General features: G+C 41.8%; 2 protein-coding genes across 2 annotated transcripts; one reads left to right on the top strand and one right to left on the bottom strand.

Moving 5' to 3' along the window:
* The first annotated feature begins 18,220 nt into the window (after positions 1–18,220).
* On the top strand, positions 18,221–19,213 carry LOC145805567 (uncharacterized). The gene has a single exon (XM_082900728.1). The coding sequence runs from the start codon at positions 18,221–18,223 to the stop codon at positions 19,211–19,213; it is 993 nt and encodes a 330-aa protein (XP_082756854.1).
* An 8,084-nt stretch (positions 19,214–27,297) lies between these two features.
* Positions 27,298–51,390, bottom strand: LOC145788782 (uncharacterized). Its single transcript, XM_082900727.1, has 11 exons — positions 51,349–51,390; positions 50,823–50,889; positions 50,590–50,639; positions 50,406–50,465; positions 49,434–49,516; positions 44,848–44,927; positions 44,579–44,738; positions 39,179–39,260; positions 38,431–38,487; positions 27,589–27,627; positions 27,298–27,471 (listed from the first exon to the last, which is right to left on the bottom strand). Exons 1-11 carry the CDS (start codon positions 51,388–51,390, stop codon positions 27,448–27,450), a joined length of 744 nt encoding a protein of 247 aa, XP_082756853.1. The 3' UTR covers positions 27,298–27,447.
* Between the last annotated feature and the right edge of the window lie 20,699 nt (positions 51,391–72,089).

Here is a 72,089-nt window from a genome sequence, read left to right as displayed (position 1 = left end):
ATTATGTGAGCAAGGCAATGGTTGACGCCGAAACACGTTACCTTCCGTTGGAAAAACTGATCCTAGCCCTCGTCATGGCAGCAAAAAAACTGATGCATTACTTCCAGGGGCATAGCATCAGGGTACTAACAGATTACCCCCTCCGGTCAGTACTACGTAGTGCAGAAGCATCAGGGCGCGTTTCAAAGTGGGCTCTTGAACTCGGCCAGTACGATATTCAATTTTTACCTAGAACCTCAATCAAGGGGCAAGTACCTGCTGATTTTGTGGCCAAATTCACGGGGGGTCATGCCGACTTCAAGTCTGAACAAATTCAACCCAAGCCGAATTAGAGAATCTACGTTGGGGACATTTGGCAGTTGTACTATGACGGATCATCCAACCAACGGGGTAGTGGAGCCGGAGTAGTAATCATGGCTCCTGACGGCGCAATAATTGAGCAGGCCGTCAAACTCGGCTTCGAAGCATCAAATAATGAGGCCGAATACGAAGCCCTGCTAGCTGGTTTGCGGAATGCACACCTTCTGGGTGCCCGACGTTTGCTTGTATTTTGCAATTCAAAACTGGTGATCAATCAGCTGAAGGGGGAGTACGCGGCCAAAAACAACCGTATGGCAGCTTATATGAAAACGATAAATTCCTTGCTGGTAAAATTTGACCATCACGAATTGAACCAAATAACCCGTGACCAGAACACACATGCAGATGCCCTAGCTTGCCTAGCCTCCGCTATTAACTCAGAGATTAAACGGACCATTGAAGTAGGTTTCATCCCAGTGCCGAGCATTGGCCCTTCTGAGGAAGTCCAGATCAATGTCATAGAGTTAGGACCGAGTTGGATGGACTCCATTGCTGCATTCTTGTCTTCCGAACAGCTCCTAGCGGACAAGAAAGAAGCGCACAAGCTGCGAAACAAAGCCCTGCGATACTACTTGGATCCGCAAGGAAAGCTTTATAAAAAATCCCTTTCTGGTCCATACCTGGAATGCGTTCATCCGAACAAAGTCGAAGAACTTTTGATAGAAATACATGAAGGCAGTTGTGGCGCCCATTCTGGCAGGCACTCTTTGCCTCATCGAGCTGTGACACAGGGGTATTACTGGCTGACAATGAGAGCCGATGCCAAATGTTACGTGAAAAAATGTGAACAGTGCCAGAAGTTTTCTCCTTTGACCCACTTGCCTGCTGAAGAGTTACGCTTTATAACCAGTCCTTGGTCGTTCGCCCAATGGGGACTTGACATCATCGGACTACTGCCTCGTGCCCCGGGTAACAATCGATTTTTGATTGTCGCGACAGATTATTTCACAAAATGGGTAGAAGTGCCTACTAACGCACATCCAAGATACCGACGTGAAGCGTTTTGTATCGAGAAATATCATAACACGATTTAGTATTCCAAGAGCACTTATTTCAGACAACGGCACCCAGTTTGATTACAGTGTCTACAGGAACTGTGCAGCAAGTATGGTATTCGGCCCTATTATTCCTCCCCGGCTTATCCACAGTGTAATGGCCAAGCTGAAGCCTTCAACAAATCTATTTTAGACGGCATCAAGAAGAGGCTGGAGAAAGCTAAAGGAAGATGGGTCGAAGAGTTGCCAAGTGTATTATGGGTTCATCGCACTACTTCAAGGCGGTTCACTGGGAGACGCCGTTCGCTTTGTGCTTCATAACGCAGGCAATCATCCCCTTGGAGATCAGCCTCCCAACCTTGAAATCAATAGTTTTTGATTTGGGCCTAAACGACATGATGTTGGCCTTGGATTTGATTCTGATTGAGGAATGGAGAGATCGTGCCCTTGCATCCATGGCACGGTACCAGCAGCAGCTTGCTAAGTCATATAATCAGCGTGTTCAACAGCGCCGCTACACACCAGGAGAATTGGTCCTGAAGAAAGTGCTTCCAGCTGCCAAGAATTCGGCCGACGAAAAATTGGGTCCTAATTGGGATGGCCTTTATCAAATCGACTCAGTCGCGGGAGTAAGGGCATATCGGCTCAAAGACATGTCTGGGAGAAGTCTGCCACGGTCTTGGAATTCCACGCATTTATGTAAATTCTATCATTGACCCGACTTGTGGGGCATGATACTTGTTTTGAATGGTTCACCATGTACATATTTCACTTTTGCAATGCAAAGTTTCCCGTTTTCTCATTGCACAATTCAGTTCAAAAGTCTCCGAATTCGAAGCCCTATTAGTGCATGACACTTTTGGGCCGATTAAGCCTCCGGATTCGGAGCGCCCATCGTGTATCACGATTGGCCAAGTCTCCGAATTCGGAGCCCCATTAGTGCATGACACTTTTGGGCCAATTAAGCCTCTGGATTCGAAGCGCCCTTCGTGTATCACGATTGGCCAAGTCTCCGAATTCGGAGCCCCATTAGTGTATGACACTTTTGGGCCGATTAAGCCTCCAGATTCGGAGCGCCCTTCGTGGATATCACGATTGGCCAAGACAAAAAGCCTCCGAATTCGGAGCCCCATCCATGCAGGTCACCTTTGGGCCGAATAAGACTCCAGATTCGGAGCGCCCTTCGTGGATATCACGATTGGCCAAGACAAAAAGCCTCTGAATTCGAAGCCCCATCCGTGCAGGTCACGTTTGGGCCGAATAAGACTCCGGATTCGGAGCGCCCTTCGTGAATATCACGATTAGCCAAGCCAAAAAGCCTCCGAATTCGGAGCCCCATTCATGCAGGTCACGTTTGGGCCGAATAAGACTCTGGATTCGAAGTGCCCTTCACGGCGAAAATTAAAGTATACAAACATTCAAAATGAAATGTTTCATTAAGTTGAGCTGGCAAAAATCATATATACATAAATTAAAGCATGCAAACATTCAAAATGAAATGCTTAATTAAGTTGAGCCGGCACAAACCGTATAAACAAGTTGAAGCACGCAAACATTTAAAACAGAGTATTTTATTAAATTAACCAATAAATACATAGCTAACGCCCAATCTGCGTTGGAGCGTTTACAATATGTTCAATTCTATTCGGCGTCACCCTCGTCATCGTTCTTCTCAATTTCAAACGCGCCAAAAGGAAAGTGATGACGTTGGTATAATGGCGACGCCGATTCAACTCCTGCTTCTGTGAGAGCCTCTACGGCTTGGAGAGCCTTAATCCACCCGTGCCTAAAGCCCCGATTCTCGTATCAGCATACCTCCTCTGCGAGTTTCCCCTTGGTCTTGTCTATCCCGACTTTCTGGCCATCGTGGAAGCCTTTTTCATGACCCATGGACCTTGCAGTCTCTACTGCAAACATGCTTGCCGTATCTCAATCGGCAATCGCATGACTTATCAACCGTTGGGTCACTCTTTCCTCCACGACCGGGTTAGATTGTCCAGCAGCACGCGGCTCAGCAGTTTGGGCCTTCCTTAGCTCACGCTCGGCCTTCTCCGCACGAGCCTCCAAGTTTCGAATTCATTCTTCCTTCTTCTCTATCTCCCGCCGCACGGCACGCAGATGCATGCCGACTTCATAGGCTGTATACAGCCCTCTCACTGCTCCATGGATGCCCTCTCGAAACACTTCGAAATCTTGTCGACCAACCATCGACTGCTGGACTTCCGGTGGAAAAATCAATCGAGCGAACTCGACTGCTACACCTGGGTCATTAACAATAGAATCCGCCTCCATCATCAGTTTATTCCCTACAAAAACCACAAAACTCAACGATCGTGGCGTCGCATCAGACTCATTTCTTGGTCACGGTCGAGGGGAGCTGCCCCGTTGCTGTTTTTCCTTTCGGGGTGATCTACTTCGACGACTTGGGGGCTGACGTTTTTCCCGTTCCCTAGACGTCCTACTTCTCGTGCATGTGGGCTCGTTGCTGCGATTCATTTTAGTGTCATGCTCAGTCAATGTCCGTCCTTCTCCTCTGCTGTTGAAGAATAGTCTATTTGACATTCGCACTTATCTAACCTTTCGCAACAAACTAGTTTAAATTGAGTCTGAACACAATAAGTGGAATTACAGGCGCGAAGAACCCACCCCATTTATTCCTAATGCATGCAGTGCCCCCAAGGCGATTTCATTAATGCTAAACTCCAAAAGCCCGATGCCGATCGACGTGCATCGCAGCCACGCCACGAACTAATGATATTTGGCTTTCGAAGTTCATACATTGGTTGGGGCAAGGGCAGATTTATTAATCTGATCGGTCAAATATCTAAGCCCGATGCCGATCAATTTGTGCCGCAGCCCCTCTATGAACTAATAACATTCGGTTTTCAGAGTTCATACATTAGCTGGGACAAGGGCAGATTTATTAATCTGATCGGGAAAATATCTAAGCCCGATGTCGATCGATCTGTGTCGCAGCCACTCCATGAACTAATGATATTCGGCTTTCAGAGTTCACACATTGGCTGGGGCAAGGGCAGATTTATTAATCTGATCGGCCAAATATCTAAGCCCGATGCCGATCGATCTGTGCCGTAGTCACTCCATGAACTAATGATATTCGGCTTTCGGAGTTCATACATTGGTTGGGGCAAGGGCAGATTTATTAATTTGATCGGTTATTTGACGAGGATAAATTACTAAATTGCCTAGTTATCTAATCGACAAGTGTACATGAATGTTTTATCCAAAGTAGCAAAAAGCAATACCATTCATCAATAGCAAATTAAGCACAAATAATAACAAAGTACAAAGGAAATTTTCATTAGTAAATTGGGCACAGACTGTAGCCATTTTACATATGAAAACTACTAACCAAAAAGCTACAAGTTTTCATGGAAATGCCTAGCAAAAACTTAAAAACTGTAGTCATTTTACACATAAAAACTACTAAACGAAAAACTGTAGCAATACATTCAAAATCCTTAAACAAAAACAACTAAAGTGTCGCCCTAATCAATCCTCGGAGTCAGACTCCAGCGGCTCAACGTCCACTTGCTCGTATGGAATCGGCATAGCCAATGTCACATTAGCAGCAGCAAGGGCTTTGTGCCAGCCGTGTTTGAATTCCCGATTTTTAAATTTGGGGACTTCTTCCACATAATTTGTGAGGGCAGCGCTTTGCCCAACCTCGTACACCTTGGAAGCCTCGAAGTCAGCTACTTCCTTCGCCTTCTTCGATTCTTCCAAGTCAGCCTCCAGTTTGGCAATCACCTCTTGGGCTAACTTGAGCACATCTTCGCTTGCATTTGCCCTCTTCTTGGCGGCCAATCTGAGTTGGTCTAAATTTCTCGCCTTTTCCATCTCGGCCTCGGCCCTTGCACCTTCTATCTTCGCCCTCGCTGCTTCGAACTCGGCCCTACTCCTCTAGTCCTCAACTTTCGATTGTAAACGGCCAATTCGTTCGCTGGCGTCATGCTGGCGACGACCTATCTCGGCTATCCTTCCGACCATCTGCAAAACAAGAAATTAAAACCAAAATAATATATGCATAAAAGGGAAAGACAAGATCAAGGTATATACCAGAAGAGCCGATTGACCAGCTAATGCTATTGCCAACAGATCCAGCTCCGCCCGGAAAGCCGCCTTGTCAACCGGCAATGAGACCGACGAAGCCATGCTCAACACCACGGCTAGGTCTTTCATAGCCGACGCATCAGAGGAGATCGGCATATTTTTTATCTTTGGTTGAACAACAAAAGGCACAACCACATCCGACTCCTCTAAGTGCGGCCGTTTGTCAGCCGGGTTTTCTTCAGAGCCGGCCTCGACCTCGGGAGGACGTTTCTCCGCCCTTCGCTCAACTGCCTGATTCGCCTGTATAACCGTCTCTGACTCGGTATTTTGGGGTTGAGCCATCTCCTCCTTGATAACAGGCAGGGAGGGCTCAGCTTCGGCGGTAGGTGGCACTTCAGATTGAATGGCCTCTGCTCTCCGCGCGTGCGGCCATTCTTTCTGCGTTTTTCTTTTTGGCGAGTTGTGTGAGTGACAACCCGGCCATGTCTTCGGGGTACGCGCCGGGAAGGTCTTCTAAACCAGTAAAAATGTTGTTGAAGGGAAGGTCCCCTCGGCCCGAAGTGGACGCAGGGTTGGCTCAATTGAGACCGATTTCCTCAAAGGCCAACTTCAAAGTCTCGTCTACTTTGGCTTCGGACTGGTCTGACTCTTCAGGGACCTCCTCAGCTACTTCCACCCGCTCCGAGTCGGATCCATCGAAACCAACTTGTCCAAGTTTTTGAAGTTGGTTAAAACAAGAGCCGTAAGAAACTCTTCACCCCTCGGAATTGGGATGTTTTCTGTCACCGAAAACGTTGTATACGTCGGCTCGTATCGAAGGAGAATGTGGGCCGTGCTCCCTTGTTTCTGAAGGCTTGGACGGCCAAAGTATTTGAGCGCGACTTTAATTTCCGTAAGAACGGTGTCGTCAGTTGAAATCAAAACTTTCTTCAAATCGTTTCTTGCGCAAGCAAAACCATGAGACCGCAAAAATAAAGCCTTATAAATATAAGAAAAATAAACGCAAGGAGCTATATGGCCACCTGGTTCGCCCCTCCGTCTAGGAATAGGATCTAGGCGGTCCTCGCCTTCGCCAAATTCCCAATTACCTTGGACAACGACCATGACATCATCGACTCGCTTGCCAGAGCTGGAAAGCATAGTTACTAATTGATGGTCGGTGTCCTTGGCCCTAAGGAAATAGCGTCCATGCCGGCCAGAAGACTTGGCCAAGGCATAACAATGCCGAATAGCAGGTATGCCGAGGTTAATCCTAAGGCAGTGGTTTAACTCTATAATCCCCATTACGATTCTAAAAAGGTTGACATTGGGTTGGGAAGGGATTAGACCCCAACGGCGAAGGATAGTCCTAAGGAATGGGTGAAGCGGGAAACGGACTCCACCCTCTGCAATTGATAAGAGAGGGTAGACGATTGTGCTTTCATCAGCCCTCTCCATATCAACGGTGCCGTCTGTCACAAGTGACATATGGACATCATCAGGGATAAAAAAAATGGCGTCAAAAGCCAGAGACTCGATCCACGGAGAGGTCTTTCAAATGCTTTGCCATTTTCGTCAGCCTATAAGAGTATGCTAAACTAAAAACAAACTAGGAAAAGGGATTCAAAACAGAGAGGAAGAGAACTTACAAGAGACGGAGAGGACAATGAAGGATAAAAGAAAGTTGCAGAGGTGAGTCGGAAGGCAGTCCAAAAACTTCAAGCATCCAAAAATGTGTATGTATTCGAAAAGACGACAAAATTTTAAATCACAATAAATGGAAGCGTACGAAGGGGCGGTGTAGACACCCCATTTTTGACCGCCTTTAAGACTTGGGCGTTACTGATGATTTACTTGGTGATGGGAGATGTGCAGAGCAAAAGTTTGATTTCTTTGGCAAGGAAAGCGTCAAATCCAAACCTCACACCCCATTTTGGACCAAAGCTATTTTGAATGGTTTTTAGACCTTAAAACCCTCTTTTTCAAAATATTTTTGAAAAGAAGTTTCTACGATGTTCCGAGGCTCGCATTTTGTCAAATATTGCGCTTTTCGGTAAACCGAACAAGGACAAAGTGGAAATGAACGAAAGAGAGTTGAAATATTTGAAAAATATTTCAAAACACCTTGTTTAGGGGTTTGGAGTTGAAGAAAATACGAGAAGAGGGAAGAAACCAAGTTGGGGGAAAAGTCAGGCATGGATCGCTAAGAGAGAATCGAGCAGCCCTCGCTAAATCAGGCCTATGCTTTTGAATGCTTGGATTTCAGCTATGATGCCACCACCGTTGGAAATCTTACTTCTGGGGCTTCATTTTTCACTTAAGAATCTCCTAAGGCCGAGTCTAGATGGGGGAGATATGATTGGCTGAAGTTGGGTATCATTCCGGTTGGACCGAAACTGAGCAGCCTTCACTAAAAGAGGGATATCTCTTACTACACATGGAATTTTGATGTGAGGCTTGCATAATTGGAAAGAAGACTTCTGGGGCTACAGTTTAGGGTCAAGAATGACCTGAAAAGGCATCCAGATGAAGGAATTAGGCTTGCTTCAAGTCAGGGACCAAGACTGATTTTTCCCATCGGCAACAATTGGACCTCAACAGCTATATGTTGGCCAAAAGTGAACCTTATCGGCCAAAAATGGTGGCTGGTCGGCACCAAAGATGGCCGGTCGGCCAGAAGTGTCCAGAAAGCCCAAAATTGGCAGATATTTCTCCTCTAGCTGTTCCAGGCTATCCTAGATATTTCCAATTGAGATATTTTCGGCCAAACTTGATATTTTGCTATATAATGAAGCCATATATCTCATATTCAAGGGTTAGAACATTTAGAGAACATTTTTGGCAAAAGGTTTGGGAGCTTCTCACACTAGAACATCTCTCTCTACAATCCTCTCTTGAGCATTTGTGCTAGAAGGCTTGCATACAACCATCTTCAACCTATCAACCCTTAAGAAGAGTTGATCACCATTGGCTTGAGGTCCCTTGGAACCTATTTTTGGGCTGATTGAAGGTTGTTTGGCTCATATTTTGGCTGGTTTTGCTGCTGTCCTTCAAGGTTTTTCAAGGGTAAACACTTACTCCTTTAAACCTTTGCTTTGCATGCTTGTTTTACCACTTTTGTAAACTGTTTTTGGCTTGGTTTTGAACTAAAGAGAACTCAATTTTTCAGTCCTAAGAGTGATGGTTTAGGCCTATTTTGTGTTAGGGGGTTGTCTATCCCTTTTGTTCCTTAGCTTGTATAGCTTTTGAGCCATCTTCTAAAGCCTTTCAAAACAACTTTTCATGGCCTTTTAACCACTGAAATCCAGAGGATTTTTAGTGGTAAAAATCCTGTTTTGAGGTCCCAAATGGGTGGGGGTTGTCCCCCCTCCTCTTCTCTTGTTTGCATGTCTTATTGGCCTATCAAATGAGCATGTGTTTTTACCATTTTGAGGCTTAGTTCAGGCACTTTTTTGTGACTTTTAGAACCTGCCTTAACTCTTTCCGTGGCTGGTTTAGTCACCTTATGCATGCTTTATACACTTGTAGTGTAATTCGTGCAAACTAGCCTTATATGCCTCATGAAGTAGCATGTTTGTTAAGCATGTATGGGCTCCATTTCAGTATGTTTTTGGTCATTATTTAGCATGTCATGACTCTGTCTAAAGTTGGTTTGATGGCCTCTTGCATGCTCCATGTACTTCTAGTGCATTTTTATTCACTAGCCTAATGTGTATCATGCTTTTGATCATCTTTCTAGCATGCTTTTGGCTCGACTCTAAGAAGATTTTGTTCATGTTTTACCATGTTTAAGGTCTGATTCATGTTGTTTTGGCCATGCATGCATTGCTTTGTATAGCTATGGTTCAATCTTACTCACTACCTTTGTGTATTAAGTCCATTAACGTGCATTGCTTGGACTATTTCCATGATTTGGCATCATTTGAAATTTTATTTCAGTCCATATAATGTTGCCATACACTCACTTTTGTCACTCTTTCAATGCTTTGGAGAGTTGGTGTTTTATGCCTTAAACATGAGCCATTGCATATGCCATCTTGCCTAAGCTTGTGAGCTATGATTTCAGTGTGTATTTGGTCCTATTTTGCCATAATATAACTCTGATTTTTGTTGACAAAGTCATCTCATGCTTGGTTTTGGTAAGTGTAATGTAATCATGCACATTGGCCTAGCTTACTTGATGTTTGGACCCTTCATGCTAGCTTGTTTTGGCTTTGCTCCATACATGTTTTAGCATTGTTTTGGCATACTTTAGGACTGTTTTTGGTTGTACTTGCCATATGGTTCTTACATTGCATAGTTGTAGTGCAATTGGTCTTGCTAGCTTTGAGTTTTAAGCACCATAGCATGCTTAATTTGTGACATGTATATGATTTGGCATCATTTACCATGACATTTCAGAGCATATAGATTTGCCATGCTCCCACTTCTTTCACCCTTTGAGTGCCTCTAAGGGTTATGCATTGTTGCCTAGCTTATGGACCAATATATGTGCATGCATATCTTGGGCATGGCTGAGGTCTGTCCATTTTTAGTTTAAGCCCATTGAGTATGTGGTTTGCATGTTGTTGCATGCCTATTGCATTGCATGTTGTTGCATGCGTGTTATATGGCCTCATATTTGCATGCTTGTATTGCTTTGTTAAGTTAATCATGCATGCATTACATTGGTCTAATATGCTTGTCTTTGCATGTTGTTGTATGCTAGTTGCATTGCATTGAGTTGGCATGCCATTAGTTTTGATAAGTCAATCATGTTGCATTGCATGGCGTTTTGCATACTTGCTGCATTGTATTGTGTGTGCATGCCTTACCTCTTGATCAAACATGATAGAGGTTTAGGTCCCTTATGTGTTTTTGTGCATTTCATTCACATTGAATTGTGCGACTCGACCTCTTTGGCCATCATGCATCGAAATGCATGATTGATGGCTCGAGAGTCGAGCACTACATTCCTTTGAGTTTCAAACATGATAAGGGGTGTAGTTGCACAACATTTTCTTGCAAATGTATTGCCATGCCTCTGTTTGTACTCTGCTGTAGAAAAAAGAACAGTTTGCAGGAATAGATGGCCGATCGGCTATCCAGTGTGCCGATCGGCTAACAATATTTGGCCGACAGCATAAAAATTGGTCGATGGCCATTGTTCTTTGGTCGATGGTCATATCTTTTGGTCGATGACCTTTCAACATGCCCATGGGTTGAATCAGAAGTGTGTTGGAGATTTGTGCAGTTTTCAGAGGTGCAGAACAGTGCAAACAGAGACAACATGAGGCATGGTAATAGATTTCCGAACGAAGCCGACCGAGCATGCATCATTCATCATTCTGAGGCAGGGCTGTGGCAGCTTGTTTTAGCCTCTTTCTTTTCTTATTTAGTTGGTTTTGTAACTTAATTAATTTGCTTAATTAGTTAAGGTTTTGTAATAATTAATTAGCTTGTTAGTTAGTTAATTAGTTGGTTTGTATTATTTATTCGAACCCTCCGTCGAGAGGGCAAATTTTGTTATAAGTGTGCGTGTGTGTGATGAATGTCTTCCAACCCCACGTCTTTCTCCCTTTTACTTAACCGCTTACGATGGTTAGTTCTAGGTCATATTTTGATTAGCATCCTTATGCTTACATGTTTGCATCCATTCATTCGTCTTGCATGCACCGGGCTCGGCGCATCATACTAACTACATTGTATTTCAATATCGATTTGAATACATGATTATCAAGTTTTGCATTTCACGTGACATCTTAGAATAGCCAAGCCTATTTTAGTTGCATTTTGCATGTGTTGCATTAGCCATCTTAACATAGCTAGGATCATGCATTGATTACTAACTATCTATTGTTTTGGCTCGGAGTACTAGGTAAGCTTTTATGCTTTAGCATACTGCATGTGTGTTAGTGTTGCCATGTTTAGCATGCTTGCCATGAGGCTATTTGCTTAACTGATATAACTGCCTGAATGCCTGTGATATCCCTGTTCCGTAATATGTTGATTGGTCCTTAATATGAGTATGATTATGTGTTTAATATGATTTTGTGTGCCATTATGTGAAAATATGTGGTTTTGAATTTCTATCTGTTCACCGTAGGAATATCTGTTTGATTATCTGCTTTGGAAATTAAATTGAAGGCCTTATCGGCCACAGAATCCGAAATTGATTGCGCCATCGTGATTAGCGTAATTTTTAGAGCCTACGGTGAAATTTAATTAAAAATTTATTCGGATCAGATTAAATTGATTAAATTAGTAAATTGATGCTCAATTATTTTAATATTAAGAATTTTGATTAAAAGAGCTTTTAGTGGGCCACTTTCACTCAAATTCCCTCTTTAGTTCATTTTGGCTGATTTTTGACTCTAAGAGTAGAGAGAGGGTCGGCTAGAGAGGGTGAGAGAAAAAGGATTGCATGTTTTGGCTCAAGGTTTGTGAGTTTGAGAAGTTAAACTCAAGATTCAACTAGAAATTAGGAAGATTAAGGCTCCTAGGTGAGTAATCAACCCTTGACTCATGGATTTTTGTTTGTAATTTGTAAATTCAAGTTTGATTAATGGCCAAGAACATGAGTTAGTTTGACTATAAGGAAATTGAGTTGGTTTTGTTGAATTTGAAGTCTTAGAACACATGCATGTAAGAAATTACTATGAATTTCCATATTTGAGCACAATGTGTATGATTCATGTTGAAATTTTGGTTTAAGACCATGTACTTGATCATCTCTTCAACAATTAAGTTGAGGATATTGTGTATATTTTTCATGCAAGTGAAAATCATGGGAGTTTGAGTCTTGCATGTTTGAATCTAATGTGTTGGTGATGAGTTTGAGTTAATTTGAGACATGCATGTGTTTGATTCATGAAATTGAGCTTCATTGGATTGTAATTTGGGGTTTGTACCATGTTAATACAAGTATATTTGAAGTTTGAGCTATTGCATGCAAGAAATGTTGGATGGAATGTCGAATTGAAGCTCAAGAACATGTTTTGGGTTTTCCAAAATTTTGATATCCGCTCGAGCGGGGAAACCGCCACTCGAGCGTGAATTTCGTGCTCCCAGTATTTTTGCAGACTTGGATGTCCGCTCGAGCGGGTAATTTTACGCTCGAGCGGGGAACTATATAGACAGACCTTCAGCTCGAGCGCTAGACTTCATGCTCGAGCATAATTTTGACACATCCAGCACTTTTTGCAGACATGGTGTTCGCTCGAGCGGGGTAATTTCACGCTCGAGCAGGGAGCCATGTAGAGAGGCCTTCCGCTCGAGTGCCATAGTTCGCGATCGAGCGTAAATTTGACATATCCAGTACTTTTGCAGGCCTCAAGGGTCCGCTCGAGCGGGGAAGTCCACGCTCGAACGGGGACCCTGTTTTCTGAAATTTTGAAAAGACATTTTGTGTTTCATTTTCTGTTCTCTTTCACTTCCAAGTACTCTTAGGCATGCATTGAGCATTGTAATTGAGTTAAAGAGATAAGAATGAAGCTTAAAGAGGAAAATGTGAATTTAGAACGGATCGAATTGTTTGTGACCCTTTTGTGTTCATGGAATGTGTAGGGTCGAGCTCCAGGAAAAACCAGCCAACTGATCACTGTGAGTAATATCTTAATAGAGATATCTGAAATTTGTTGTTGTCCAATTGCTTACTTCTATGTAAGTTTTATAAGTTCATTGATTCGATTGGTGGACAAAATTTGCCATGCCAAATGAGTGGGCCAGAGGCCAGTCTGATCTGAATAATAGAATGAATGGGCCAGAGGCCGTTTTGACATGAATGAATGGGCAGGAGGCCGTTTTGACATGAATGAATAGGCCAGAGGCCGTTTTGACATGAATGAATGGGCCAGAGGCCGTTTCGACATGAACGAATGAATTGGTCAAAGGCCAGTTTGTCATCTGAATGGGCCAAAGGCCGTTTCGACACAAATGAAAGTTTGAATTGGCCAAAGGCCAGTTTGTCATCTGAATGGGCCAAAGGCCGTTTTGACACAAATGAAAGTTTAAATGGGCCAAAGGCCAGTTTGTTCGGAACTGCAGTCACTTGACCTAAATTGTGTATATATGTTAAATAGAAATATGAATTGGGCCCAAGGCCGTTTGAAGCATGCTGTTCTACATATCGTTTGTATAACTTCTGTATTTGATATTATTCACTGGGCTATCGCTAACGCTCATTCATGTGTTTGTAGGTGAGCCCAGAGAAGTCCAAACCCAGCCCTAGTGAAGTCTATGTGGAGCAACAAAGGTTTTGGGAGAGTCAGCCCTTGTGTCTCACGCACAAGACCGTCTTCGCCCTTTTGTTATGTATTCATATTTTGTCATGTTGGCGAAGACTTTGCATATGTTGTATATGGTCGTGATGGGTTGACTTAGATTTATATGATCTTGTATGTACAGAACCTTATGTAGTACATATTTTGTTGTGAGTTATTAATATGCATATGTATGATTTGTTATGATGTGCCATGTAAGCATAGCTCTATGGAAAAAGTTTTAAATTGCTTCCGTTTGGCCCCTATTAACTCTGTTAAAATACGTTTGGTTTGGTTTGAGGCTGTAGGTAATCTCATGATTGCTGGCCGGTTATGTCCTTAACCTACGGGGGCGGGTTTGGGTCATGACAATGCCTGTGGGTGAAGGTTGGATTACTTGAATTGGAATAATTCATTGAAATACGAGTTTTAAGCCCACTTGAGAGTGGCAAAATCATGTTTTCTTAAGCCCACTCGAGGGTGGCTAATCCACGTCTTAGCCTACTTGCAAGTAGCACCTTCAAACCATTTTCAAACAAACAAACATGAAATGTTTTGTTTCAACTTAGGCGATTTAGCCTATACTTGTGTGTTGTGCGCATCACATAGTAATTCTAGCTAATAACCGGAATAAGAACACATTTGTTTTCAAAAACAATATATCATGTTAGTAAAGGCCGATCCTTTGATCGGGCGAGCGGTGGTGCTCATTGCATGACCTTCTCCTCTCGTACCTAAGTTCCCGAGCCGAGGCAACTTTGGTGATGACGGACACGTGGTCTTAGGCACGAGTCAGGGTTTCTTAAATTCTCCCAAAACAAAAACATTTAGGTGGCGACTCTGTATCTGGCAAAGCAGTCCATGTTTGGCACTTCTTTATAAAAATCAGTTTTCCAAAACGATTTGCCGGATTTGGACTCTTTGGTGATTTATCGGTCTTGCATTGTACTTTGTGAGATTAGATTCAGAACCGCGACATTGAGTCTAAACTATAGTAGTAGCTAATGAACAAAATGGATTTCGCGCCATCATGGCACGGAGTCGGGACGTTCGGGCACATTTACAGGCGGGAAGTTGAAATGATGACCGAAAGGCGTGTGCTTTGACATCCGCGTTGGAATGAGGTTAGCCGCCGAATTTCAGCTCTGACTTTTCGAGTTCGAAACCAAACACACCAGCTAATTGTCGTTAGTGGAGTGTTTGGGAGGCAATTGTGGAGACCGAATATTGGGAGACGTAAAGAGGCCGAATAGTTGAACCTGGAGAGTCGAAATTCATATATCGCATTCAGCCCCGTCATAGACATACAAATCCAGAGGTACCCTATTCGGACAAATAACCAGTTAAGTAAGGGGCCGAGTGAAGAGCGATTTGCAACAAAAGGAGCCGAGTAAATAGTTATACGACGAATTGAAGGTGGGCCCAGCCCTTAAGCCCAAGAAAGAAAAGATATAAATAAAATAGCATCATCCAGAGAGAGGTATGCGAGAATTATTACGCTTAACTTAAGATACAAGTAACTAAGAGAGCATACACTGACTTAACCGTCAGAGTGCTAATTCCAGCACCCCCGACCGGAGTGTTTATTCCTTTTCAAGTTGTTAGCTGAGGATCTCGAGCATCCCAGTGGATCAAAAGAGTATTTCTAAACCACATCCCCACAAAAGATTAATGGAATATAGAGATAGGATGATGATAACGAACTTAACCTTCTCTTTGTCTTAGAAACATGCTTATATCCTTTGTTCATCATTTCCTTGTCCACTCCGACCTGTCATGTTGCCCGAAAGTCTATGTTCTAGCCTGCCTTGTTCATGGTGAGGTTGTTCTGTTCCGACGTGAAGGGGTTATCGTATTAAATGCTGCAGGGAACCTCATTAATGGCTGATGTGTGGTGTAATAACTTTGCAGGATCTTTGTCTGCTTATGTGGCTGGTTCTTCTCTTGACACGTGTTTAGATGTCATTGGTTTTTGGTGCAACGTTGGGCTCTAATAATGTTGGGCTTTAGTGTTTGAATCATGCATTGGGTTTTAAGTGGTAGGCCAAAAACCCCTATGGGCCCACATATGTCAGTAGTCCCCCATTTCCGAGTGCAGCTTCAGTCCAACGAGGGAAATAAGGAAGAAAACGGGGGTTGTGGCTGGTCGAGTGAGAGAAGACCGACTAGAAGGAGGGCTGACCGCAAAGGCTGCCTACATCTAAGGAGAGCGTGTCGGACGCACGGCCAACCAAGTTCACGTTGTAAGAGGAGGCACTGTGGGGGGAGGGGAGGCATGATTCAAACACTAAAGCCCAACATTATTGGAGCCCAACATTGTATCAAGAACCAATGACATCTAAACACGTGTCAAGAGAAGAACCAGCTACATAAGCAGACAAAGATCTTGTAGAGTTATTACACCACACATCAGCCATTAATGAGGTTCCCTGTAGCATTTAATGCGGTAACCCCTTCATATCGGACCAGAACAGCCTTACCATGAACAAGGCAGGCTAGAACATAGACTTTCGGCCAACATGACAGGTCGGAGTGGACAAGGAAATGATGAATAAAGGATATAAGCAGGTTTCTAAGACAAAGAGAAGGTAAGTTCTTTATCATCATCCTATCTCTATATTCCATTAATCTCTTTTTCTGACTTGCTCGTCGAAGGGTTCGCTGGGGGACTCTCGTTCCCCGTTGGACTCTTGTGCAGGTTTCTCTATGGATCCAGCGATTAGACAACGGTGTGGGAGACGTGGATCAGCCCGACCCGTCTCTCTGGGACAAGTAGTATCATCAGTTGGCACCGTCTGTGGGAACCTTTCACTCCGTGTGACAATTGTGCTCATTGTTGCCAGAGACCCATTCCCGATAATCCCTCCCTACCACCCACCAAGGTGGATGGTCATAACGAGATCCATGGCTTCTCAACACAATGTTGTCGTCCCCCAAGACGACCCTCCTAACCCAAACAACCCACTTCAGTATTTCACAGAACTCACCAACAGCATCAACCGCCTAGCCGAACAAAATCAAGCCTTGATCAATGCTTTGCTTCAGCGAGACCTCCCCGTGCCTCCTCCACTACCACAAGATATCCTACCTAACCGAGAACGAACCCCGAGCCATCCCTTCCAACAAGCCCCCCCTCTAACTTGGAGGGTTTGCGACCTCCTCCCCAAGACATGAACCCACCACCTCGGGGTCTACTTCCATCGGCCCAAGCACCTGCCCCCGAGGGAGTGGCTAGTAGTGTTCAGCCTCCATTGCATTCTGGTGGTGACAATGTTCCCATCTGGGATGCGGAACTCCGATCTATGAAACTCCAGCTTCAAGAAGTCATGCAGAACATGCAGAATAAACCCTCCACAACAGCCAACTCATTGTTTGTCGCCTCCATCAGGGACAAACCTTTACCTCTTAAGTTCAAAATGCCCTCGATCGACTCTTTCGATGGCACAACGGACCCAGTCGACCACTTGGAGACTTACAGGACCCTAATGGTCTTCCATGCATTCCTTGATGAGATCATGTGTCGGGCTTTCCTCGTAACGCTTAAAGGGTCGGCCTGACTATGGTTTAGTCAGCTACCAACGGACTCCGTCTCTACTTTCCAGCACCTAAGTGATTCCTTTCTTAGCCATTTCATTGGTGCCCAACACCAGCGGCGTCCAGTGACCCAACTCCTCAACATCCGTCAGACGGAGGGGGAGTCGCTACATAGCTTCGTCACTCGCTTAAACACCGAAGCCTTGCAGGTGGTGGAAAAACAACGACAAGGTCATTCTCACGGCTTTCATGGCTGGTTTACGGTCATCTGGCTTCCTTTTCTCACTCTCCAAAAACCCTCGAACCTCTACGGCAACCCTCATTTCCAAAACCTAAAAATACATGAACACCGAAGATTCTCTGGCCGCCTGCCAAGATTTTATAACCAAAAACCCAACCCTCAGAGAGAAGAAAAAAGAATCTGAAACCAGAACCACCCAATACACGTAGCAAACACCTCAGTATACCGACCGAACTGCTCGAGCCGACTAATTAACACCTACCCAACCGCCCGATCGGTTCGAACGGTACACACCCCTCAATTTCCCCATGGAGCAAGTCTTAAACCAGATCCAATGAGATTATAACTTAAAATGGCCACAACCCTCGCGGTCTCCTTCCAACTGGCTAGACCAATCCAAATACTGTCGTTTCCATCAGGACCACGCCCACAACACCGAGGAATGTGTTAACCTTAAAGACCAGCTAGAGAGCTTGATACGCCAAGGGCGCCTCAGTCGATTCACGGCAGCCCGTCCTCAGCAACGGCCAAGGACCGAACCTCCTAGGGGCAACCGCTGACACACCCCTCTCCGACAACCAGCACAACCTAACCAAAGCAATGATCGGCCCCCGCCACAACCCCGAGCACAAGGCAACCCTGCTCACCCGGTTGGAGAGATCATAGTCATTACTGGCGGACTTACGTAAGGAGGACCATCCCGTTCGGCCCAGCAAGCCGAACTCAGAAAAATCAGACAGGGCTCCGACAAAGAAGTCGCGACATTGGATTGCCCCTTCAAACACCCCGAACAATGGATGGAGCCCATCACGTTTACGGAGGTCGATTACACGGGCATCTGTTATCCTCACGATGACCTCCTCGTCATATCTGCTCTCCTGTCCAATTACAAAGTTAGACAAGTGCTTGTCGACAACGGCAGCTCTTCAGACATCATCTTCCTAAATGCCTATCGCCAGCTCAAAGTCAGAGAAGAAAGATTGTCCCCTCTCCAAACCCCACTAGTCGGCTTCACAGGGGATCAGGTGACCTCCATAGGCTCTATCGATCTTCCCATCACCATCGGAGAGTATCCACGGCAGACTACCAAGTTACTCACTTTCCTTGTCGTCGACTGTCCCTCTGCTTATAATATCATCCTCGGCCGTACAGCCCTTAACGCTTTTCAAGCTATCACATCCACATACCATCTGGCCGTGAAATTTCCTACCAACCTCAGGGTCGGCACTGTGAGGGGAGAGCAGACAGTGGCCAGAGAATGCTACGCCGCTTCACTCAAAAAGGTCAAACTAAAAGAGGCCATGATCATCGAAGGACTCGACGTCAGAGACGAAGACGAGTTAGTCAGAGGGGAACCAGTGGAAGAACTTGTTAAAGTCCCCATCGACCCTGCCAACCTAGCAACAACAGCCAAGATCGGCAGCCAACTATCCTCCCAAGCCAAGTCCGACCTTATAACCATCCTGACCGAGCACAATGATGTATTTTCCTGGACCCATTCCGACATGTCGGGTATTGATCCCTCCTTCATCACTCATCGTCTCAGCATCGAGCCCCACTTTCGACCCTTCCGCCAGAAGCAGCGTGTCTTTCACCCGAAACGCAATGCCCTTATTGCTTCTGAGGTAGACAAACTACTGGAGGCACGGTTCGTCAAGAACGTGGACTACCCCAGATGGCTGTCAAATGTGGTCCTGGTCCATAAAAACAATGGTAAATTGCGACTCTACGTCGACTACTCCGACCTTAATCGAGCTTGCCTCAAAATAGTAATCACCTCCCCCGCATAGATCTGCTTGTCGACACCACTGTCGGACATTAGATGCTCAGTTTCATGGACGCCTTCTCCGGCTACAATCAAATTCTGATGCACCCAGTTGACTTGGAACACACCTCCTTCATCACAGACAGAGGAACTTACCACTATCGTGTTATGCCATTCGGATTGAAAAATGCCGAAGCAACTTACCAACGGTTGGTCAATGTCATCTTTCACCATCAGATAGGTCAGAACATGGAAGTCTACGTCGATGACATGCTTGTTAAGAGCAAACTATCCTCTGATCATCTGACAAACTTGCGAGAGACCTTCGAAACCCTACGCAAGTATCAAATGAAGCTGAATCCGAAGAAATGTGCCTTCGGCGTAGGATCTGGGAAATTCTTGGGTTTTATGGTCAGTCAGCAGGGCATCGAGGCCAACCTCGAAAAGATCAAGGCCCTGATAGAAATGCAATCTCCCAGGACAGTCAAAGAGGTTTAACGGCTTACCGACAAAGTCGCCGCCCTCAACCGTTTTATTTTCCGCGCAACAAACAAGTGCCTTCCCTTTTTCAAAGTGCTTCGATAGGCCTTTGAGTAGACCATCAAATCCGAAAAGGCCTTTCAACAATTGAAAAAGTGCATGGCCAACCCCTTTACTCTCTTAGGCGCTCTCGGGCGAGACCCTCTTTCTCTACTTAGCCGTATCAAATACTGTAGTCAGTGCGGCCCTTATCAGGGAGGATAGCTCTGTCCAACGTCCAGTTTATTACATTAGCCGAGCTCTCAGGGGGGTAGAGTAGAACTACCCTCTGCTGGAAAAAATGGCCCTAGCCTTGGTCATAGCCTCAAGACGACTCCGACCTTATTTCCAAGCTCACTCCATAGTGGTCCTCACTGATCAACCTTTGAAGAAGGTAATGCAACAACTAGAGCTGTCCGGCAGACTTATGCAATGGTCTGTTGAGCTCAGCCAATTTGAAATCTCTTACCGATCTCGAACAGCGATCAAAGGACAGGCTGTCGCCGATTTCATCTTGGAATTCACCAATCCCACTACAACCATGCCCCATCTGCTAAGGCAATTCAACACTGAGGCAGAAGATCCCCACTTCTGGACCCTCAATGTCAATGGATTATCCCGCAAAGAAGGCAATAGGGCTGGTCTTATCCTCACCGCTCTTGAGGGCGGTTATTTCAAGTGTGCCTTCCGTTTCCTGTTCGACACCAGCAATAATGAAGTCGAATATGAGGCCTTGATAGCAAGTCTTCGCCTAGCCAAAGAGATTGGTGTAAGCAATATCCAAGTGTTCAATGACTCCCAATTGATCATCAAGCAAATTACGTGGGAATTCGATGCGAAGGAAAACACGATGTGAGCCTACAGGGATATTGCACTCCCTTTTGTTCGCCTTTTCAATACTTTCCATATCAAACACATCCCTCAGTTAGAAAACTCCAAGGCAGATGAAATGGCCCAATTAGCTTCGGCCGACCAGTCAGACCTCAGCCACGGCGTCCATCTTGAATACCTGGCCCACCCGGCTACTTCGCCAATCCAGAAGGAGGTTCACTTCCTCCAAAACGAACCTATCCCATGGGGTGCAAACATCTTTTTGTTTTTGACAAGTGGAGAGTTGCCGGATGATAAACAGCAAGCTACCGAAGTCAGAGCCCAGTTGTCCAATTACATCCTTATCAGCGGCCTACTGTACAAACGTGGATTTTCACACCCATACCTCAGGTGTCTCGGTCCTGCTCAAGTGACCTATGTGATGAGGGAAGTCCACGAGGGCGTGTATGGTAATCATTCGGGTGCTAGGTCACTGGCCCATAAAATCCTTGCACCGGCTACTTCTAACCTACTCTCAACCAATATGCCACAGAATTTGTGCTTAAGTGTGATAAATGACAGCGCTTTGCCAACATCCTCCATGCTCCACCTACAGAACTGATTACACTCCGCAGTCCCTACCCATTTGCCAAGTGGGGCATCGACTTAGTTGGTCCGTTGCCCACTGGTAGGGGCCAAACCAAGTTCGCTGTAGTTGCCATTGATTATTTCACCAAATGGGTGGAAACTGAACCCCTCACCACAATTACTGAACGGAACACAACTAGATTCATCTGGCAATCGATCGTATGCTGATTTGGAATCCCTCAAGCCATCATCTCAGACAATAGCAAACAATTCGACAATGCCAAATTCAGGAAATTCTATGCCGAGCTCCACATTAAGCTATGTTTCTCTTCCCCAGGTCATCCCCAAGCCAATGGGCAAGTACAAGTCACCAATCGCTCTCTCCTAAAGGTCATCAAAACTAAGTTGGAAGCCGCTAAGAGACTCTGGGCTGAGGAACTACCAAATGTACTCTGGGCTTATCGAACTACCACCCGAACCCTTACTGGAGAGACCCATTTTCGCTTAACATACGACGCTGAGGCAGTCATCCCAGTGGAAATCGGCCTCCCGACCCCGAGGGTTTTGCACCCGGATCCAGAACTAACCGAATAATTGCGTCGGACTGACTTGGACCTGATTGAAGGGCTCTGAGAGACCACTACTATCAGACGGCGCGAGCTAATGATACTACTTGTCCTAGAGGGACGGGTCGGGCTGATCCACATCTCCCATACCGTTGTCCAATCGCTGGATCCACAGAGAAACTTGCACAAGTGTCTAATGGGGAACGGGAGTCCCCCAGAAAACCCTCTGACGAGCAAATCAGAAAAAGAGATTAATGGAATATGGAGATAGGATGATAAAGAATTTAACCTTCTCTTTATCTTAGAAACCTGCTTATATCCTTTGTTCATCATTTCCTTGTCCACTCCAACCTGTCATGTTGACCGAAAGTCTATTTTTTAGTCTGCCTTGTTCATGGTGAGGCTGTTCTGTTCCGACGTGAAGGGGTTTTCACATCAAATGCTACAGGAAACCTCATTAATAACTAATGTGTGGTATAATAACTCTGCAGGATCTTTGTTTGTTTATGTGGCTGGTTCTTCTCTTGACACGTGTTTAGATGTCATTGGTTCTTGGTACAACATTGGTCTCCAATAATGTTGAGTTTTAGTGTTTGAATCATGCATTGGGTTTTAAGTGGTGGGTCAAAAGCCCCTATGGACCCACCTATGTCAAAGTACATACACTAAAAAATATTTACAGAAAAGCAATGCATTATTCAATTTTTTTTTATTATTATTATTATTATTATTGTTGTTGTTAATTCATCCATATAAGAGTTGAAAATAAAAGACAATATTTAAAACAATGGCTCCACCATATTATTTGGCAAAGTTTATATACGAAGACTTACGAATACACATAGCTCAATTAGACAATCCAATACGCAAATATGGATAAATTTTCTTATTTTTATGGATAAAGTCCCACATGATATTATTGGAGGGAATGAAAATTAGATTTGTTTTAATTGATTCATAATACTTATTAGTTCATAGTTGAGTCATAGTCCAATTTATAGTCGATACGGAGAATTCACGGTTGATACAATCATTTCATGACCATTACAGTCTATTCAACTGTTATAAAATTATTCTTGCAATTGAATATTTTTTTTTTTTAAAAAAAATATCACGGCCGCATAAACTTATTTTTAATACATATTATTTGATAATCTTAACCTGTTACTCCATGATCAATACTAATTAATTAATTCTATGTTGTTTGAAAATTGAAAAAACGAGGACCTAGACCATCATGCTTCTCAAATGGCTACTCTCTCCCCCCTCTCTCTCTCTCTCTCTCTCTCTGGTTTTGTTTTCTTATGTCTTCGTTTGACGTGTCAATTTTTTTTATTTTTTTATTATTTTAATCATAAAATGATAAATTAATTTTTTTCATCTAATAAGACAAAACATGACATTCAAATTATAATCATTTTATTTTTTCTTTCATCAATTAAAAAATATATTTTAAATAAAATTTTTTAATTCTAAACTAAAATAATTAAAAAAATTAAAAAACTAACCCCGTCCAAACAGATATATGTAAATCTTCCCTCCCCTTTTTCAAGTCTTGTTGCCATGCTTTCAGTCTCCACAACCCCCCAACAAGACCATCATCACCCAAACCACTCCTCCATCATTCCTATCTATATATGAAAGAAAATATCTACCTATGGCTATGACTATGTTACTAAAAAACAAAAAGCAATATTCTAGGTGAAGTTGGGGCCTATAGCCTAGCCTAGCTAGCCTTTATACTTTCCTTTCATCAGCTTTGCAACATTATAAAATATTTTATTGAAAAGGTATATATTGTTAACAGCATTTTTATATGAAAAATGATTTGGACCTCTAAAAAAATAATTTTAATGTACTTTTAATTTGTCTTTTTCTTTTTTTATTTTTGTCTTTTACTTCATTGTTTTTTTTTTTTTTTAATTCCCGGACAGCTCATTAGAGCTGTACGGAATGACCTCTAATTAAAGGTATGTAGCAAGATTGTTTTTATATTAATCAAATTTAAATTTATCTGGATTATTTGAATTTATGCACATCAATGGTTTTATTAATCATTTCAATAGTTGTTTGACTGGTCATTCGAGAGGATGTCGGTTGACATTGCGATTGACAAGGGTGATTCCAGTCGTTTGGACAATCATCTAGGAAATCATCCGGCCAAATATCCGTCTTATATAATTCGAATAATTTAGACAAATTCAAATTCGATAGATTCATCATTTTTTATACTGCTAACATGCTATATCTTTCTACATATTTATTATATAGTAAATAGATCAGAATTTGATCAAACAATTAACATATGAGATTGAGCACAAAGTGACTAACAGATTTCAATTTTTATCATATAACAAATAATAAAAAATAAAAAAATATATCATATTAATTTAGTCATGTGATATATCGACGTAAGACTAGGGATTTTGTGTATGTGTTTCATGATTTGTTCAACTTACTGTTTCTTTATATATCTCAAAATGGTATGACATGTTCCCCCCCAAGGGGAGCTGATCTGCTTAATCTGCATTCCTAGCATGTTAGGCTGCATAGACTCCCCCACCACCCTCTACCCCCTCTTGGGTCGACATTCATGGCCCAATAGAAATATGGATGATCAAATCAAACCCCACGTATCAAAATGATAGTTACACATAATTAAAATATATAAAATAATTTAAAAATATAATGTATAATTGAAATTCATTTTGAATATCGTATAGGCCATATTCACATAGCTTTAAATCACATGGTACACTTTTTGTGCAATTATTTGATTTTTAATTATGTATATGTAGCACTGTTATGTATGGTATTTAAAAAAGCAAAACGTTATTGCTACCATACCATTACATAAACCAAACATAAATTGAAATATATAATACATATGAATATATATTAGATTTTATACAACTTCTTGTTGGGGTCTATTTTTGAAAAATTTTATTTACTTATATATGTTTTGTTTGCGATTATGTGATTAATTTCTGTGTTATAGATTTATTTAAAAATAATTCATGCATACATGCCAGTGTGCTTCATGGGTAGGTAGATTGTTTATATTTTTATATGGCCAACTTGAAGTCATTTTATGCAATTCATATCCCAACAAATAGATATACTTTGGTTAGAAGATCATTCATGGTGGTTCTGTGAGAGGATTTTCCTTGCGTGTGTTATTTGGTTTTGAAGGAAATATAATACTATATACACCGCGGAATAATTATATGAATTCAATTATACCTTATGAGTAAATAGTTTGCATAATGAATCCAGCTTAGAAAGATAAATCACGAACACTTGAAGCGATGGAGTAAAACTATCAAAGTTTTGCCCATACCATTCACAGTACAAAGACAATATAGTTTATAGGAAGAGAGTACATATATTTTTGTTGTGTGAAATACAGAACCCGAGAACCATAGGATAGATATATTATCCCACATAAAAATATCTAATTAATAATTATCATATAATATATTATATATTGACAATTATCCCATATCAAGATTATCCTATATCTTGAAGAACAAATATAATATGTTATATTATTTGGATCTCTCTTAAGCGGGTTATGCTACCATGGGTGACCTAATTGGATCCGGATTCTAAACGTGACCCAATTTCCATTAGGTTTGAATATTGCTTTTTTTGGGGGACAATATCAACTCCTTTTTTTTTTTTTTTTGTTCAATGAAATTTACATTGACTTATTGATATGATATTTAGGAGTAAACTTCTCTCCCGTTCATGAAAATGGACTAGATCAAACAATTTATATTTTGTGGTTTATCCAGAGATAATTTCCATAATTTAAACTGTTGATTTACATAGTCCAAGTAGATTATTCATGTAAAAAATTAAATTAATCAAATATTGATAGTCATGTGATCAAATCACAAAATCATTAAAACAAAAAATATATATTTTCAAAATCGTACTTGACATTCAATCAACTTGAGTAGTTTTTTTTTTTTTTTTTTTTTTCAATGATCTATTCGGTAAGATAAACTGTTTGAACTAATAAAAAAGACCCAGGACAAACTCACAAAATCTAAACTACACTATCCAAATTAAAGTGCAGATCATATTCAATTTACATTTGATACGATACCAAATTTAAATTTACACTATACATTCAAATCCAAATCACTTCTAACATTGTGTTTCTATGAATTTTTGGCTTTAAATGGACATTTTTGTTAGTATTTAGTTTCAATAAATTTAAAACAAGAAAAAGGAAAATTGAAAGTCAAAACTCATAAAAAGTAACGCTACAAACTGATAAATTTCTTTCCAGGATGCAGTGTGGTAGCAATACATATGTGTGGGACTCATTCCAAATAAATGAATAGAAGCACAAATTTTTAAAAATATGATACTACAAACTCATAAATTTCGTTCCATAATGCAGTGTGTTGGGAACACATACATCTTAGTGGAGTGTGACTATGGGGACACATTCAAAATGAATGCAACACTTCAGTGCAAAAATATTTTTTGAAAAAATATACGTTCCTATACTTATTGCATAAAAAATGAATTTTGTCAACATCCTTAGTCTACGTAGTTTAACACATTTTTCTCAATCCCTATAAAATGAGTTGTTGAGGAATTAATGTACAACTATCTAATGTTTTATTGACACTAATGATGGAGATGATTTCAATCCCCTTTTAAGACACACTATAACAATTAACACTTTTAGCAATAAAAAAATTGGTCGCTAAAAGTGTATTTTTGGTCGGCAAAAGTTATCCGCGACCAATTTTTTTGGTCGCTAGTTTGGTCGCCAATTGAGGGTCGGCAAAAGTAATTCGCGACCAAAATTTTCGTTGGTCGGCAAAAGTTGAATTTGCCGACTAAATTTTTGGTCGCTAAATATTTAATTATCGCGACTAATTCATTTTGTCGCTAAAACACTTTGGTCGCGAAAAGTGATATTTTCCCGGCCAAATATATTAGTCGCCAATTGACCATTTCGCGACCAAAAAGTTTGGTCGCCAATTATCACATTCCACGACCAAAAAGTTTGGTCGCCAATTGTGACATTCCACGACCAAAAAATTTGGTCGCCATTTGTTACTTTTCGCGTCCAAAACTTTTGGTCGGCAAAAGTGAGTTTCCACGACCAAGAGCTGTTTTGGTCGGCAAAAGATGTATTTTTTGCGACCAAAACTCTTAGTTGGCAATTGTCATTTTTTACGAAAAAAAATTATTTTGGATGTCGCGACTAATAAATTGGTCGCCAAAGCAGGAAAACAATACACCTGTAATTCCTAATAATTCATTCAATCCATAATAAACCTATACTTTTAAAGCATCATTCAGATTAACCGAATCATTAACATTCGACACAATACATAATTCATTAACATTCGACACAACACATAATTCATTAACATTCGACACAATACAACTATTCTAAGCTTTCATTCACAAGTCACATCCATCTAGCATAACAATTTGAAACATAACTATTTGTTATCCATGCGCAGCTATCAACAAATAAAACTACTAATATTTGTTATCCATACACATCCATCCAAAAATATTTAATCCTCCCTTGTGGAACCTAAATATTTAATCCTCCCTTGTAATAACTAAGAGCTACAAGGTCTCAATAAAATTAAGTTTCTCTCCTCTGCAGCTGCTTCAATGGTCTCACCAGCCACAAGGTCTGGAACCTGGTCGTCGTCGTCTTCTTGCACAGCAGTTGCATCGGCACCAGCACCGGCACCAGGTGCCTGCTTCTGGAACTGCTCTGCCAGCTTCCTCAAGTTGTCCAAGTTATCGGGCCCTGAAAGAAGGAAATCCAATGAGTAAACACATCAGGAGAATCTTTTCAGTGTTAAGAATAAACAGATCCATTTAATATAAAAGAAAATGATATTATAAGAAACACAACTGCACATACCCAATTGGTTAATAATTCCAAGGAGAATGTCTTGCAACTCTGGGGAAAAGGAAAAAAATAATGGTTCAATTAGAATCTGGTTAGTCTAATAATTGAGAACTAGAAGAGATAATTGAATGGCTCAAGGACAAACAATAATATATGCCTCTGCTAGCAAACATAACCAGGTGGAAGGGTCAAAAGAGAGGAGAAACAAATATATTGAATTTTCAGTTCATCCCAAGGATGTCAAATTTAAAGAATTTGCAGCCCCTTCTTAAGGTGCTGGACATTTCCATATTTTCCTGGCCCAGATACTTGATGTGGGCTCTTCAGATTGGTGCGGCTTTAAGCTTTGATTCTTCAAATGGAGGGATAACCTAAACCCTTTGTAACTCAAATATAATCTAAAGTTTCCAGTGCAGTCAAGACTCTTGCTCGGGCAATTACGTTTCAGAGTACCAACATTCGTGAGATGCTTAACAAAAATGCAGAGAATACGTATCACAGGCTGTTTTCTACATATGTGTAGGCAGGCCCACTGAACCAATCAATGTAGTTATTTATCACTTTTCCAGGCAACCCCAACCCCAATTCCCACACCGCCTTTCCTCCCTGCAGGCTAAAAAACAAAAGGAAAGAAAGGAAGGAATGCATTAACACACAGCTATATCAATTCAGTTTGCCCTCAAGTTTTGCAACCAAGGCAATGTTAGAAGTAGTTTTCACTGGATCATGTTTTCCTGCTTTATGATGCACTACTTGGGAACAAAGTACAGAAGACCTTATTTTCAAAAATGTTTTATTATAATCTATATTACATGGACCTTTCTAAATGTGTGAGGTACCCATGTTAGACACTCGACCTAAGATAAGCATCCAGCACGTTTACTTGGTCATATGCACCTAAGAAGTACGCATTTACTATGTAACTATGCATAAGTCTCCTATTTTGTGCCATTGTGCATAAAACGCTCTATGTTAGTTTGTAAACACCAATTTGTTGTAAAAAAATAAAAATTAAATTAAATTAAAGTATTTAAGAAATGTGAAATCTAGAAATACAATAGAAAACCACCACATTTACAGCTTGTCCTCTAAAATTCACTATTACCAAGCAGAGTACTTCTAACAACCCTCATACTGTTTACGGACTTATGACTGATTGATTACCGATAACCATCGATTACCATTAAACTGAATTGATTATGACTGATAATTGAACTGATTAAAGTACTGAACTGACTGACTGAAATTGGAAACCGAATTGATTGAGTATATGTTAGTTAAATTGCATTCTATCTGTTTGACTGGATGATTATCTGTTCATGCTTATATGTTTAAACTGCTAATTGAAGGCCATATCGGCGGCCGAATTATAAACCGATTGATGTTCCATGATCCTCAGAATTAATGTGATTTTATGGTATATTTATCTGAAAATTGATTAGGTATGATTAAATTAGATTAAAATAAGTTAATTGCAATAGTTGCTCTATTTATCTTATTGCCATTGTTAGTGGGCCCTTATTATAACATGTTAGAGCCTTGGTATGCTTGAATCAAACATTTTGCTCAGCTTATTTCTTGCTTTTGCCGACTAGAGGGAGAGAGTTAAGGGAGAGAGTTAGATTTCACATCTTTTGGCTTGGTTTTGCATGGAAATTGAAGAAATTGTTAAGGAGATTGCATATTTGAGCTCCCTTCTTGAACTACAAGACTAAAGGTAGCTCCATTGTCTTCTTGTTCATGTTTTGAGTTGATTGTTGCATGGTCCAGGTTAGATTGTAGAAGCTAAGTCATGTTTTGGGTCATTAATGTTGAATTGAAGCTTGATTGTTGCATGCATGTTGCCATTCTTGAGTTTTGAGGTTGTAAGTTCATGTTTCCTCACATGCATGTCCATAATTTTGTAATGGTCCATGATTTCATCATGTTTTGGAAACAATTAGCTCCTTAGAGCATAAATTGGAGCTTTGAAATGGTTTGAATTCATGCATGTTTGCATGTTCTTCATATTCTTGAAATGGGTTTGAATATGGTTTTAATTGACTCACCTTTGGGGCTTGAATTCATAAATTGAGCTTTGAAACTTGTTATACATTGAATTTAGTTGTGTTTTCCAGAATTTGGGCCCAAGAGGTCGAGTTTGGAGTGGTAGAATGCTTGGTTTGAGCTTGGGAGGCAGATCTGGAAATTCCAGATTTGGCTTCCTCGCTCGAGCGAAGGATTACCCGCTCGAGCGAGAACCGTTGTCCAGGGATCCGCTCGAGCGACCATCGCGCGCAAAATCGCAGCATCCAGTATTTTTACTGTTTTGCAGACCGCTCGAGCGAAGGATTCCTCGCTCGAGCGAAGCCTTTGATTTTGGACTTACGCTCGAGCGTAGAAAGTCCCGCTCGAGCGAGGCTCCTATTTTCAGCAAACTTTACGAAATGTTTTCTAAGTGCATTTTTGCATCCTCATCCCACCCTAGGCATTCTTAGGCCTAGTTTAAGGCATCTTAATGAGGATATAGATGTAGAACACACCAAGGCAAATTAGGGATTAAGTTATGATATTTCCCAACTGTGTAGCTTAGTGTGTGTTCAACCTGTGAACTGTGTAGGGTTGGCAACTGGCGAGACACGCTCTAGCATACTGTAGCCCAAAACTCTGTGAGTAACAATTGTGTAAAGATATGTTCAACTGATATCTTTTGAATATTGAACTGAACTGTTTACTGAACTGGTATTACTGAATGAATGTATGTCCTTTATTTCTGAACTGTACTGTGGCATCCTTAGTACCTACTGTTTACTGTTACTGTTACTGTTACAGAGATCTCTGTCGGTTCCCTCGTGGAACCACTACTGTTTACTGACTGATGGCCATCATTACTGTTCGGTCTTTTAAGACCTACTGTCACTGTTATGCTAATGGATGTACCACATATGACTGTTTACTGTACTGAACAACTGAAATACTGATTGAATTGAACTGTTTTCATTACTATAAGGACATTCATTCTAAACCCCTTTACGCTTTATGTTATTCACTGGGCTTTAGCTCACTGCTCATATATATATGTAGGTGTACAGGCACCAGATCGGAGCTAGGAGCGTCAGGGTAACTCCAGTTTTGTCAAGCCAGCCTTTGTGCCTCACTGCGAGGTTCCGAGTTGCCATGCTATGGCTTTGGGGTGTTTTGTTTGTTTCCCCCGTCTGTCTCCATACTGTTTGGATTACTGTATAGACTGTCTGTTGCTAACTGTACTGTTATCAAGGGATTAGGTCCCTGTACTGTGTGACTGTAAATTTTGTATAGACTGTACTGTTTGTGTATGTATGAATGCAAGAAAAATCTTTTTGGCATACAGACTGTCACAGCTCAATGGACACTATTTACTTACTGTATTGGCTTCCGCCAGGCCCTGTACTCTGTTTTACTGTATTACTGTTAAGCAGGCCTTCGGCAATCTCGGATTACTGGCCGGTTACGGTGCTAAACCCATAGGGCCGGGTTTGGGTCGTGACAGAGTGGTATCAGAGCGATACTTACCACGAGTTATACCGCACACACGTGTCCAAATGAGCTATAGGGTGTCCTAGAAAAGTTATTAGGGCATCTCATGAGCATGATAAGTGTGTGGTTATGTTATGACTGAATACATGCTAATGTGGTAAACTGTTAAACAAATGACTGCTTATGTTTAAAACTGTTATAACTGCTTATAGTGAAATGGGCAATGCAAATGAACCTGAGTCCTCATCTACTGAGGCAAGAATGGAAAGAATGGAAAGAATGATGGAACTGATAACTGCTAGACTTGATCAACAGAACCAATAGCCCCCACCTCTTCCTCCTCCGGTACAACCGGAACCTAATGTGAATGTGAATGATGGGGATATTATTGCTCTCACCCATAAATTCAGCAAGATGAAACCGCCATCCTTTCAGGGAGGCCTCGAACCGTTAAAGGCTGAAGCTTGGGTGCTTGAAACAGAAAAATTATTTGAAGTGTTTCCGTGCTCGGAAGCGAATAAGGTATTGCTGGCTACCTTCACCCTACAAGAAGAAGCTAGAAGGTGGTGGATGTTGATCCGCGATACAAGCACTGTTATGACTTGGGCTCAGTTCAAGGAGTCCTTCTTTGAAAAGTACTTCCCTCAGTGTGTCAGGGATAGAAAAGTGACTGAATTTGAACAGCTGAAGCAGGGCACAATGTCCGTTGCAGAGTATGAAACCAAATTTACTGAACTTGCCCGTTATGCACCGCACATGGTGGATACTGAATATAAGAAGGCCAGAAAATTTGAAGGTGGCCTTAATGTGGCAATACTTGACCGGATAAATGTTTTGAAACTACCGACTTTTGTGGGTGTTCTCGACCGGGCATTGATGGCCGAGTCAAACATTGCAGCAGTGAAACAATCTGAAACACCAACAACTGAATGGCATGGAAAAAGGCAGGGTTTCAAATTCAAGAAAGGCAAGCACAACCCAGCCAACAAGAAACAGAACACGGGGTCGACGACTAGCCCCAGCCAAGGGAGTGGGTTCATACCACCCTGTCCTGAGTGTGGCAAGAAGCATAAAGGGGTTTGTCACAAAATATCTGGAGCCTGTTACAGGTGTGGCAAGGTGGGCCACATGGTTAAAGACTGCCCTTCTACTCCACAAGCCAGTAGTAAAGCTGCACCAAGCGCAGCAGCATCAACTGTAGCACCAAAGCCTAACCCCAGGGCTACCGGGAAAGAGCCCATGAGGCAGGGCCGAGTGTTCGCCCTAGTACCGGGAGACGTGCAAAATACCGAGACCGTTGTGTCAGGTATTCTCTCTATTTGTACACAAAATGCATATGTATTGATTGATTCGGGGTCTACACATTCTTATGTATCGCATGCTTTCTCACGGAAATTGAATAGACCCTTAGAACCTATGAACTATCTGCTAGCCGTATCATCACCCGTAGGAGGATCTATGACCTGTGCATATATGTATCCCGCATGTGAAATTATTGTTGGGGATATGCATCTGTTTATTGATTTACTGCCATTGAACATTGATCATTTTGACGTAATATTGGGGATGGATTGGTTACAAAAATATCATGCCACTATTGACTGTGTGACCAAGCAAGTTGTTTTCCGTCCACCTGGTTTGCCTGAATTTGTGTTTAATGGGAGTGGAGTAGTACCTCCTCCGTATTTGATTTCGTCAGTGAAAGCTGTTAAATTAATTAGAAAGGGGTGTAAAGGATATCTGTGTTCTGTACTGATTGTGCCTACTGATGATAGTGTTAAAACTGATGTGAATTGTATTCCTATAGTCAGGGAATTTCCAGATGTTTTTCCAGATAATCTTCCAGGAGATTTGACTGACAGAGAGATTGAATTTACCATTGATGTGATTCCCGGAACACAACCAGTTTCTAAAGCTCCATACCGAATGGCTCCAACTGAATTGAAGGAACTGAAAGTGCAACTGCAAGAACTGTTAGACAAAAAGTTCATCAGACCCAGTACCTCACCATGGGGTGCACCAGTTTTGTTTGTAAAGAAGAAAGATGGCTCGTTGAGGTTGTGTATAGACTACCATGAACTGAACAAGGTAACTGTGAAAAATAAATACCCTTTGCCACGTATTGATGACTTATTTGATCAGTTACAGGGTGCACAAGTGTTTTCCAAGATTGATCTCAAATCAGGATACCATCAACTGAAGGTTAAACCGGAGACTTTGATAAAACTGCTTTTAGAACAAGGTATGGACACTACGAATTTTTGGTTATGCCTTTTGGAGTCACGAATGCCCCTGCTGCCTTTATGGACCTCATGAACAGAATTTTTAAACCATACCTTGATGACTTTATTGTTGTATTTATCGATGACATATTGATTTACTCCAAAAGTGTAGAACAACATGAACATCATCTGAGACTTGCCCTACAAACCTTAAGAGAACAGAAACTGTATGCTAAACTGTCTAAATGTGAATTTTGGCTTGACCATGTTATGTTTTTGGGGCATGTTGTTAGCAAAAATGGAATTTCTGTTGATCCGCAGAAAATTGAAGCTGTAGTGAACTGGCCTAGACCAACAAATGTGACTGAAGTCCGAAGCTTTTTGGGTTTGGCTGGATATTACAGAAGATTTGTCAAAGATTTCTCCAAAATTGCCCTACCACTGACACAGTTAACACAAAAGGGGACATCATTTGACTGGACCGACGAAAGGGAATCAGCATTCCAAGAGTTGAAAACTCGACTTGTGACTGCACCGGTTTTAACTTTACCATCAGGTACGGATGGTTATACTGTATATAGTGATGCTTCTCATAAGGGTTTGGGATGTGTTTTAATGCAGAATGGGAAAGTAATTGCCTCTGCTTCCCGACAACTGAGACCGCATGAAAAGAACTACCCGACCCATGATCTGGAACTTGCTGCAGTAGTATTTGCACTGAAAATCTGGCGTCACTATCTGTACGGGGTGACATGTGAAGTATACACCGACCACAAGAAGTTAAAGTATTTCTTCACACAGAAAGAACTAAACATGAGACAGCGGAGATGGCTGGAACTGATTAAAGACTATGACCTACAGATATTGTACCATCCGGGAAAAGCCAATACCGTTGCCGATGCATTGAGCCGGAAATCGATTGGAAACTTAGCCTGTTTGCTTACAGGACAGAAAGAGTTGCTTTGTGACCTTGAAAAATCTGAAATCGAAATTGTTTTACGAGAACAAGGTGGAATCTTAGCTGCTATTTCTGCTCAACCGGCGCTGATTGAGGAGATTAAAGAGAAACAGCAACTGGATGACTTCTTGAAAAAGATCATCGAAGAAAGAGAATCTAAACCGAGACCGGGATTCAAATTTGAGAATAATGTACTGAAATTTCAAGAAAGACTGTGTGTACCAAATGATATTGAACTGAAAAGAAGAGTTCTGCAAGAAGGCCACAATTCGAAATTGTCTATCCATCTGGGGAATACGAAAATGTACCAAGATCTGAAACAGAATTTCTGGTGGCCGGGAATGAAGAAAGAAATTGCTGATTTTGTATCCAAATGTCTTCATTGCCAACAGGTCAAAGCTGAACATCAACGACCTGCCAGACTATTGCAACCCCTACCCATACCAGAGTGGAAATGGGAGCATATCACGATGGATTTTATCGTCGGATTGCCTCGCTCCAGAAAAGGTATGGATTCAATTTGGGTTATTGTTGATAGACTAACCAAATCTCCTCACTTCTTACCTGTCAAGACAATCTATAATGCGGACAAATTGGCTGTTATCTATATTGATGAAATTGTAAGACTGCATGGAGTGCCTGTGTCTATTGTTTCTGACAGGGATTCGAAGTTTACATCGAGGTTTTGGCAAAGCCTACAAACTGCACTGGGTACTGAACTGAGACTGAGTAGTGCCTATCATCCTCAGACAGATGGCCAATCAGAAAAGACCATCCAAACTCTGGAGGATTTACTGAGAATGTGTGTCCTTGATTTTCAGGGAGATTGGGAAAGTCATCTGCCATTAGTTGAATTCGCCTACAACAACAGCTACCATTCGAGTATAGGTATGGCGCCTTTCGAGGCATTGTATGGCAGGAAATGTAGGTCTCCAATTTGCTGGGCAGAAGTTGGAGATGGGCCTTTGTTCGAGCCCGAGATTGTGTATGAAACAACTGAAAAAGTAAAACTGATACAACAGAGACTGAAAACTGCACAGAGTAGACAGAAAAACTATGCAGATGTTAGAAGACGAGACAGAGAGTATGAAGTGGGTGATCACGTGTTTGTGAAAGTGACACCAATGAAAGGCCAGACTCGTTTTGGAGTCAAAGGCAAGTTAGCACCAAGATACGTCGGACCGTATGAGATCATTGAGAAAATTAATCCAGTGGCGTATCAAGTTGCGCTCCCTCCTGAAATGGAGCATATGCATAACGTCTTCCACATTTCTATGTTGAGAGACTACCTCCAGGATCCCTTCCATGTGATTGAGCCTACTCGGATAGTGTTGAGTGATGACTACACTTACGAGGAACGGCCTATACAGATTGTAAACCGACGGATCAAGAAACTGAGGAACAAAGAGATCCCGCTAGTAAAATTTGACTGGCAGAACCACGGTGGCGTGTATGCCACTTGGGAAAGGGAAGATGACATGGCCAAACGATATCCTGAACTGTTTCCACTGAATCCTGTTTTCTTCTAGAATGAAGGTAACTCGAGTTTAGAGGACTAAACTCTTTATAAGGAGGGGAGACTGTAACAACCCTCATACTGTTTACGGACTTATGACTGATTGATTACCGATAACCATCGATTACCATTAAACTGAATTGATTATGACTGATAATTGAACTGATTAAAGTACTGAACTGACTGACTGAAATTGGAAACCGAATTGATTGAGTATATGTTAGTTAAATTGCATTCTATCTGTTTGACTGGATGATTATCTGTTCATGCTTATATGTTTAAACTGCTAATTGAAGGCCATATCGGCGGCCGAATTAGAAACCGATTGATGTTCCATGATCCTCAGAATTAATGTGATTTTATGGTATATTTATCTGAAAATTGATTAGGTATGATTAAATTAGATTAAAATAAGTTAATTGCAATAGTTGCTCTATTTATCTTATTGCCATTGTTAGTGGGCCCTTATTATAACATGTTAGAGCCTTGGTATGCTTGAATCAAACATTTTGCTCAGCTCATTTCTTGCTTTTGCCGACTAAAGGGAGAGAGTTAAGGGAGAGAGTTAGATTTCACATCTTTTGGCTTGGTTTTGCTTGGAAATTGAAGAAATTGTTAAGGAGATTGCATATTTGAGCTCCCTTCTTGAACTACAAGACTAAAGGTAGCTCCATTGTCTTCTTGTTCATGTTTTGAGTTGATTGTTGCATGGTCCAGGTTAGATTGTAGAAGCTAAGTCATGTTTTGGGTCATTAATGTTGAATTGAAGCTTGATTGTTGCATGCATGTTGCCATTCTTGAGTTTTGAGGTTGTAAGTTCATGTTTCCTCACATGCATGTCCATAATTTTGTAATGGTCCATGATTTCATCATGTTTTGGAAACAATTAGCTCCTTAGAGCATAAATTGGAGCTTTGAAATGGTTTGAATTCATGCATGTTTGCATGTTCTTCATATTCTTGAAATGGGTTTGAATATGGTTTTAATTGACTCACCTTTGGGGCTTGAATTCATAAATTGAGCTTTGAAACTTGTTATACATTGAATTTAGTTGTGTTTTCCAGAATTTGGGCCCAAGAGGTCGAGTTTGGAGTGGTAGAATGCTTGGTTTGAGCTTGGGAGGCAGATCTGGAAATTCCAGATTTGGCTTCCTCGCTCGAGCGAAGGATTACCCGCTCGAGCGAGAACCGTTGTCCAGGGATCCGCTCGAGCGACCATCGCGCGCAAAATCGCAGCATCCAGTATTTTTACTGTTTTGCAGACCGCTCGAGCGAAGGATTCCTCGCTCGAGCGAAGCCTTTGATTTTGGACTTACGCTCGAGCGTAGAAAGTCCCGCTCGAGCGAGGCTCCTATTTTCAGCAAACTTTACGAAATGTTTTCTAAGTGCATTTTTGCATCCTCATCCCACCCTAGGCATTCTTAGGCCTAGTTTAAGGCATCTTAATGAGGATATAGATGTAGAACACACCAAGGCAAATTAGGGATTAAGTTATGATATTTCCCAACTGTGTAGCTTAGTGTGTGTTCAACCTGTGAACTGTGTAGGGTTGGCAACTGGCGAGACACGCTCTAGCATACTGTAGCCCAAAACTCTGTGAGTAACAATTGTGTAAAGATATGTTCAACTGATATCTTTTGAATATTGAACTGAACTGTTTACTGAACTGGTATTACTGAATGAATGTATGTCCTTTATTTCTGAACTGTACTGTGGCATCCTTAGTACCTACTGTTTACTGTTACTGTTACTGTTACAGAGATCTCTGTCGGTTCCCTCGTGGAACCACTACTGTTTACTGACTGATGGCCATCATTACTGTTCGGTCTTTTAAGACCTACTGTCACTGTTATGCTAATGGATGTACCACATATGACTGTTTACTGTACTGAACAACTGAAATACTGATTGAATTGAACTGTTTTCATTACTGTAAGGACATTCATTCTAAACCCCTTTACGCTTTATGTTATTCACTGGGCTTTAGCTCACTGCTCATATATATATGTAGGTGTACAGGCACCAGATCGGAGCTAGGAGCGTCAGGGTAACTCCAGTTTTGTCAAGCCAGCCTTTGTGCCTCACTGCGAGGTTCCGAGTTGCCATGCTATGGCTTTGGGGTGTTTTGTTTGTTTCCCCCGTCTGTCTCCATACTGTTTGGATTACTGTATAGACTGTCTGTTGCTAACTGTACTGTTATCAAGGGATTAGGTCCCTGTACTGTGTGACTGTAAATTTTGTATAGACTGTACTGTTTGTGTATGTATGAATGCATGAAAAATCTTTTTGGCATACAGACTGTCACAGCTCAATGGACACTATTTACTTACTGTATTGGCTTCCGCCAGGCCCTGTACTCTGTTTTACTGTATTACTGTTAAGCAGGCCTTCGGTAATCTCGGATTACTGGCCGGTTACGGTGCTAAACCCATAGGGCCGGGTTTGGGTCGTGACAGTACTTCCTTGGTTGGAAATCAAAGCTTTTATCCACAAACAAACAAACAAACCAAAGGGAAAGAGAAGAGAGATAAAAAGAGAGAAAAACTAACATTAGTGCACCAACTTTGCCAAATTCTAATTATTGGAGAAGGGAGAGCTATCATAATTATATTTATGTAGAGAATAGTATTTCATATTAACGACTAGAAAGGGAGGAAAATATACTCTTTGTTTGAGGAGAACCACTAACAACCCAAGTGTTGGCTGCAATAGAAGCTTGAACTGAAACAAACAACAAAGAAAAACAAAACCTATTAGTTACCTAGAAAAATAAGAAATGAATAGACAAAATAAAAGTTTACAACCATGGTTGGTGTTACCTTTGGGATTTATGAATTGGATAACTACATCATCCTTAAATATTAGTAAATTAACCAAAATCAATAAATTAACCAAAATCAATGAATTGGGATTTATGAAAATTTGTAATATGCTCCACATTTGTTGGTGTGTAGGTTAAATTAGCTTTTGGTGTGGAGACTAAAGCAACAATAAAAGGTGGTATTCTATTCAACCATAACTACATGGCTCCAATAGAAAAGCAGTGAAAAATGTGTGCAATGTGTTTTGTGCAATGGATAAAATGAAATCCATTGGTGTGTTTTGTGCAATGTGTATCACACAAAAAAATTCTGGAGGGGTGTAAGAATAGAGGTATAAGTCGATCATACCACGAATATGAGAAGTACAATCATGGTGTCAAGAGGTAAAAGGAAGAAAGGGAATCTTAGTTATTCAAATTTTATACAAGGCAGTTATTGATCTGGTTCTGGTGTTAATTTAGTAATATAGAGAAATTATAGAATCATACCCACTTATAATTTCTCCAATCTGCATTTTTGTGAAACTGGAAGTAATCATACACACAAGCACTCACACAGACACAAAAGCAAGGAGTAAAAGATTTTAAAACCTGTAAAATGTTCAAAGCCTTTCTCATGTCACCATTGCTAAGTCGTACAAGTGCATTTAAGCCACACTCAGGTACATCAAGCCTAGTTTAGCAAAATCATATAGTATTAATCAATAACACCAGTTATAGAAGTACAACCAAATCAAGATAACTATATGTAGACACCCCATTTTTGACCGACCTTGAGACTCAGACGTCACCAGTTGAGCACTTGGTGATATTGCATGTTGTGCTTGTTCAGAAGTCTCAGAGTCGCGACCGCGAGCCCTGCCTCCGGACTTCCGAACCCTCTTCTGTGCCTTGCCTCGGTTTGCGAACCAGACTCGGTTTTCTCGGTTTCTTTTCCTGAGGGGAGGGAGAGGTCCTGTAGACCATCTCTCAGTGGCCGTGGGCTACATTTTGTGGCCGTAGGCCATTTTTCCCATTTCGGAGCCCGGTTTCCGGTTTTTCGGGACCGTTGGCCGTGTGCCTCGGTTCGGGACCGCTTAACCATCTCCGTTTGCTCTAAATTTTGGCATACATCTTATTTTCTCCCTTTCAAGGGACACTGGGGCCTGAGAAACCCACTTCGTGGCCGAACGCCACTTTCGGTGCTTGGCAGCCCATTTTCGGGACCCCGAACTGCGCGTTTTGGCCCCCGAACATTCGTTTTGCAACGGTTTTTGTTCATTTTTGGCAGGTGCCTCTGTTTCATCACCAGGAAGGTCACCGGAGGGTGGGAGGCCAGCAATTATCTTGGCAACCAGTTATATTCCATTTTCGCCCTCCGACGCTCGTTTTTCGCGCTTCCGAGCCAATGTTGAACACCTTGGAGCCATTTTCTTCAAACCCAAACCATATATTTGTGATGTACACACATGGGAGGACCCTAAAAGTTGGTGGCCGGCCACTAATGTTGCTTGACCCTTTTGAACCCCTCCTTCCGGGCTAATGTTGAACACCCTTGGGCCACTTTCTTGAACTTTGAACCACATATTTGTGATGTACACACATGGGAGGACCCTAAAAGTTTATGGCCGGCCATTAATTCCATTTGAACCTTTTGAACCCCTCCTCAAAATGGCTTGTTCTCTCTCCTGTTTTAGAGTTTCCAAATTCGAACCACAGGGTTGTGAAGAGGAGACCCGGGAGGCCACCAATATGTGGTGGCCGGCCACTATTTCTACTTGGCCTTTTTGACCCCTAGCCGGCCGGCTAGGGGGGGTGGCCGGCCGGCCACTTCCAAGTCCAATAATGGGCCGGCCATGTTCCTTGTGTGATACACTTTACAGCTGTGTAGCCTTTTCTCCCAGAAAAGATCTGTATCCGGGGGATATTTTGGTGGGGGAAAGGCTTGGTCCTTTTCCCCCACCCTTTCCTTCCATGCTCCCCCTCCTTTTGGTCCATATAACCAGCAGGTGGCATTGGTGAGAGGGGTTGGAAAAATTCATCTTCAAACTTGCATACAAAAATCTCTCTCTATCCCTCTCTTTCAAGCAAGAAACTCCAAGCCCTACACCACCATTTCTTCTACAACACCAAGCTCCACCACCACCACTCCATTTCCAGCAGCAAGGAGGTGTTCTCCAAGGCCTAAGGGAACCACAAACTCAAGCCAAGAGGCAACCAAAGTCAAACCTTCAAGGGTAAGTAGTGTTCTTCCTTTTTTGAACTCATTTTGGTATCTTTCCTTAGCCATACGTGCTTATTGATTTGAGCTCCGACCAAAACTGAAAAGGTCATTTTTTTGAGCTCATTTTCTTGTTTCATTAAGGGCTCAACCCGGTTTGAGCCCTCCATATTGCACTTGCTTCAATATCCTCCTTGAATGCCATTTTCTTGCATGCTTTGGTAGCCTATCATGCTTCTGTTTTTGGTCTTTTTACAGGCCTAGAAATAGTCTTATTTTGACCTTCTTAACATGTTTCATTAAGGGTCTTTGGCTGTTTGGTGAATTCTTTGCATACTTTGTGTTATAGCCACCTTTTGAGCCTCATTTTGCATTGCATTTTTAGCATGTTTGTATACTGTTTTGGAGTTTTTACAGTTCTGTAAATATGCTTATTTTTGGTCCCTCTTCAATGTTGTAGAAGGGAATTTTTCAGTTTGGGCTTTGCATATACCACTTGCCTCTTTGGCCACCTTTTGGCCCTTTTTCTTGCATGGGAGTGCAGCCATACTTGTGTTTGTTTTTGGGGTTTTTACAGTTCTGGAAAACATCATATTTTGGGCCCTTCTTCAACTTTTTTGAAGGGCCCTAACCTGTTTGAGGACAGCAGATGTAAGTTGCTTCTTAATCTCATGTTTAGGGCCATTTCTTGCATGCTAGTTTTGTCCTGTCTTGGTTTGCTGTTTGGCCATGTTTTGAACTGGAAAAGTGCATATTTAGGGGCTGCCTTGCTTCTGTCTATTCATCGCATGTGCCAATTGTGCGTGTCTGGTATAGCTATAGGCCATTTCGGGTGCCAAAATTCATGTTTCGGGACCATTCCGTGCATCGGGTGTGTTTTCGCCTCATTTCGGGGCTGTTTTCCCCCACTTTTCATTGCTGAAAATCCATTAGCACGTTTGCATATCAATTTTCATGCATTTGCATTGCATATGCCATTGCCTCGGTTTGCGTGCCCGTGCGCACGCATTTCGAGGCACTTCATTTTCATCCATCGGCCTCTTATGTGAGTGTGGCTGAGGCCCTCTCATGTTAGTATAAGTCCATGTCGCATTTTGTATGCCATTTCCATGCATTTGCATTGCATATGCCATTGCCTCGGTTTGCGTGCCCGTGCGCACGCATTTCGAGGCACTTCATTTTCATCCATCGGCCTCTTATGTGAGTGTGGCTGAGGCTCCCTCATGTTAGTATAAGTCCATGGTGCATTTCATATCACATATCCATGTCATTTGCATTGCGTATGCCATCGCCTCGGTTTGCATGCCCGCGTGCACGCATTTCGAGGCATCTCATTTTCATAACATTATGCATGCTGGATTGTATCTTAGGTGCATTCATGCATGTCATGCATATTGCATCGTGTTCGGGATAGGAGTTAGCCCGGACACGGGAAACGAGGTGCATTTCGTACTCCGAGTGACGGAATGTGTCTCAATTCCCCAGTCACCGACACTCCGGATCATCCATGATGGAGTTAGGTTTTAGCTATGTTTTCATGTACATTCATCCTATATTGAGTTGTGCAATTCGACTCCTCGGCCATCATGCCTCGATATGCGTGATTGGTGGCACGAGGATCGAGGCATGCATATATTTGTGAAAATACATTGCTATGCCCCTTTCCTGCTCTCTGTTGCAGCAAAATGAAGAATCAGCAACTTTTCGGGAATTGGCACGCTTTTCAAAAATAACTGCTAAACAGAGGCTAATTGGGGCATCCCAGTGGATTTCCGCGCAAGGCAGCCCAGACATGCATCATTCATCAGAAGCAAGGCAGTCCCTGGCTTGCACGCCAGTTTTACAGTTTTCTTAGTTAATTTATTAATTAATTAGGAATTTTTATATTATTCAGACTGTAATATTTGGACTGTACTATTCTTTTATTCGGGACTGTATATTTATTCGGACCCTCTACGCGAGGGCACAACTGTAATAAGTGTGCGTGTGTGTGTTGTATGTCTTCCAACCCCACGTCTTTCTCCCTTTTATTTATCCGCTTATGATGGTTAGATTAGGGCATATTTCAATTAGCATACAGTATGACAGCATGTTTGCATCATTCATTTGTATTGCATGCACCGGGCTCGGCGCATCATACTAACTGCATTGTATTTTCAATTCCAAGTTGAATACATGTTAGCTGTTGCATCTCATATGCCATGTTTAGAATAGCCGAGCCTGCTATAATTGCATTTTGTATGTGTTGCATTAGGCATTTCTGTATACTTAGGATTCATGCATGATTTCTAATAAGTTTCTGTTTTGGCTTGGAGTACTCGGTAAGCTTTATGCTTTAGCATCCTTGCATGCGTGTGAGTGCTGCCATGAATAGCATGCTTACCATGAGGCTATATGCTTATGTGATATAACTGCCTAAATGCCTGTGGGTGAAGGTTGGGTTACTCAGATTGGAATAAATCATCAACTGTTTGTTTTAAGCCCACTAGATAGTGGCAAAACCATATCTTCTAAGCCCACCTGCGGGTGGCAAAATCTGCATTTTAAGCCTACTTGCGAGTAGCAAACCATCTTTCAAATAAACAAACATGAAATGTTTTGTTCCAATTCAGGCAACTCAATCTATACTTATATGCTGTGCGCATCACATAGTAACCTAGGCTAATAACCGGAATAAGAACACACAAAGTTTTCAAAAATAGATATCATGGTTAGTAGAGGCCGATCTTTGATCGGGCGAGCGGGGGTGCTCACGAAGTGACCTTCCCCAATCGTACCCAAGTTCCCGAGCCGAGGCAACTTTGGTGATGACGGACACGTGGCCTTTGGCACCGAGTCAGGGTTTCCTAAATTTCCCAAAATAAAATATTTAGGTGGCGACTCTGTATCTGGCAAAGCAGTCCATGTTTGGCACTTCTTTTCAAAATTTGTTTTTCTCAAAACGATTTGCCGGATTTGGACTCTTTGGTTCAGACTTAGAACCGTGACAAATTTAAGAGTCCTGAGCTGTAGTGACCCCAAATGAACAGAACGGGAGCTCGTTCCTCCCGGGGCGTTCGGGGACGTCTACACTATAGCTTCACATCTTATTGATTTTTCAGGGTAGCAAGGCAAAATATAACATAGCAGCCTTCCAAGTAACCTGCTATTCCTCATGTTGATGTGCTCAAATTATTGCAATTGTCACACATAAAGAAGCAATAAAAACCCCATGTAGGCCTCTTTTAAGACAAGTAGACTCTGTTAAGTTGGGCTATCAAATAACCCCTTGAAGAACCTAAATATAACAAAGTGCGACAAGGAAACACTGAAAATTGATGGCCATGACATTGTTAAAGTGAGTATTCTTGATAATTTTGGATTGATCACCAAAATGAGAGTCCAAACAGGGGAGACCATTCCCCCAAGACACAAAAGTCGAAACCCAAGCTTAACACAATTGGTCAGTGCAAAATGGATTCATGAATAATCCAAGAAGTGGCATTAAAGCTTTTCATGTTGCAATAAATAACACTCATCAAATGCCATATGCCACACCAGCTGCAAGTCATTATAACAAATTATAAACAACAAAAGACAGATTTTTTTTTGATCAACAACAAAAGGCAGATCATGATATGTATTTTCCGTCATAAAAAAAGAAAAGAAAAAAGGAATAACTTATTTGGCATAAAAGAAAAAATAATAATAATAAAAAGCAATGTTGCTTAAGAATGATTCCATTACAATATACGGGCCAGTTTAACTGTTTCGTAATAAGCTTGCCCCCAAAAAAGCTGTATGGAACTCACCTTTCAGCCTGAATAACATGTTTAAGTCGCTCACTGACATTAATGGCATCAAGAGGAGCAAACTGAAATCGAGTACATCTTGATTGCAGAGCTGGAATAATCTTGTTGACATGATTACAGATAAGTGCAAACCTAGTGCTTTTTGTGTACTTCTCAATCACTGCAACATGAACATGGAAAACTAGGTGTATGAAAAAATAAACAAACATAAAATAAATATGACCATATTTTGGAGCAGAAAAATAAACAAACATAAAATATGCTTTTACCTCGACGAAGGGCAAATTGTGCATCCTTTGTCATGGCATCAGCTCCATCCAATAAGACCAACTTCACTGATGCTTTTGCACTGAGAAAAAGAACATATTTCTTATGTAATTCATGCACACTTGTCCAGCAACTCATTGAGTTAAATTAAACTACCTCAATCTAACAAAATAAGAGTGATATTAGCATTACTCTCATTTTGGACACAACAATATCATACAGACTATACTAATGCTTTGCTTAATTATTGAAATAGAAGATAGGGAAAATTTCACTTAAACTCCTTGTGGTGTGCAGAGACCTCCCTCCTCCGTGTAGACGCGCCCACGGAGGGGGCCTCGCTACAGTTCGGACTCGATTTGTGTCGCGGTTCTTAATCTGAACCAAAGAGTCCAAATCTGGCAAATCGTTTTGAGAAACAGATTTTGAAAAAGTAGTGCCAAACATGGACTGCTTTGCCAGATACAGAGTCGCCACCTAAATATTTTTTAATGGGGAAATTTAGGAAACCCTGACTCGGTGCCGAAGGCCACATGTCCGTCATCACCGGAGTTGTCTCAGCTCGGGAGCTTGGGTACGATCGGGGAAGGTCAGCTATGAGCACCCCCTTTCGCCCGGTCCGAAGACCGGCCTCTACTAACCATGATATCCGATTTTGAAAACGTTATGTGTTCTTATTCCATTTATTAGCCTAGAATTACTATGTTATGCGCGCAGCAAACAAGTATAGACTAGATTGCCTAATTTGGAAATAAACATTGCATATTCGTTTGTTTTGGAAAATGTTTTGAATTTGCTACTCACAAGTAGGCTAAAACACGAATTTCAATGAGTTCTTCCAACTCAAACAATCCAACCTTCACCCACAGGCATCCAAGCAGTTTATAACACATAAGCATCTAGCCACATGTTAAGCATGCTGACATGGCAACATTCACACTCATGCGATATACTAAAGCGGAAATACTTACATCGTACTCCGTGCCAAAACAAAGAACTCGTTAGCAAACATGCATGATCCAAGTCCATGTTAAGTGCCTAATGCATCGCATACAAAGTGTTGCTAGAATAGGCTCGGCTATCCTAAACATGGCATGTGAGAAATGCACAACTATCACATATTCAGTTTAGAATTTGAAGTACAAATGCAGTTAGCGTGATGTAACGAGCCTAATACATGTAGCATAAATGCATGAATGCACGCATGCATAGCATAAGGTATGCTAATTTAAACGTGCCCTAATCTACCATCATAAGCAGGTAAATAAAAGGGAAGAAAGACGTGAGGTTGGAAGACATACACACACTCACGCACACTTATTACATCTTTACCCTCACTCGGAGGGATCGAATAAATATTACAGATTAATTAACTACGCAAGCTAATTAATATTACAAATTAATTTCATTAACGAATTAAATAAACTAAGAAAAGTAGATAAATCGCCTCAGGAAACGCGCCGCCATGCGCAAGCTGCCTCTGTTTTCTTTCCTCTGCTCCTCTGGAGGCTGTCAAAACCTCAGGACTGCATCCCTGGACACTGGGGAGTGCCACCGGCTGAGTGGAATTACCACCGACACTGGTGTGTGGCCATCGGCACAAAATGGAGTTGTCGGCAGAGGAAAGATTGCCGGCCGGCACCTTACACTGCCGGTCGGCAAAGAAAGCCTACAGAACCTGCAACTCACAGCAACAGAGGGCAAGACAAAGCATGGCAGCACAATTCAAGGCATATATGCACCAACCATGTCCCTTATCATGATAATGACTCAAAGGGGCATGTGCCTCGATTCTCGGACCACCAATCATGCATTTCCATGCATGATGGCCCAAAGAACCAAGTATGCAACTTTGATTTCAAATGCATGCAAACCAAATCAAACCAAACAAGGCCCAATTCCTATCATCAAGTCAAGGAACAAGGCATGCATGCAAGATGCGAGGCAACCTAAGCATACAAGCTAAGGATGCAACATGGCATGGTGACAAGCTTATGCAAGCATACAAGCATACATATGGCAATGTAAACTAATGCTAAGGTGGTCTTATACATGAATTAGGCAGCTCTAATAAGGCCCAAAACAGTAGCCATAATGCTATAATGAGGGACCAAATACACATGCACACATACACATGTTGGAAGGCCAACACTTAGGCATGAATTGAACAACTCTCAAGCACACTTGAAAGGGGGAATCATGGACTAAAGAGCATGCAACATAAGCTCTAAAAATGCATGTTAGGATGGTGCCAAACCAAGCAACAAAATAAGCTAACATTCACATGCAAAATGGTCCAAATGTTCAAAGCAAACCAATGGGGCATTGAACTATACTTAGTAAGACCAAACATGGCATGGACTAAATGACTAAAAACAGAGTTTTAGCACATAACATAAGGCCCAAAAGACCACTTAGATGGCATCTAAATGGCTCAAAAACAAAGGCATGCACAAATGGTCAAAACATGGAGCATTGCTACACATGCTTCCAAAGCATCAAAGGGGCATGCAAGGCAATCAAGCAAGCATGAAAATGGGACTGAAATAGCTTATGGGGTGGCCCCAAGTCACCAAAACAATGCAAAGATGCCATGCTATACATTCATATACTCAAGGCCAACAAGCCTAAATACAAAGGAGCTATATGATGCATGCCAAATTCGACCCAAGCAACCTAGGACAGACCTAGAACATGGCAAAACATGCACAAAATCTTCACAAGACCAAGCCTAAAACATGCTCCAACAAAGGCTAACAACCTAAGACATGTTAAGGCATAACAAGGCATTACAAGGCAACTATGCTAAGCATGCATGGAGTACCAAAACCAACTTCAAGTCATGTTATATTATGGATATATAAGCATGAAAAACAGCCCAAACATGCTCAACACACACTCAAGCATAGGCTCTCTCAAGAGGCCAAAACATGCCCTTTTCAAGGACAACAAGGAGAGGGGGTGGCCCTCTCCTTCTTGGGACTTCAAGGCATCACCTTCACCACTGAAATCCCTCACCCCAACACCAAAATCCCGAAGCTAGCACAAAATGGCTCAAAATGAGGCCTTTCGAGGCCTAAGGGTGTTCAAACTTACCCAAACCACAAAACACTCTTAACAAACAACCAAGAGGATCTAAAAAAAGAACTTTTTTATGTTATACAAAAAGCACAAAAACAGCTCTAAGATAGGTAGCAAATCAATGCAAAAATGGGGAATAAAGGTGTAAGTTTCTTACCCTTGATGATCCCTTCACAAATGGTGCTCCAATGGCCTTCCTTAGCTTGAATCCAACCCCAAAACTTCAAAACCAATCCCTTAGAACCTCAAGAGCCAAAGGAAGGTGAAACACTAGGTGTTTGTGTGCAATAGTATGAACTAAACACTATTTTACACACACAAGAGGGAAAAAAGAGAGAGATAGGATGTGTATCTAATCCTAACCCTAAAACCAGAGCTCAACAATGGCTGTTTTTGCTCTCAAAATATCTCAACTCCCCAACCTCTCCAGCCAAGAGACAAGCCTCTCTCTATATGTCTTGTAAAGCTTACAAGACAAGCTTTACAAGAGGGAGATCCCTCCATACACGTGTATGGAGGGATGCAAAAGCAAGACAACTGTCTAAAAATATCTGCAAAAGCAGATGAACAGCAATCGGCCGGCCAAAAATGCCATCTTGGCCAAAAAGAGTGCCGACCGGCACAAAATAGTGCTGACCGGCAACAAAAAGTGCCGGTCGGCAATAAAAATTGCCGGTGGCAGCAAAACACCAGCCGGTGGCCTCTAGCCACTGCTGGTGGTGGGTGGAGATGGTCTACAAGCCCCACCCTGCCTCTCAAGGGCAAGATGCAAGTGTTTGGTGCAAAACCAGACACTAAACGGTCGAGTTCGGGGATCCTGAGGCAAGGCGCGCGAGCCGAGACCTCCGGGAACTCCAAACGAACACAAACGTGGAAGATCACCGTGTGTTCAAACGGTGACGTCCAAGTCTTGAGGACGGTCAAAAATGGGGTGTCTACACTCCGTTGCCCCTCTTTCTGATAAAAAATCAAATTCTTCTTCTTCTTCTTTTTCTTCTTCTTCTTCTTCAAACATCGATTTCGGTCTCCCTCTTTCTGCTTCTCTTCAACCCAAATCGCCTACCAGCGGAATTCCTGTGCTCTCTGACTGTTTCAGGTTCATTTCTTTTCTTTTCTATTATCTTTTTCTTCTTATTTCTATTCTATATGAAAATTGCAATTACCATCTGTTTGTTTGTCGAGAAAACTGTGGAAAATAAATCATTATTAATTTCTAAAGTTTAGTTTGATACATAAATTCCACATTTGTTACAGACCAAAAATGAATCAATGAAAATTTTCCAAATATTAATAATTGGTACAAGACAAATTCAAAACCTTCATCCCAGGCATCTGGACCCAATCGACAGTAGTTCCTGTAGCCTTTGAAAGGAACTCTGTCAAGGTCTCCTCTGCAATTGAGAAGAGTATGCAAAAGCATAAAATTTAGATAAAAAATAGTGTCAATATTACAATACTACATATAGTGGGGAGGAGGGAGGGAATGGCATTGATGTTAGAGGGTTACCTAGCAGGGTTATTAGCATCTCTAATAGAATGTTGAGTAGTAGTTACCACAAACTCATAGCTTGCATCAGTAGTTGCCAACACCTGCAGAACATTCATTGAACATAGGTATCTAAGCCAAAACATGAAAATGCCATAAGGAAACTTTACTTTTGTTGTATTTCAGAGTAGTTCAATGTAATTCATGGACTTTTATTATATTGTAAAGCAGTTAAATATAAGTAAAAAATTGAATAGGCTACCAATTTCACTGGCTATCGGTGCAGAGCATTGAGCAAATATGTTTGGACATCCAATTTGAGACATAAAATAGATATAACAGGCATCTGAAACACCTAGAATACATATTGAATTTCTAGTAGTAGATCTACAATGAAAAAAGTGTATGTGATTATTCTAGAAAAAATAAACAAAAAATAGGATGGACTTTAGACAGTTATTGTATGCGATCTACCCAATGCTAGGTGTAGACGCTTCATATTCAAATGGTAACCATAGTGTTAAATTGATGCCAATTTGGCATGCTATAGCTTCATTGGACAAATCATGATTATATTAACATGAAAAGTCATGTCGTAACCTTTAAAAAAACAGATGAATGTGAGTTACCTCTCTTCAACGCAGTTCAGTTCTTGGAGCTTGTTAGAGGTAAGACTTTGGCCTTTGTTGGGGACTCAGTGGAAAGAAACCAAATGCAATCATTGACATGCCTCTTGGCTAGTGTAAGTGCTCAGTAACTCATCATAGCATTATGTATAGATAGATATACCAAGTAATATTTCAACGTCAAGTCTAACAACCACCCTTTTCAGTTTTTGATATACCAAGTAATATTTCAACTTCATTGGAACAAACATTTTGTGGTGAAAATGATACCAAATCTTTAAATAAAATTGCCGACTGAAGTCAAAGACAAAGATAAAGATAAAAAGTCATTCCAAAATAGTCCGTGAAACTTCGAATAAAGTCATACCATAAGAACCATCGGTATGACTATCTCTGATGGTTGATGAGGCATAAACTGACAATAGAACTGATTTATTCAAACCAGCTTTAAAGATGCTAAATCCAAATGGAAGGCAAGGGGCATGCTGCACTATTGCCGAGAATGAAAATAACATTTCAAAACCATGGTTATGAACTGCACATAAGCATACAAGCAAAGCTATTTCCAAGAAATCCCAAGAACTGTCACTTTCAAGGAGTCCTACATCATTTCAAATAGAAGTTTTGTTGATTAAGTACCACATGAAAAAAAAAAAAAAAAAAAAAACATAAAAACAGAAAGAAAGTGAAATGTATACAATTGTACAAAATTTAACTTTCCCTTGAGGAACAATTATTAAAAGCATAATCATGTCCTCTTAAAAGCAGTAACATACAAGCATACCTAACTGAGATATAATTTCCAGGCTCAACGTCCCTGTTTGCTCCAAATAATTGGAGACAAGATCAATCTGAATAATGTACAATATTGCAAAATGAGCTTCACAAAGAAGAATCAGGGATTGCCGTATCTTTTTGCTGATGTTGTGGCTCAAAAGATATGTCAAAAAGAATATAATTGAAGCACATATCAGGATTTAAAACCAATTAGTAAATTACCCTGGAATCGTCAATGAATAAATAAATAATTCATAAATAAATAATAAATCAAATTATGGCTAACTAGACAGAGGACCAGGCTAGATGAAAACCTGGAGTGCAGAATGGATCGTAAACACTCTTGAATTAGGGCACTTCTCTCTGCAACAACATCAGGAGAGACATTCCCAAAAATCTTTCTGGATACCCGTTCGACAGAGGACCAGGTAGAAGGGAGAAACCAGCCTTGCCCAGTAAACAATGTCTTCAACCGACGATAGAGAGTGCAAAAATCACGGTACCGTATGCATACGTATGCTTTTGGCGAATACCCAGCAACAACCACAGCAGCGAATACCCAGCAATCGCTCCATCTGTGTGAGAGAAAGACAGAGGGCGATGGCGATTTGCGGCGGTGACGATGTGCGACGGATGTGAGCAACGGTGGTGAGGGACTTCGGTGAGCTAGAGAGAGTGGGGACCGATTGAGGGCACCGATTGAGAGAAAGAACACAGAGAGGGAGAGGGTGGACCGAGGCACAGAGCGAGATAGTCGACAATGGATATTAGGGCTCTTTTTTTTTCTTTTTTCTGCTTTCATGGTACAAAACGACGTCGTTTTGTAAATGGCGACCAAATTTTTTTGTCGCCAAAAAAATTCAATTCCCGCCCCACTAAGTTTCAAATTTTCCTCCCAAACTTTTGGCGACCAAAAGACCACATTAGTCGCAGAAAAGGTACCTTCGCCGACAAATTTTTTTAGTCGCCAAATCTCAATCAACGGCGACTAAAATATTAGTCGCTAAAAGTACTAATTTGGCGACTAAATTTTTTTGATTGCTGAAAATAAATTTTTCGCGACCAAATTTTTGGTCGCCAAAAAATATGTGACCTTCCACGATCAAATTTTTAGTTGGTCGGCAAAAGTATACCACTTTCTGCGATCAACATATTTTTTGGTCGCCAAAATATAACCTTCTGCGACCAATAATATTTGGTCGCTAAAAATAATGATCATTCGCGACTAATTAATATTTGGTCGCCAAATGTCATTTTTTTGCGATCAAAATTTTTTTGGTCGACAAAAGTGGTCGCAAAATGTATAAATTCTTGTAGTGACACTTGACAACAAAACACTAAAAGAACTAAGAATTAAATGTCAGTAAAAAAATGACTCAAAAAAAAAAAGCTCCATACAACCAAACTACTATATGGTTGGTTTGTGAATTTATAAAATACATAAATATTATACAAAATAAAGTGGTATATTGACATGCGTTTATTGAAAATTAAAAATGCTCATTATTGTAGTTTATAATAGTAAATATGTCATTGACACATGAATTTGTATATATATATATATATATCTATTTTTGTATAAAAATTCATATGTTTCTCATTCTTTATTTCTTTTTTTATTTGTTTATTTATTTATTATTATTATTATTATTATTATTATTATTATTATTATTATTTTGTGTCTGACAAATTTCAACCTGATTTTCATATGATAGCATAAACTTTTGGGCCAGAATGAGCAGTGTGTGTGCCGAAGGTTCAAACAAGGCCCAATACACCCCAATAGTGTTGCATTCAATATGTTTAACAACAGGAATTCGAAGAACACCCCAACAGTGCATATTTTTAGGTATTTAAGGGTAAAATTTAGATTGGGTTTGGATTAATGAGCTGAGATGGGATGAAAAAATGTAGGAAAAGTCAATAAAAATAACCTACAAAAAGACCATAAATCGGGGCCGGCCTGGGTTCGAATTGAGCTAACACTATATGAGAAGGGATTTTGTGTCTGCCTAAATCCGGCCCAGTCTTAACATCGAGTCTCTATATCTGACCAAGTCCAACCCACAAAATAATTATGAATCTCAAATCCACCAATTGGCCTATATGTTAAAAAAAAATTAAAGCATTCCATAATGAAATTCAATGACATTATATTTTTTAAATAAATATACTGACATCATTATAAATTGAAGGATTTCATGTATAAATTGACAGATTTTTTAAATAAATTCAATTAAATATCACTACAAATGTGAGTTTTAATAAAATTAACAAAGATAAAATATAGATCCCAGCAAAAAACATATATTTTTCATATAATATAATAAATTAATTTAATAGCAGGTCGGACTGGGTTGAAAGTATAATAAATTAATTAATGTAACATTGTGTATGTCCACGTTAATTTCCATTGAGCATAAAAATCTTCTGATATGGAAATCTTTTTTGGGGTGTGGTGTGGGTATTTAAATTTGGGGTGAATTCTGATATGAGAAACTTTTTTATTTGAAATGGCTCGAAATGTGAGATTCTTTAAACTTTCTAAAAATAGTACAAAAATCCGTTAGTGAGTTCTAGACGTATATGTAATTTCTAACTGTAAAGATTTCAATCATTTATGTGTACTAGTGGTTGGGTACGTGCGTTGCACGTGGTACGAGATTTTTCATCAACTGTTAATATTGTAATTATGCATATCTTTTAAATTGGTATGTGATATGTATACAAAGTATGGAGATTTGTATGGATAAATCGATTTGTATCGAAAATACAACTAAGCAATAAATGAATACATACTCGGCTAAAGAATTTAAATGATAAATGAGAAATTTTGTAAACATAAACATTAATTTATAGGTGGTGTTTGGCAAGGGTTTTTTTTTGGTTTTTTGAGCTAAAATTCACAAAATAGACTAAAATAGTTAATAAGACAAAATATCACATCAAATCCATAATTATTTTACTTTTTCTCTCACAAATATCACTTCCAACTATAAGAAAATCCAACTATCTTCCCAAACACAAAAATTTTAGCCTACTAAAATAGCCAAAAACTAAAATTGCCTACTAAAATATCAACTTCCCAAACACCCACATAATAGATTGTTGATATCACGATCTTATCTTAAACAATAAACAATAAGTAGGTCTTTTAAATATATATTATTATACAAATATTTTTCTATCAACTTTCCACTTTAATTTTTCATAATCCACACCTGTAATATAATTGAAAGTATGAAATTAATTGTAGAATTATACAATTTTGTTTAATAGTTCGTCTCATAATACAAATTTATTGAACACACTATTGTATATTATTTGTATACTATTGGTGTGAGAATGCATTAATATCAATATGTAATATATTTTTATACATCAAGAATTATTGAGTTTCGTTTTCTATGCCACGAATATCTTACTTGATGAAAAATATAACATTAATCATTAGTATATTTTCTTTTCTTTTTTTGCTTTTGGTTATAAAAAATGTGGAGATGAATCCAACCTTCAACTCGCAAACACACACACGCATTGAGGAGAGAGAGTGTGAGAGAGGAGGAGAGCTGTTGATTTTGAAGGTGAAATCATTGGCTCTGATGATCTTTGATCTGTGAGAGAGACAGAAAGAGATCATCTTTTTGTTGCAAAGAGGGGCAACCACCCTCAGAAACTTCACAATCTCTCTGCTGGGAGCCTCATTCATTCTATGAGCCTAACCATCATTAGTATATTTTCATTTACGTAGGAAATGTGAAATAGTTTTTTTAAGAAAATTAAATGATATTATACCTTAATATTTCTATTAATATAGAAATTTTATAATTGTTTTCACGATATTTATAAATCTATGTGTAGACACCCTATTTTTGACCGACCTTAAGACTCAGACGCCACCAGTTGAGCGTTCGGTGATATTGCATATTGTGCTCGTTAAGAAGTTTCAGAGTCCCGACTGTAAGCCTTGCCTCTAGACTTCTGGACTCTTTCGTGCCTTGCCTCGGTTTGCGAACCAGGCTCTGTTTTCTCTTCCCAAAGGGAGGGAGAGGTCTCGTAGATCATCTCTCAGTGGCCGTAGGCTACATTTCGTGGTCGTAGGCCATTTTTCCCGTTTGGAGCCCGGTTTTTTATTTTTCGGAGCCGACGGCCGTGTGCCTCGGTTCGGGACCACCTAACCACCTCCGTTTGCTCCGGTTTTTGGTATACACCTTATTTCCTCCCTTTTGAGGAACACTGTGGCCCGAGAGACGAACTTCGTGGTCAAATGCCACCTCTGGTGCTTAACAGCCCATTTTCGGGGCCCCGGGCCGCGCGTTTCGGTCCCCAAACCTCCGTTTTGCATCCGTTTTGGTTCATTTTTGGTGGAGACCTTATTTTCATAGTTAGGAAGCTTGTAGGAGGGTAGGAGGCCAGCAATTGTTTTGAAAAGCCAGTTTTATTTCTTCATCGCTCTCCGACGCTCGTTTTCCTCACTAAAAAGCCAATGTTGACCACCCCGGGGCCACTTTCTTGAACCCTAAACCCCATATTTGTGTTGTACACACCTGGGAGGCCACCAATATTTGGTGGCCAACCAGTAATTGTGCCTGACCCTTTTGAACCCCTCTAAAAAATGGTCTTTTCTCTCTCCTGGTTCACTTTTTCTGGGTTTTGACTACATAGTTGTGTTGTGCACACATGGGAGGCCACCTTTTTGAGGTGGCCAACCAGCAATTGTCATTGACCCTTTTGACCCTTGGTCGGCCGGCCCCCTGAACCTTCTGAACCTGGCCAGCCGTAGCCCTCTCACCTGGTTCCTTACAGCTGCACCATCTGTTTCCCCCCAGATCCTGTATCCGAAGGGGGGTCTTTTGGGGGGAAATTTCAGTTTGATTTTCCCCCCTTTTTCCTCCACTCCTTTCCCTATAAAACCAGCACTTCCAGCTGCATTTTAAGGGTTACAAAATTGGTTTTGAGCCTTTGCCTACAACTCTCACTCTCTCTCTACTTCAACCCTCTAAACCCTAAAAGCCTTGCACCATTTACACTACAACACATAACACAAGACCTCCACACTCCATTCCAGCAACTTGAGGCTGTTTTTCAGAGGATAGGAGCACCATTTCCTGGTCCAAAAGCTGCTGTGTTGCTGCTCTACAAGGGTGAGTCTTCTTCCTCCCTTTTCTAGCCTTTTCTTGGTTCATTTACAAGTCATACTTGCAAGCATTTTTGGGCTCCGACCCAAACTGTAAATAGTCATATTTTGAGCTTCTCTTCATGTTTGATCAAGGACCTCCTGCTGTTTGAGGTCTCCTACTACCACTTGCCTCTTTATCTCTCTTTTAGGCCAATCTTTGCATAGTATTTTAGGCTTATTTTTGAGTTGTTTTGGACTTGATCATAAACTGTAAAATAAATTTTTTTGAGCCCCTCTTCAACATTGTTGAAGGGCTCTCCTCTGTTTGAGGCCAGCAGCTATCACTTGCCTCTTTAACTCTCTTTTAGGCCTATTTTTGCATAGTATTTTAGAATTATTTGTGAGCTGTTTTGGACTTTTCCATAAACTGTGAAATATCTTTTTTTGAGCCCCTCTTCAACATTGTTGAAGGGCTCTCCTCTGTTTGAGAACAGCAGCTACCACTTGTCTCTTTACCCCTCTTTTAGGCCTTTTCTTGCATGATAGTTTGGCCTTATTTTTGATTATTTTTGTGGCTTGATGTAAACTGTAAAGTGACTTTTTTTGAGCCCCTATTCAACTTTGTTGAAGGGATATTTTCCATTCGGGGCCAGCTGTTGTCCCTTCGTGTTTAATCTCTCTTTTAGGGCCATTTTTGCATGATAGATTAGCCCTATTTGTGTTCATTTTTTAGACTTGTTATAAACTGGAAATATACATGTTTTGGGACTGTCTTTCATCTGTCTTCATGCTTCATGATCAAATAATGCATGCTTTGTATAGCTGTAAGTCATTCCATGTGCCTAGTTTCGAATTTCGGGGTTCATTCCATGCATCGGGTGCCATGTTTCCATGTTTTGGGGCTGTTTTGTATCATATTTCAGCGCTGAAATTCGCATGTTTGCATATCATGTTCCATGCCTTGCCACGCTTTGGGTAGAGTGGCATTTAATGCCTTAGGCTCGGTCCTCGGTTTGCGTATATGCGTGCACGTATTTCGAGAGTCTCATTTTTCATCTAATGGCTACTGATATGAGTGTGGCTGAGGTCCACTCATGTTGGTGTAATTCCATTATGCATTGTGTATGCCATTTCGATTCATAGCATTGCGTATGCTGGGTTGTATGTTAGAGCATTGTGTATGCCTTGTTACATCGTGCATTGTGTATGCCATCTCATAGCATTGTGCATGCTAGATCGCATGTTAGGATTGTATTCATGCATGTCATGCATATCGCATTGTGCTCGGGATAGGAGTTAGCCCGAGCACAGGAAACGAGGGACGTTTCGTACTTCGAGTGACGGAACGTGTCTCAATTCCTAGTCATCGACACTCCGGATTATCTATGATGGAGTTTAGGTCTTGTTGTGTTTATATGTGCATTCATTTCATATTGAGTCGTGCAATTCGACTCCTCAGCCATCATGCATCGATATGCGTGATTGGTGGCACGAGGATCGAGGACTACACTCCCTGAAGAGTAGTCATGCATATATATGTGAAAATACTTTGCCATGCTCCTTTGTTGCTCTCTCTTGCAGCAAATCAGAAATCGGCAGCCTTCCGGATCTTAGCACTGTAGACGTCCCCGAACGCTCCGGGAGGAACGAGCTCCCGTTCTGTTCATTTTGGGGTCACTACAGCTCGGACTCTCAAATTTGTCACGGTTCTAAGTCTGAACCAAAGAGTCCAAATCCGGCAAATCGTTTTGAGAAAAACAGATTTTTGAAAGAAGTGCCAAACATGAACTGCTTTGCCAGATACAGAGTCGCCACCTAAATATTTTATTTTGGGAAATTTAGGAAACCCTGACTTGTTGCCTAAGGCCACGTGTCCGTCATCACCAAAGTTGCCTCGGCTCGGGAACTTGGGTACGATTGGGGAAGGTCACTTCGTGAGCACCCCCGCTCGCCCGGTCAGAGACCGGCCTCTACTAACCATGATATCTATTTTTGAAAACATTGTGTGTTCTTATTCCGGTTATTAGCCTAGGTTACTATGTGATGCGCACAGCATACAAGTATAGACTGGGTCGCCCAAATTGGAACAAAACATTTCATGTTTATTTTTTTGAAAGATGGTTTGCTACCCGCAAGTAGGCTTAAAATGCAGATTTTGCCACCCTCGGGTGGGCTTAGAAAAGATGGTTTTGCCACTATCTAGTGGGCTTAAAACAAACAGTTGATGATTTGTTCCAATCTAGATAACCCAACCTTCACCCGCAGGCACTCAGGCAGTTATATCACATAAGCATATAGCCTCATGGTAAGCATGCTATTCATGGCAGTCACTCACACACATGCAAGGATGCTAAAGCATAAAACTTACCGAGTACTCCAAGCAAAAATAGAAACTACATTAGAAATCATGCATGATCCTAAGTATACAGAAATGTCTAATGCAACACATGCAAGAATGCAAACTATAGCAGGCTCGGCTATTCTAAACATGGCATATGGAATGCGGCAACTAACATGTATTCAATTTGGAATTGAAAGTACAATGCAGTTAGTATGATGCGCCGAGCCCGGTGCATGCAAAACAAATGAATGATGCAAACATACTGTCATACTGTATGCTAATTGAAATATGCCCTAATCTAAACATCATAAGCGGATAAATAAAAGGGAAGAAAGACGTGGGGTTGGAAAACATACAACACACACACGCACACTTATTACAGTTGTGCCCTCGCGCAGAGGGTCCGAATAAATAATACAGTCCCAAATAAAAGAATAGTACAGTCCAAATATTACAGTCCGAATAATCTACAAATTTCTAATTAATTAACAAATTAACTAAGAAAATAAATAAAACTGGCATGCAAGCCAGAGACTGCCTTGCTTCTGATGGATGATGCATGTCCGGGTTGTCTTGCGCGGAAATCCACTGGGATGCCCCAATTAGCCTCTGTTTAGCAGTTAACCTTGGAAAGCGTGCCGAGCTCCGAAAAGTTGCTGATTCTTCATTTGCTGCAACAGAGAGCAGGAAAGGGGCATAGCAATGTATTTTCACAAATATATGCATGCCTCGATCCTCGTGCCACCAATCACGCATACCGAGGCATAATGGCCGAGGAGTTGAATTGCACAATTTAATATGGGATGAATGCACACGAAAACATAACAAGACCTAACTCCATCATAGATGATCCAGAGTGTCGGTGACTGGGGAATTGAGATACGTTCCGCACTCGGAGTACGGAACATACCTCGTTTCCCGTGCCCGGGCTAACTCCTATCCCGAACACGATGCAATATGCATGACATGCATGAAATGCGACTAAGATACAACCTAGTATGCACTATGCTGTGAAAATGAAATGTCTCGAAATGCGTGCACACGGGCACGCAAACCGAGAAAATGACATACGCAATGCAAATGACATGGAAATATGATATGGGCTTACACTAACATGAGAGAGCCTCAGCCACACTCACATAAGAGGCCGATGGATGAAAATGAAGTGCCTCGAAATGCGTGCACACGGGCACGCAAACCGAGGCGATGGCATACGCAATGCAATGGCATGGGATGGCATATAGAATGCAACATGGACTTATACTAACATGAGAGAGCCTCAGCCACACTCACATAAGAGGCCGATAGATGAAAATGAAGTGCCTCGAAATGCGTGCACACGGGCACGCAAACCGAGGCGATGGCATACGCAATGCAATGGCATGGGAATGGCATATAGAATGTAACATGGACTTATACTAACATGAGAGAGCCTCAGCCACACTCACATAAGAGGCCGATAGATGAAAATGAAGTGCCTCGAAATACGTGCACACGGGCACGCAAACCGAGGCAATGCATACGCAATGCACTATGGCTAAAATGGCATATGCAAACATGCTAATGGATTTTCAGCAATGAAAAGTGGGGGAAAACAGCCCCGAAATGAGGCGAAAACACACCCGATGCACGGAATGGTCCCGAAACATGAATTTTGACACCCGAAATGGCCTATAGCTATACCAAACATGCACAATATGGACATGCAATGAAAATACAGAAGCAAGGAAATCCCAAGATAAGCATTTTTCCAGTTCAAAACATGGCCAAACAGCAAGCAAAGATAGGGCAAAACTAGCATGCAAGAAATGGCCCTAAACATGAGATTAAGAAGCAACTCACATCTTCTGTCCTCAAACAGGTTAGGGCCCTTCAACAAAGTTGAAGAGGGGCCCAAAATATTATGTTTTCCAGAACTGTAAAAACCCTAAAAACAAACACAAGTATGGCTGCACTCCTATGCAAGAAAAAGGGCCAAAAGGTGGCCAAAGAGGCAAGTGGTATATGCAAAGCCCAAACTGAAAAATTCCCTTCTACAACATTGAAGAGGGACCATAAATAAGCATATTTACTGAACTGTAAAAACCCAAAAACAGTATACAAACATGCTAGAAATGCAATGCAAAATAAGGCTCAAAAGAGGCTATAACATGAGGTATGCCAAATATTCCACAAACGGCCAAAGACCCTTAATGAAACATGTTAAGAAGGTTAAAATAAGGCCATCTCTAGGCCTGTAAATCATCCAAAAATGGAAGCATAGTGAGCTGCCAAAGCATGCAAAAATGGGGACCAAAAGAGAGATATAACATGAAGTGACATATGGAGGTCCCAAACAGTGATGAGCCCTTCTTCAATGTTGAAGAGGGGCTCAAAATAAGCCAATTCACAGAACTGTAAAACGCCCAAAAATGGAAGCATAATGGGTTGCCAAAGCATGCAAGAAAATTGACATTTAAGGGGATATTGAAGCAAGTGCAATATGGGGGCCTCAAAAAGGGTTGAGCCCTTAATGAAACAAGAAAATGAGCTCAAAAAAATGACCTTTTCAGTTTTGGTCGAAGCTCAAATCAATAAGCATGTATGGCTTAGAGATGGTGCAAAAATGGGCTAGAAAAGAGGGAAATTGGACTTACCTTTGAAGACCAACACTTTTGTTGCTTCTTGGACCAGATTTGGTGACTCTAAGCTGCTGGAATTCTTCCCCTTGCTGCTGGAATGGAAAGGTGGTGGTAGAGCTTGAAGATGATGAAGAAATGGAGCCCAAAACTTGAAGGAAATGGGGTGCTATGTATGTATATGCTCCAAGCAACTCTTGTAACCCCCTTTCTAGAGTTGGGAGGCCAGCAAAAAATGCAAGAGAGGAGAGAAGACCCTAGGCAAAGTGGAGACCAAAATCAAGCTCTTGTTCCCCCACAAAATATCCCCCGGATGTAGATATTTTCTGGGGGAAACAGCTGTACAGCTGTAAAGTGTGAGGAGAGAGGAACATGGCCGGCCAGGTAATTTTGCTGCAGGTGGCCGGCCGGCCACCTCCCCTAGCCGGCCGGCCAAGGGTCAAAAAGGCCAAGAATGATTAGTGGCCGGCCACCACATATTGGTGGCCTTCCAGGTCCCCTCTTCACAACCCTGTGGTTCGAATTTGGAAATTCTGAAACAGGAGAGAGAACAAGCCAATTTTAGGAGGGGTTCAAAAGGTTCAAATAGAATTAATGGCCGGCCACCAACTTTTAGGGTCCTCCCATGTGTGTACATCACAAATATGTGGTTCAAAGTTCAAGAAAGTGGCCCAAGGGTGTTCAACATTGGCCCGGAAGGAGGGGTTCAAAAGGGTCAAGGAACATTAGTGGCCGGCCATGAACTTTTAGGGTCCTCCCATGTGTGTACATCACAAATATGTGGTTCAAAGTTCAAGAAAGTGGCCCAAGGGTGTTCAACATTGGCCCGGAAGTGCGAAAGGCGGGTGTCGGAGGGCGAAAATGGAATATAACTGGTTGCCAAGATAATTGCTGGCCTTCCACCCTCCAGTGACCTCCCTGGTGATGAAACAGAGGCACCTGCCAAAAATGAACGAAAAGCAATGCAAAACGAATGCTCGGGGGCCAAAACACGCAGTTCGGGGTCCCGAAAATGGGCTGTCAAGCACCGAAAGTGGCGTTCGGCCACGAAGTGGGTTTCTCAGGCCCCAGTGTCCCTTGAAAGGGAGGAAATAAGATGTATGCCAAAATTCAGAACAAACGGAGATGGTTAAGCGGTCCCGAACCGAGGCACACGGCCTGACAGCTCCGAAAATCGGAAACCGGACTCCGAAATGGGCGAAATGGCCTGCGGCCACAAAATGTAGCCCACGGCCACTGAGAGATGGTCTACTGGACCTCTCCCTCCCCTCAGGAAAAGAAACAAAGAAAACCGAGCCTGGTTCGCAGACCGAGGCAAAGCACAAAAGAGGGTTCGGAAGTCCGGAGGTAGGGCTCACGGCCGCAACTCTGAAACTTCTGAACGAGCACATTATGCAACATCACCAAGCGCTCAATCAGTGACGTCTGAGTCTCAAGGTCAGTCAAAAATGGGGTGTCTACAATTGCCCCTCTTTGACAGAACTCGGAAGTCATAAGAATGACGGAAGTGAATGTCAAAGCCCAGAGACGACCCATTTTTGACAAGGCTGAAGACTTAGACAAAGCAGACAAGATAGACAAAGATGTGCCCGCAGGCAGGGGCAAAATGCAAATGATATGCAAGCAGATTTTGAAGATTGGACTTATACGCTACGCGAGGTCGGTTTTGAAAGTTGGACTTATACGCTACGCGAAGCCGGTTTTGAAAGTTGGACTTATACGCTACGCGAAGCCGGTTTTGAAAATTGGACTTATACGCTACACGAAGCCGGTTTGACGAGTGGACTTATACGCTACGCGAAGCCAATTTGAAAGTTGGACTTATACGCTACGCGAAGCCGGTTTTGAAAGTTGGACTTATATGCTACGCGAAGCCGGTTTTAAAAGTTGGACTTATACGCTACGCGAAACCGGTTTTGAAAGTTGGACTTATACGCTACGCGAAGCCGATTTGAAAGTTGGACTTACACGCTATGCGAAGCCGGTTTTGAAAGTTGGACTTATACGCTACGCGAAGCCGGTTTTGAAAGTTGGACTTATACGCTACGCGAAGCCGATTTTGAAAGTTGGACTTATACGCTACGCGAAGCCGGTTTTGAAAGTTGGACTTATACGCTACGCGAAGCCGGTTTGACGAGTGGACTTATACGCTACGCGAAGCCAATTTGAAAGTTGGACTTATACGCTACGCGAAGCCGGTTTGACGAGTGGACTTATACGCTACGAGAAGCCAATTTTGAAAGTTGGACTTATACACTACGCGAAGCCGGTTTGACGAGTGGACTTATACGCTACGCGAAGCCAATTTTGAAAGTTGGACTTATACGCTACGCGAAGCCGGTTTTGAAAGTTGGACTTATACGCTACGCGAAGCCGGTTTTGAAAGTTGGACTTATACGCTACACGAAGCCGGTTTGACGAGTGGACTTATACGCTACGCGAAGCCGGTTATCACTCATGATCATGTAAAGAGAGCTGTAATGAAGCAATTATGCGAAATAAATGCAACATTTTAAGTGAATGCTAGGCAAGCAAGTAAGCTCGAGCCAAACTACACCTCGTACAGAAAGGATGTAAGAAAATTATGGAATTCTCACTGCAAATACAGTGTGCATGTGTGATAGATACACAGAGCGAACATGTGATTGATACACAAAAAGGTGAGCACAAAGTGTGATGGATGCACTAAGTGAACAAGTATGATAGATACACAAAGCGGGAGTGTGTGATTGATACACAAAAAGGTGAGCACAAAGTGTGATGGATGCACTAAGTGAACAAGTATGATAGATACACAAAGCGGGAGTGTGTGATTGATACACAAAGCAAACACGTGTGATTGATACACAAAGTAGGCATAGCGAGTGTGTGATAGATACACTATTTGAGCAAAGTGTAATTGATATACAAAGGGTAAAGTGAGCAAAGTGTGATGGATACACTAAAGGTGAACACAAAGTGTGACAGATGCACTTAGTGAACAAGGTATGATGGATATACTGAAAGCGAACACAAAGTGTGATAGATGCACTATGTGAACAGAGTATGATTGATATACTAAAAGGGAACACAAAGTGTGATAGATGCACTTAGTGAACAAAGTATGATTGATATACTAAAAGGGAACACAAAGTGTGATAGATGCACTTAGTGAACAAAGTATGATGGATATACTGAAAGCGAACACAAAGTGTGATAGATGCACTATGTGAACAGAGTATGATTGATACACTAAAAGGGAACACAAAGTGTGGTAGATGCACTTAGTGAACAAAGTATGATTGATATACTAAAAGGGAATACAAAGTGTGATAGATGCACAATGTGAGCAGAGTATGATTGATATACTGAATATGAACACAAAGTGTGATAGATGCACTTAGTGAACAAGGTATGATGGATATACTGAAAGCGAACACAAAGTGTGATAGATGCACTATGTGAACAGAGTATGATTGATATACTAAAAGGGAACACAAAGTGTGATAGATGCACAATGTGAGCAAAGTATGATTGATATACTAAAAGTGAACACAAAGTGTGATAGATGCACTATGTGAGCAAAGTATGATGGATATACTGAAAGTGAACACAAAGTGTGATAGATGCACAATGTGAGCAAGTATGATGGATATACTAAATGAATGAAGTGTGATTGATACGCTAAACGAGAATGTATGTGATAGATACACAAAAGTGAATGAAGAAAGTGTGGTAGATAGACTAAAGAAATGATCTTAAACCGAACTTCTTTGAATGAACCGTACATACAATATCGTGCATGAATGGGAAAGAAACCTGATAGGTACAATGCAATACAATGCATGATGTTTAATGAACGCAATAAACAAGCGTAGCGGCGCTTTAGAAAGCACCTCACGAGGTGAGTGGCGGTGAACCGCTCTTCTCCGATGGGGATCGCCCCTTGTGCTCTTCGAACACTTACCTTCAATCTTACAGTATAAAGGCTCTGAAATATTGACAAGGATTCTTCACGTAGAACACTTTGGATGTTGCCTTTCTTCCTGATCATATTCACAACTTTCCCTATTCTCCAACGGGGTGACAGACTAGGTTGGTTCAGTATCCAGAATTGAGGTGCATACATGCTATCTCAACCTATGGGGCTTCCATACAGATTTCAAGCCGAGGACACGCCTCTGGGTATTTAAACCAGACTTTAGTCCCGGAAATCCCGAACCTTTATGTTCTAGGCATCAACCATTCGAACTCTAGTTTCCACCGTCGCAGTTGGTCTCCTAGGAACTCATTGCGAACACAGCCAAGATGCCTCTGGCAGGGAATGGTACTCAGGGAGAGCACTTGATCGCCATTCTGGCTTGAAGCAGACTTGATCTTGAGCTTGAGGTAGAGGTACACTCGTACTTCGGAGCATTGGCAAAACCTGAAGAGGTACACACGGAATGTAGTCTCGGAACTTACTGAAGTTGAAACAAACTCAGATGCTCGACATTTCCTCTTTTGCTTTTGCTTTGTAGTCTGGAACCCATATAGCTTCAGATAGGTCCTAGTTCTATTGTTCTGACGTGACCTGGGTTGAATCCTGAGATTTTATGAAAGAACGAATCTTGTTTTGCACAGATGTGGAGAACGGCACGGCACTCGGAGCGCAAAACGAATTTATTTTGAAATTGATAAATGAGTTCTCGACCAGGTATTGAGCCTGCGACTGAACACAGCAAGACAACTCAACAAGGAAATAAAAGGCACGCAACCTAGACACATCGAGTAACACTTGAAATGACTCAAAACAAGAATCGAGATAAAACAAAAAGACACGACACTCAGACGTGCATAGGGAGCCTGTTTAACCGGGTAGTGTTTCCCACCCTTTCTCATTTGTGGTTCTCACATCACTCGGCCCTCAAGCTCTGTTTTTCTGAAAAAGCCCTCTTCTCACTTTTCCTCTCATCGCACGTCTCTCTATTCTTCAATCTCTCATTTTTCATCCCTCCCCTGGGTGGTTGATGGATAAACAGCAAACTGTGGGCTCGTGCCCCTAGCATTCTGCTAGATTCTCTTTCTTGTTCACAACAGTGAGTTTCTCCCACAGAGGGGTTATGATCAGATCTGTCCAGATAAGGGAGTGGAATGTCTTGTCCCACTCCAGTTCGTGCTTCGCACTTGGCTTGATACCTTGTTGCTTGGAGGATGATAGAGCTTTCAGCCCTTTGTTGTTCCCTTTTTCTGGCAGGGAGAGTGCCCTTCTTGGCAAGTATGGTGCCCTTTCTGGGAAATGCATTGACAACGAGGAAAAGACAGGAAGCCTGACTTAACTGTGCCCCTAGTTCATCATTTTGACCATTTTTTTTGTTTTAGTTTTCTCCTAAAAAATTTTGACCAAAATGAGAGTTAGATTAACATCCTTGTTCAATTTTCTGATTTAAAATCATGCAAGTCAGGCTATGAGCACTGAAAATTTTCCTCTTTTGGGTCCAAGAAATGGTCCAGTTTTGAAAATGGGATACTTTTCGAGAAGATTTAGTCAACCCTAGTAAAAATTTTCAAAAACTATTTTTGCGAACGACCACTGCTCAACGATCACGGAACCTACTCTTGAGATGCACAATCTCAGATCCATAGCAATGGAAAATTGCTCCTTGTCTGAAGGACACTGCATGGCAACGGAAAGTTGCCCCTTATTTGAAATGACACTGCGGCGTTCTGAATGGCAACGGAAAGTTGCCCCTTGTCTGGATAGCACCGCAGCGCATTGAATGGCAACGGAAAGTTGCCCCTTGTTTGAATGACACCGCGGTGCATTGAATGGCAACGGAAAGTTGCCCCTTGTTTGAATGGCACCGCAGCGCATTGTAGGCAGTCCTCAGAGCGACGAACACAACCAAACTCTCGGATACAGAGAAAGCGAAGATGATCAGAACCATCGCATGGACACAATCGAATTGTTTTACGGCTGGACTTCAGAATGAAGTTGCCTACGTATCCCAAAGATGGGAATTAAGCCTCAAGTAGTTCGGGGTTAAGGTACACTCGGGTATTAACCTCTCCTTTTTAGGCTCTAACTTTTGCCAAGGCGCCCGTTGCGGGTTTTTCGACCTTGCGAGCTTTGTTCTTCTTTTCAATTCTTTTCATCATTTTTTTTTTCTTTTGATTTTTTTTTTTGTTCTTTTCTTTGCATCTTTCTTTTTTGTTCTCTTTTTTCTTTTCTTTTGCATTTTTTGCTTCTTTTTTTTTTGTATTTTTCTCTTGCTCTAACTTTTGCCTGGGTCGCTCTTTCGGGTTTTTGGGACCAGCGAGCCTCTCAAGGGTAAAAGTGTAGCTTTGTCCATGTCAAATGGTTTTGAGATCCTGAAGTCATCTGAATCCAGGGGAATGGCTGCTGTTTTGCTTTGTAAGCTTCTTCTGATGAGATCTGATCTTCTTGACCTGACTTTCCTGGCCTCTTGTTCGAGGGCTGCTTCAAATCCGGCCACACAGGCCTCACATCATAGTTGACCGTTGAACCTTCTGAATTCAAGTTTCAAGGTTTGGAAGCGAAGGGGTTGAGTCTCGAGGCTAAGAGTGATCCTAGGCTACACAATCTCAAGAGTGATTCCACACAGGTCTTCGCAGGACCGCGCAAAACATTTTGTTTTTGAAAGTTTTTTAAGAAAGCGACCAGTCGCTCGCGCTGAAGACAGTGTAGAACCAATCTGGATCAAGCCAGGGTCCTTCTCAGTACTCACGCTAACAAGCATGATTTCATTCGTTAAAGGCTTAGCACGCCTCTCTTTCTCTCAAATGATCAAATTTTTGCAAAACCCGAGGAATTCTGTCCTCTTCGTTTTCACCGCAGTGTTCAAAAAGTTTTGAAAAACTTAGGTCAATGCAATGATTTTGGGGTGCAGAAGAGTAGGCGAAAAGTACTACCGTTTCATTCAAACTTTCTGGCACAATTGGCACACGGCAGAAGCAGATGTGAGAGTGTGGAAATCACTGCTGCTTCATTCAAAATCTGTTGGTACAACTCGCTCCCTGGCAAACTCAAAACAAACCGAAAAGACAAACACAAAACAAAATGGTGATACCCGAGGTAACACCCCCCGGAATCACCCGACTCTAACAGGACTGACTCTATACAACAAGACAGACCCAAAACAAAAAGACTGACTCAAAACAAAAGGACAGACTCAAAACAAAACAACAAGACTGACCCAATACCCAAGTCAGAAACTGGCATTCGCAAATGCTCAAAACAGTGCCTGTCCTTCCCCCATTTGGAGTAAATCGAGTGCCACTCGCAGCCGGTTCAACCTCTGATCAGATCACAGTATCCCCCCACAAATTCACTGATCGAGTGCCGATAGACTTTGCTGGACTGGCGCGGGAATGACCCCGTTGTCAAATAGATCTTGTACATCATGGCGCAGACGAAAGCAACTGTCGGTGTCATGACCGGTTTGTTGATGGTAGGCGCAGTATTTAGTCTGATCATGCTTTGCAGGGATAGGATCAGGTAAAGGCCGTTGTTCCAATGGCTTCAGATGTCCTTTTCGGATTAAGGCCTCTAGAGCTTTTGACAAAGGCATATAAAGCGGGGTGAAAACCCTCTTGACTCGAGGTGGATATTTGGTTCCTTGTGAGCTACTTCCGGACGCACCGGTGAATGGGGTAGGTGTTTTTGATACGGTGGTAGCCACCATGCCCACATCAGAAGATCTTGCAGCTGCATCACCACTGGTGGTCGCATTCGAACTGCGGGAAAATGCCCTCCTGGGCTGCTCCTTCTCCTGGTCAAAAAGGCCCTGCTTCATAGCGTCCTCGATCTGTGCTCCCATCTCATGCAAATCTGAAAAGGTAGGGAAGGGGATCACAATCATTTTCTGCATCAGCTTGGGCTGGAGATTGCGCACAATCATCCGAATTTGATCCTTATCAGTAGGCCTTAGAGTCATCATCGAGGCCTTCGCCCTCCACCGGGTCACGAATTCTGAGAAGCTCTCCTTCGGCTCCTGCCTCATCGTCTCAAGATCACGAGTTGTAATCTCGATCTGAGTGTTGTACGAGTATTGTGCGACGAAGGCCTCGGCCATCTCCTCCCAGCTTTGTTTCACTGAATCCTCCAATTTGGCATACCAAGTGACTGCAATACCTGACAGGGTCCTGCCAAAAAGGGAGAGCTTCTATAATCTTGTCAAGCCCATCGGGCGCAAAACATCTGAAAACAAGCTCAAGTGGACCATGGGATCTCCTGACCCATCAAAACGGTCGATGTGAGGCATCTTGAACCTGTCCGGCAGAGTTACAGCTGCGTCAGTGTACCCGTTCTCAATGTCCGGGATGGACTTTACCCCCTGGGATTTCTTGAACAGCTTTTCGAGCTTGCTCAACTTCAACGCTGTGGGGTCAACCTCGAACTCGGAAGGAGAGTCCGGTAGATTGGTAGGTGTTTTGGATAGTTGAGGTAAAATTGGGGACGGAGCTGGCCCTCCTAGAATGTCCGTATCATCCTGGACGTTTGGCGTCTCCCCAGGTGCTGGAGCTCCTGCTGGGGGAGGAACTTGTTGTGAAGCGGACGCACCGCTTTGCTGTTGTAGCTTGGTGATGAGCTCGGCCTGCTGGGCCATGACCGCAGCCTGCTGTTTGGTGAATTCAGCTTAGCGGACAGCATCTTGCTGCATGAGTTTCATACTTTCTTGCATCTGGCGCATCATTGCCTCTATCTCTGATGTGTTCTGCTGATCCATCTAACTGACTGGTATCTATCCCTGCAGTAGAAACTGAGACCTCAGCCTGACTGTTCACTGGTGGGGTGGATAAGGGCCGCTGACCTGGTAACTGCTGAACCGGTGATTTGTGCCCGACTAGCCCATTTTACCTTGCTTCTGGTAAAGGAACACTGATTGCCCTTGAACTGAATCTCTGACCTAGCAAAGTCTATCAGCACAAGTTCGATGAACCTCAGGGGATATCGGAGCCTTCTGAAGCTATGGTTCCCAGACTACCTAGCAAAAGAGAAAACAGACAGCATCTTAGCCTGATTTCATCTGAACAGATACGAGCATAGTTGAATGAGTGTGCCCTCTACTGAATTTTGTCCCAAAATTCGGCCTCAAAATCTGAGTCTGATACCCACAGGTAAAGCTGACTCCCAAATACTGATAGTAATGCCCGCAGACCTGATGCCAAAATTCGCAAACTGGTGCCCGCAGGCCTGATGCCCAAACTCATATACTGATATATGCATTCCTGTAGAGACGCACTCTAAAGCACATAACAGATAAGTGAGAGCCAAAACACCCCTATGAAGGGGTAGGGTTTCCCTGTCCTATTTTGTCAGGAGCTAGGGTTTCACTACGCACGCAGCGGCTTCAAACAACCTATAAACGGGTAAGCAACCTGTCCTAGTTTGGAATGGTCACTATGGATCCGAATATGCACTAGGTCGAATGGTCAAAGAGGGTGCCCCGGTAAAACCGGGGTTCATGTTCCCATACTGGCAGAGCCCACAACCGGTCAGCCTTATGGTCATGCCTTGACAAGACAAGCCTCCGGCAAACCGTTCAGGAATAGCAGATGGCAAACACGGTGTCCTAGGCGCACCAATGCAAATGCAATGCAAAGAAACATACAAGTGTAGTCAAAAACAGATATCATGAGTTCGAGTCAAGTTCTCTAAATCCCCAGCAGAGTCGCCAGAAACTGTAACAAGCCCGCGGGGGGCCTCGCTACAGCTCGGACTCGATTTGTAGTCACGGTTCTAAGTCTGAACCAAAGAGTCCAAATCCGACAAATCGTTTTGAGAAAAACAGATTTTTGAAAGAAGTGCCAAACATGGACTGCTTTGCCAGATACAGAGTCGTCACCTAAATATTTTATTTTGGGAAATTTAGGAAACCCTGACTCGTTGCCTAAGGCCACGTGTCCGTCATCACCAAAGTTGCCTCAGCTCGGGAACTTGGGTACGATTGGGGAAGGTCACTTCGTGAGCACCCCCGCTCGCCCGGTCAGAGACCGGCCTCTACTAACCATGATATCTATTTTTGAAAACATTGTGTGTTCTTATTCCGGTTATTAGCCTAGGTTACTATGTGATGCGCACAGCATACAAGTATAGACTGGGTCGCCTAAATTGGAACAAAACATTTCATGTTTATTTTTTTGAAAGATGGTTTGCTACCCGCAAGTAGGCTTAAAATGCAGATTTTGCCACCCTCGGGTGGGCTTAGAAAAGATGGTTTTGCCACTATCTAGTGGGCTTAAAACAAACAGTTGATGATTTGTTCCAATCTAGATAACACAACCTTCACCCGCAGGCACTCAGGCAGTTATATCACATAAGCATATAGCCTCATGGTAAGCATGCTATTCATGGCAGTCACTCACACACATGCAAGGATGCTAAAGCATAAAACTTACCGAGTACTCCAAGCAAAAATAGAAACTACATTAGAAATCATGCATGATCCTAAGTATACAGAAATGCCTAATGCAGCACATGCAAGAATGCAAACTATAGCAGGCTCGGCTATTCTAAACATGGCATATGGAATGCGGCAACTAACATGTATTCAATTTGGAATTGAAAGTACAATGCAGTTAGTATGATGCGCCGAGCCCGGTGCATGCAAAACAAATGAATGATGCAAACATACTGTCATACTGTATGCTAATTGAAATATGCCCTAATCTAAACATCATAAGCGGATAAATAAAAGGGAAGAAAGACGTGGGGTTGGAAAACATACAACACACACACGCACACTTATTACAGTTGTGCCCTCGCGCAGAGGGTCCGAATAAATAATACAGTCCCAAATAAAAGATAGTACAGTCCAAATATTACAGTCCGAATAATCTACAAATTTCTAATTAATTAACAAATTAACTAAGAAAATAAATAAAACTGGCATGCAAGCCAGAGACTGCCTTGCTTCTGATGGATGATGCATGTCCGGGTTGTCTTGCGCGGAAATCCACTGGGATGCCCCAATTAGCCTCTGTTTAGCAGTTAACCTTGGAAAGCGTGCCGAGCTCCGAAAAGTTGCTGATTCTTCATTTGCTGCAACAGAGAGCAGGAAAGGGGCATAGCAATGTATTTTCACAAATATATGTATGCCTCGATCCTCGTGCCACCAATCACGCATACCGAGGCATAATGGCCGAGGAGTTGAATTGCACAATTTAATATGGGATGAATGCACACGAAAACATAACAAGACCTAACTCCATCAT

Source organism: Camellia sinensis, chromosome 13, assembly GCF_055761805.1.
Source record: "Camellia sinensis isolate YWXY chromosome 13, ASM5576180v1, whole genome shotgun sequence".
Lineage (NCBI taxonomy): Eukaryota > Viridiplantae > Streptophyta > Magnoliopsida > Ericales > Theaceae > Camellia > Camellia sinensis.
The sequence above is the reverse complement of the archived record's forward strand: the minus strand, read 5'-3'. Positions and strand labels throughout refer to the sequence as shown.

What these genes read in the sequence shown, in the direction of transcription:
- LOC145805567 (XM_082900728.1), top strand. Translation starts at nt 18,221, where the DNA reads ATGGAGCCCATCACGTTTACGGAGGTCGATTACACGGGCATCTGTTAT.
- LOC145788782 (XM_082900727.1), bottom strand. Translation starts at nt 51,390, where the DNA reads ATGGAGCGATTGCTGGGTATTCGCTGCTGTGGTTGTTGCTGG. An exon ending in GCTGCTGTGGTTGTTGCTGG is followed by an intron (nt 50,890 to 51,348) that starts GTATTCGCCAAA and finishes TACATTATTCAG; the next exon opens with ATTGATCTTGTCTCCAATTA. An exon ending in TGGAATTATTAACCAATTGG is followed by an intron (nt 27,472 to 27,588) that starts GTATGTGCAGTT and finishes TCCTTCTTTCAG; the next exon opens with GGCCCGATAACTTGGACAAC.